This window comes from Meriones unguiculatus, chromosome 1 (assembly GCF_030254825.1).
Source record: "Meriones unguiculatus strain TT.TT164.6M chromosome 1, Bangor_MerUng_6.1, whole genome shotgun sequence".
NCBI classification, from domain to species: domain Eukaryota; kingdom Metazoa; phylum Chordata; class Mammalia; order Rodentia; family Muridae; genus Meriones; species Meriones unguiculatus.
The window spans coordinates 113,238,293-113,310,381 of record NC_083349.1 but is presented as its reverse complement, the minus strand read 5'-3'; the positions used below and the strand labels follow the sequence as shown (position 1 = coordinate 113,310,381).

Here is a 72,089-nt window from a genome sequence, read left to right as displayed (position 1 = left end):
GTTTGGCTATGAGTTTGTGCATCTCCTTTGATACCCTAATGGGTAGAGTCTTTCAGAGGCCCCCTGTGGAAGTCTCCTATCCTGTTCCCTGTCTTCTCCTACTTCTGATGTTTATCCTGTTTGCCCTTCTGGATGAGGACCATCTTCCCTAGGGTCCTCCTTGTTGTTTAGGACTATAGATTTTAGTATGTTTATCTCACATTATATGGCTAATATCCACTTATAAGTGAGTTTATAGCATATGTGTCTTTCTGCTTTGGGCATTTCAGCATTCTTAAATTATCCAAACCAATGTGATTAGTTAGAGCAGCAGAAATGCCCAAAAACAATGGGGGATACCATTGTGTATTTTAAATATACAAGTGTGTGTAACAGTTTACTAGGACAGATATTCTCCCCATTATTTGGGGATGTATTCAGTTATTTTTTGGGAGATCTATAAGATCATTTAGTAGAGGTTGGGGTGGTCATAGAGGTTTGCTTATTTATACACTAGCAGGGTCAACTTTACCTACGTATGTATAATTAGTCACCAGCATGGGAGTATACCATGTATAGAAGATTCAGCCTTTATTTTTAATTAAATTTTTTTAATATTAGTTACAGTTTATTAACTTTGCATCCTAGCTGTAGCCCACTCACTCCCTCATCCCCTTCCAATCCCACCCTCCCTCCCTCAACTCCCCCCTGCCCCTTTCCAAGTCCATTGATAAGGGAGGTCCTCCTCCCCTTTCATCTGACCCTAGCTTATCAGGTTTCTTCAGGACTGACTGCAATGTCCTCCTCTGTGGCCTAGAAAGGCTGCTCCTCCCTCGGGGGTGGGGGAGGTCAAAGAGCCAGCCACTGAGTTCATGTCAGAGACAGTCCCTATTCCCCTTACTGGGGAAACCACTTGGACACTGAGATGCCATGGGCTACATCTGTGCAGGAGTTCTAGGTTATCTCCATGCATGGTCTTTGGTTGGAGTATCAATCTCAGAAAAGATCCCTTCTTTCATATGATTTTCTGCACTCTGCCGAAGGTTTGGTTATGAGTCTCAGCATCTGCTTTGATACACTGCTAGGTAGACTCTTTCAGAGACCTTTTGTGGTAGGTTCCTGTTCTGTTACTTGTTTTCTCCTACTTCCAATGTCCATCCCATTTGTCTTTCTAAGTGAGGATCATCTTACCCTGGGTCCTCTTTCTTGTTTATCTTCTTTAGGTGTACAGATTTTAGTATGTTTATCCTATCTTATAGGTCTAGTACCCACTTATAAGTGAGTATATTCCATGTGTGTCTTTTTGCTTCTGGGATACCTCACGCAGATGATCTTTTCCAGATCCCACCATTTGCATGCAAATTTCATGATTTCTATGTTTTTAATTGCTGAGTAGCATTCCATAGTGTAAATGTACCACAATTTCTGTATCTATTCCTCCACTGACGGACATCTAAGTTGTTTTCAGGTTCTGGCTATTATGAATAAAGCTGCTACAAACATGGTTGAGCAAATGTCCTTATTGTTTACTTGAGCATCTTTTGGATATATGCTAGTAGTGGTATAGCTGGATCTTGAGGAAGCAGTATTTCTAGTTTTCTGAGAAAGCACCAGATTGATTTCCAGAAATAAACCCACACACCTATGACTATTTGATTTTTGACAAAGGAGCCAAAACCATTCAATGGAAAAAAGACAGCATCTTCAACAAATGGTGCTGGTCCAGCTGGATGCCTACATGCAGAAAAATGGAAATAGATCCATATTTATCACCCAGCACAAATCTAAAGTCCAAGTGGATCAAAGACCTCAACATAAAACCAGATACACTAAATTGGTTAGAAGAAAAAATGGGGAAGAGCCTAGAACTCATTGGCACAGGAGACAACTTCCTGAACAGAACACCAACAGCACAAGCTCTAAGAGTAACAATTAATAAATGGGACCTCATGAAACAGAAAAGCTTCTGTAAAACAAAGGACACCATCATCAAAAAAAAACGACTGCCTACAGATTTGGAAAGGATCTTCACCAACCCTGTATCTGACAGAGGGCTGATATCCAGAATATATAAAGAACTAAAGAAGTTAAAAAGCAACAAATGAAGCAATCCAATTAAAAGATGGAGTATGGAGCTAAACAGAGAATTCTCTGTAGAGGAATATAAAATGGCAAAGAAACATTTAAAGAGATGCTCAACATCCTTAGTCATCAGAGAGATGCAAATCAAAACAACCCTGACCTTTCACCTTACACCCATCAGAATGGCTAAGATCAAAAACTCAAGTGACAACACATGCTGGAGAGGATGTGGTGAAAGGGGAACCCTCCTCCACTGATCGTAGGAAGATCTAGCCTTTTTTTTCGATGAGATGTACCCATAAGGAACAGAAAAATCTGTTGTAACTTCAAGAGCTCTGTCTGTCTAAAATAAACAGGTTGTTGTTGTTGTTGTTGTTATTACTACTAAAATCTCCTCATCTACCCATGTGATCCCTGTGCATTGATAGGGCCCACATCTCAGTTCATCCTCTCAGCTGTAAGAATGAAGAGCTATACCTTGGTGTCAATCCCTTGGTTAGTCCCAAGGAAGGAAGCCTCAGACAATCAGGCCAGAACTACTTTCCAAATCTCCCCCTTTGTCCTGAGTCTGAGATCCAGCTTGTCTAAGTAGCTCTTCCAGAACACCTAAAAATCAGTTCAGTCTCCTCGACTCTGCTTCCTGCTGAGGACTGAGTTCCCTCTCTGTAATCTGTCCTGGACTCCCACCTGCTCTTTTGGGAGCCTGCTTCTCTGGGACAGGGACCAACACCACCAGTCCCCCAACCACAAAATCAAACCAATAAAACACATACATTTGATGGAATACATAAACTGATTGAGCTGTGTGATTTCAGGTTGTGGCTTACCACCTTGTAACTAGCTTTCACCAGGTATGTATTTTTTTAAATAAGGTCCTCCACTTCCCAATGCAAATGTGGTTTTGGAAGTATTGTTCTGTTTTTGTAATGTACCTATGATAGTCACACACAGGTAATCGTTCCATGGAAATTACTCACCTCAATTTAGAGGTGGTGGAAAACCCCAAAAGCTCTATGCAGTTACTTTATTTTATTGAATATTCATTTATCTGTGACAAAAAACAAACAAACAGAACAACAACAACAACAACAACAAAACAACTTGTGTGGGAAATCCCCCTACCTCTCAGCCATTGCTACCACTCCCGCCATATCCCACATAGCTCCCACTGGATCTAAGCTCGTCCTTGTCTCAGTAGAATTTATATATTTAATTTTATCTATTTAATTCTCTTGCCAGATTGTTAGATCTTCTGAGAACAGGGACTTTTGTCTTTTTCTAATATCTCTTTTCTGAACACTCCACACAATGCCTGGCATGCACATCAAAAGAAGGAGTGAGAAAAATAAAGGGATAAATTAATTACTACAAATCACTTCTATCGGATCATGACATTAATCTTGCCAACAGAAAAAGTATTGACTTCATGCTATGGAAGAACTAAGAGCTGGTTTGTTTGGCCAGAGTAAAATTGGGACAGAACTGCAAAGCTGTGGGCTAAAATCCAGGTCTCACAGGACTCAGAAAGCCTGAGTCCCATCTTCTAGTTCTATACTTGTTCAGTTACTTTGCTACTGGGTAAATTGCCTGAAATTGTAGTTTTTGCTACAACAATATTTTACCCAGCTGCAGTATTATCTTGAGCCAGTTACAGGTCCTTGATGTCATAAAGTGGTAATTATTGCAACATAAGAAAAAAAAAAAAAAGCATGCCCTGTGTTTTTGGAAGCGTGCTCCTTCCTATTAAATCAGGTGCTGAAGGTTGTGACTCTTGTCATCTGAAAGATAATTTTCCTCAGATTTAATAATCGCAGTTAAGTCTCAGATTTGATTTTAATTTCAGACCTTGATGTCATGAAGTATTAATTATCTCTATTGCCTACTGATAATATTCCTGCAAACATGCACGTGTTTGATTGGCAGGAATTTTTATTAATTTACAAGGATGAACTCAATTAGAAAAGCTCACTTACAGGCACAAGTCTACACACACACCTGTAATTTGGAAGGGAGCAAACTCTAGCCAACTCACAGTTGCAAGGATGGAGGGTCAGGTCACGTGAGCAGAGTGGCTACAGCTGGCTGAATCTAGGAGGGCCTGATTGACACACATTTCATTGTCTGATCTGCCCGATTTCGGTTTAAAATGAGCAAGGAAAAAAACCTTTGGGACTAATTAAGATTCTTAGAGTAAAGTAATGAGAGAGTATTTCCATGTATCCATGGCTTTCCTTTTCCCCTTCATTTCCACGCCTAGGGTTTAACTTGGGGCTGGCACAGTCACACCTCATTTAAGGAACTACATTTGTTTCCACGGTGCTTTAATTACACACTGGGAAAAAAAGAACCCCAAATCTGAAACCTAATGAATGTTAATATTTTATGTTAAGTGAATTGGCTCCTCACAGCTACCTACCATATATCTGAGAAAGGAGTGACCCCTTCAGTGGAATATACCAACAGTTTTTGAATGGGCCAGGCACATTGGGATTTGAGGAAGCCAACTCTACTTATCTCCTGTTCTGTGTGTACTTACTTTGCAATGGCAGAATTTGACTTAACAGATTTTTCTTGATGTAATGAATCTGATAAATAGATGATAGATAGATAGATAGATAGATAGATAGATAGATAGATAGATAGATGCAAAGTGGTTTAATGTGTACTGAGTTCTCCAGCACAAGGACAGGATTGGAATCTTTTGTAGACCCTCCTAGTGAAGTGCATGTTTGTTAAATCACTTTGTAAAAATACTGCATTCTGATTATTATTATTTTTTTTAAATCAGGACAGAACAGGGGAATAATTAGGGGAATAATAGTGGCAGAATAATAAAATGAAGAAATGTCAGCATTGCCTTTTAGTACATACTTCCCAATGGAGTGCAGCTGTCTATTCAAAACACCCATACACAGCCAAGGAATGGATCCCTAACTGGTTCTCAGTTAAAAATAATACTATCATTAGATTAGACTTGCTTGGTCATCTACAGGGCAAACTTGATTGGTGTGTGTGTGTGTGTGTGTGTAAAGTTCAACTACAGTAAAATTCCTATCATGGAGAAGCTTAAATCAGTTTAAAAAACAGGTGGTTTTTGTTTATGATTTGGGACAAAGGCAAACAACATGTTTTTACTTTAAATATTTGCATGCAGAATCACTTTATCTGGTGAGATGGTAAAAGAAACAGAATCCTTTGTACCAAGATAACACTAATAATACATGCCGTGGGAGCCTTTTATTCTAGTGACTTAAAAGGTAAGGTAAGGAAGGGAATGTGGTAGGAAAGACCTTGAGAGACGCTCTCCCATGCCCCCTGCCGTTTATCTGCTTGTTACTCTGACTACACCACCGCAGACCGAGTCTACTGAATACCGGTTGCTGTTTTGATAGTGTTATTTCCGAAATTTCCGTTGAAAGTTAATCCCAGAGCAGCTGTCTGGAGAGAAGGAGATGTGCGAAGTTGGCCAGGTCATGAAGACGCTGTCTTCACAGAATGAAAATCCATCCCTTAGAAAAACTTCAGGGACATCTAGCCAGGTGCTTTTTACATCTCTGCCCATTGTCTCTGCCCTGTGGAGAAACAACACTCACTGCTACTTCCCTGGGATGGCAGCTTTTTCTTAGGTATACAATTCTGTTGACTTAATCCTGTAAGCTTCCAGAAATATGACTGTCATACCTGTGTTATATCTAAATTACCCAGTCTGTGATGGTTTTAAAGTAACAAGAATGAACTTGGACATTTTTCAAGAGCTTCTTTGGATTTTCCCTTAGTGACAATACCATCAAAATAAGGTGTCTTTAGGAGAACACCACCAAGGAATCTCAGAAAAACACCCCCCCCCAAAAAAAAAAAAAGAAATGAGAAGCCTGATGGGGACGATTAATCATGCCAAGACTTCACCCTGAAGCACATGGTTTTGCTAATTACGTACAGGTACAGACAGAACTGAGATGACTGAATTCTTTCTTGTCTCCAGAGAATAGGATAGGAGAAGAAATATTGAGGACCAGTGAGACATTGTCTATATGCCTCATCAAATTTTCCTCTTTCTGTTTTCCTGGCCCATGAAGTTAGTGATGGGCAAGAAACGTCTTGCCTCCCGACGAGTTCCTCCACAAGTGGTTTCTATGGAAACGCAATGTGCAAGAAGTTAACGTATACTATAAAAATAATTCCATGCTGTATAAAGTGTTCAGTAGGATAACACTGAATGATTCCTAATTGCAGGATTGTGCTGTCTCTTTAAGGTATTAATTTTTTGGTGCACATATCCAAGAAAGATTAAGGCACATGTTACCCTTTCTAACCTGTTATTCCTACAGACTGTTTAGTATTGGTTGAACACTGTCTGAGCAATGTCACAGTGGTTTGTTCCCACAATATCTGGAAGTAGTTTTGCCTTAACTTTAAGGGCAAATGTATTATTTAAGATGTTTTCAGTCATTCATCTGTTATACCTATTGATAAAATAGAGTGATGCAATGTCAAGTGTCCAGAATGATGTAAAATGCAGACTTAGTTTCAGCCCTTCGAGAACAGGCAATCACCTTCCATCTCCCCTACCAAGAAACAAGAAGCACATAAAAAGTAGAAAGTAATAAATAATTAGAACTGTTTCATAGACTGGTAGCACTTATAAAACCTGGAGCACCACATCAGAAAGACATGCTAGGACTTTGTGAAGGAGTCAGGGTTTTATGAATGATAGCTGGCCTGACTTGTTTATCAAATGTCTGTGTGGGCGTTCCCACCCTTTTCTCCTGCAGTAAGTCATCTGAGTTATTTCACAGGTCTTACCCATCACCATGATTCTGATATGCTTTCCAGGATCTTAGAAGTCAGTCAAAACTTGGATGATGTGGAGCTGGAAGGATAACCCAGATGTAGAGAACACCTCTTTATTTTATAGAAAATCACAGTTTGGTTCACAGCACCAACATCTGGAGACTCACAGCCACCCATGGTTCTAGCCCCCGGGGAAATTAGTACCCACATTTTGGCCTCTACAGCTATGTTAACACATAAACACAGTCACACTAAGTTAAGCATGCATACACATAACTGAGAACAAGACAGATCTTTAAATGGTGCCTTGGGTAATACAATTTGATGTCAGGCTTTAAATGTATTATGTCCCTCAATTTTAATTTGGCAAACATACCATCTTGGCCAAAGTCCATAAATAATCCTCATATCATTATATGTCTAACAGATATACAATGTAGAGCATGTTTGCAATCCTAAACTTTCAAATAGATATGCTAAACATGAAAAATGGGTCAGATATTTTCTGATTCAAAATATCTGAAAATATTATTTCAAGATGTAATTGTATAAAACAATCAATCACTAAGTTGATTGATTCTTCATTTATTTCTTGCAAAATGTCTTGCCATAACGCATGTTTCTGTCATATCACATAATAATTTGTACCATCCTACAATCTGGTACTGAGTTTTTATTTGGGACTGAAGACCACTTGACTGAACATTACAATTTTAGAACAGTATTTGTTATAAGCGGTCTCTGCAATCCTGGATTTGGACACATATGGACATTGTGTTTTTAATATATATATATGTATATATATTATTGAGTACTATCACTGGCTCAATAATATGAAATTCTGGGATTTAAATAAGCAGTTCTCATATTTCTGGACATTTTGAGTGCGTTTGAAAATTTGAAAACGACTGGACATCCTGGTAAAACTCATTGTAGGTAGGTGGATATATATAATTTTCGTGCCATAGGGCTTTGCCAAGAAATTTTATAAAACAATAACAGAATCTTTTTTACAATTTCAGAAAAGTACTTTTCATTTTTAATGTTGTTTCTGTAATTTCAAAAAGTTTGTGCTTAAAAGGTTGGTCAGCCCTCACACAAAGACCATGCTGGTACATGTGTGAGGACTAAGTGGAATCAGGCTGGGCAGGGCCAACATGTGGAGGGGTGAGCATGTACCTGTGCCTCCTGCATCTTTTCCTGTAGAGAGAAACGATACGGTGTCTGCCCCTGTCCACGGTTTCCTGCTCTCTGTCTGACACCAGTTTCCTCAGAAGGGCAAATTCTCTCTTGGGAAATGCAAATAGTTTTGTTTTCTTTGGGATAATTGCTTATTTTGAATAATATATGCTGTGCATTAATAATGAGTGCAGAAACTGTGCAAACATGCCTTTCTCCAGTTGCTTTCTGTGTGGGTACCAGAAAAGCAACACTGAGTTGGACAAACCCACCATTCCAACTAAACCCTGTTAGTCCCAGAACCAATGCATTATTGCAAGTCTCTCTGCTGGTCTTGAGAACAGCCAGCTTCAACCTGCTGTCTTGATTACTAAGTGGACTCAGCCAATAATTTCACGGTGATATAGACAGTATGAAAATCCTTCTCAGGATTCGTAAATCCTGCTTTAAATTTGACCAGCTTACCAGCTGCCCTTCTAACCCAATCTAATTGGAAGTGGCAAAGTCACCCCAGAAATGGAAGATGGGGTTTCATTAGCAAATTTTATTAGCTAAACTCAGGCAAGGATGCAAATACTACAGTGATTTGGTCCAGACAAACAACAAGAATCTCCTTACTTAATCATATTCTTAGTCAGTAGTAACTCCAGACATAGGATGAATAAGCTCTGACCTCGAATCAAGATCTCTGAAATCTTACTGGACAAACAAGTCTAGATGTCTTTAGCCAAAAAAAAAAAAAATAGGGTAGTTAGCTTTCCTCTCTCCTCCAAATGTATTTATTTTTGGATCCCTTTATTATTCGTGGTATAAGTAGTTGAGGGAACAACTTGGCATAAGCTATTAGAGCAGTTGAGGTAACATCTTAGGATCACATGGAAGTACTCATTGGGGAAGGAAGGAGAAGTGAGGCTAAGCAGAGTTAGTTGGTATGAGCCAACTCAAGACAAAGAAGAAATCTGGTGCTGAGTTCTGGAAGAGCAAACGGCTGACCTAAGACCCTATTTAATCTTTGAATTCCCACAGTTTCAACTACTACAAAGTTCCTAAAAAGTGGAAATTCAATGGAAGCCATCTAGTTTCATAAAACTTGGAAGACAAGTACGGACACATGCAAATATGTCATAAGTCAATATTAATGCAACTGACAAACTTCCCTAGATATTTTCTTGAGTGTGATGAAACCATCGATTCAGTAAAGTTATGTCAGTGTAGCTGGAGAATTCCTAGAAATCCTGGACATAATGCTCAGATAGCATCATGTAATAGCATCTAGGCTCCTCATTCTGTCTGCATCCACTCATCTTGGGAACACAGAGCTGCAGCCTACTCAGTACTGTGTCTGAACTCTTAGAATTAAACAACAAAAACAAACAACAACAAAACAAAAAACCGAAAAACCTTTATTTTAAAAGGCAACAAAGAATTGCTGTTTCGGACAAATGTTAAAAGCACATGAAAAAAATCCAAGTCAAAAAAGCAACCATTCCACTTTGCCCTGGGCAAACTCCCAAGAGGGGGACGTTCTCTTTTTTTATTTATTTATTTATTTATTTATTATTTTATTTTATTTTTTTTTTATCAGTTACATTTTATTAACTCTGTATCCCAGCCGTGTCCCGATCCCTCATTCCCTCCCAGTCCCTCCCTCCCTCCCTCATCTCCACTGTGCCCCTTTCCAAGTCCACTGATGGGGGGGACCTCCTCCCCATTCATCTGATCCTGTTTTATCAGGTATCTTCAGGACTGGCTGCAAAGCCCTCCTCTGTGGCCTAACAGGACTGCTCCTCCCTTCGGGGGTGGGGAGACCAAAGAGCCAGTCATCGAGTTCCTGTTAGAAATAGTCCCTGTTCCCCTCACTTTGGGAAACCAATTGGTTACTGAGCTACCACAGGCTACATCTGAGTGGAGGTTCTAGGTTATGTCCATACATGGTCCTTGGTTGAATGTCAGTCTCAGAAAAGACCCTGTGCCCAGATATATTTGGTCCTTGTGGAGCTCCTATCCTTTCCCCATCAGACTAACTCCCCTTCTTTCTTATGATTCCCTGTACTCTGCCAAAGGTTTGGTCATGAGTCTTTGCTTTGACAACACTGCTAGTTAGAGTCTTTCAGATGCGCTCAGTAGACTCCTGTCATACGTTCAATGCACATCCCATCTGTCTTTCTAAATGAGGATTGATCATCTTACCCCATGTCCGCTCAATTGATTATCTTTTTTAGGTGTATAGATTTCATTATGTTTATCATATCTTATAGGTCTATATAAGTGAGTATATCCCATGTTTGTCTTTCTCCTTCTGGGATATTTCACTCAGAATGATCTTTTCTAGATCCCACCATTTGCCTGCAAATTTCATGATTTCCTCCTTTTTGATTGCTGAGTAGTATTCCATTGTATAAAAATACCACAATTTCTGTACCCATTCCACCGTTGATGGACATCTGGGTTGTTTCCAGGTTCTGGCTATTACAAATAGAGCTGCTATAAACATGGTTGAGCAAGTGTCCTTTTTGTGTACTTGAACAAACTTTGGGTATATACCTAGCAGTGGTATAGCTGGGTCTGTAGGAAGCACTATTCCTATTTGTCTTAGAAAGCGCCAGATAGCTTTCCAGAGTGGTTGTACCAGTTTACATTCCCACCAGCAGTGGAGCAGGGTTCCCCTTCTCCACAACCTCTCCAGCATGTGTTATCGCTTGAGTTTTTCATCTTGGCCATTCTGATGGGTGTAAGGTGATATCTCAGGGTCGTTTTGATTTGCATTTCCCTGATGGCTAATGAGGATGAGCATTTCTTTAAGTGTTTTTCTGCCATTCGATATTCCTCTGTCGAGAATTCTCTGTTTAGCTCTGTTCCCCATTTTTTAATTGGATTACTTGGTTTGCTGCTTTTCAGCTTCTTTAGTTCTTTGTATATACTGGATATTAGTCCTCTGTCAGATAAAGGGTTAGTGAAGATTCTTTCCCAATCTGTAGGCAGTCGTTTTGTTTTGATGACGGTATCCTTTGCTTTACAGAAACTTTTCAGTTTCATGAGGTCCCATTTATTGATTGTTGCTCTTAGAGCCTGTGCTGTTGGTGTTCTGTTCAGGAAGTTGTCTCCTGTGCCAATGAGTTCTAGGCTGTTCCCCACTTTTTTTTCCAATTGATTTAGGGTATCTGGTTTTATGTTGAGGTCCTTGATCCACTTTGACTTTAGTTTTGTGCAGGGTGATAAATATGGATCTATTTTCATTTTTCTGCATGTAGACATCCAGTTGGTCCAGCACCATTTGTTGAAGATGCTATCTTTTTTCCATTGAATGGAATTGGCTTCTTTGTCGAATATCGAGTATTCATAGGTGTGTGGATTTATTTCTGGGTCTTCTATGCGGTTCCATTGATCCTCCTTTCTGTTTCTATGCCAGTACCATGCAGTTTTTATTACTGTTGCCCTGTAGTACAGCTTGAGATCAGGAATGGAGATACCTCCAGATTATCTGTTGTTGTACAGGATCGTTTTGGAGATTCTGGGTTTTTTGTTGAGGGGGACGTTCTCAAGTGAGCACAGCATTCAGTAGAATACTATTGTATTTTATGCCTTTTTTTTTTCTTGACTATTTTGTGTATACCCAAGACAGTTTATAGAAACAGTTTCAGGGAAATGTCTCTAAGAAATTTTTTTTCCCAGCAATTCATATTAGTTAGTTCTGACCCTCATCACCAAATGTCTATGTGGACATACTAAACAGCAGAACTTATTTCCACTTTTCTAGAATCAGGAACTCTGAGAACACGGTGTCAGTATGACCAGTTTCTGGTAAGTGCTTTCTGATTTGCTGAAGGCTACTTTATATATCCTCATGTAACCTTCCCTTGCTTCTTATACATGGAGAGGGTTTAGGCTCTTTTCTTTACATTCTTATGAGGATATTGATCTTACCAGATGACTCCATTCCTCTTTAATTACCTCTTCCTTGACCTGGTCTTTAAATATAATCACATCAGATGTTAAAGCTTTAGCATATGGATTGTTTTTAACAGACCCTGTCTATGTGCTGGAAAGAATCCCGAAGCCTCTCTAACACCATAAGCCTGGTAGTGGATTTTATGGTAGGGTTATCTCATTAAAGGAAGACCACACATATTTATCTCACGGTCCAGTTTCACAAATATAAGCGAAAGAGGAAGAGTGGAGAGTGGCTGCACCAAACTACAGGAAAAAGGTTGAGCCAGACTGACTTTCAGATTCTCTCTCCAGCCTGTCTTGGGCTCAGATTATTGAACAAATGAGCATTGTTAGGTGAAGCAGCATTAAGCAAAACTAGTCATTATGTAGTGGATTAAAGACAATGAATGAAGATTCAAAGAACACCATCAGGCCAGGGAAATGTGACATTGGCTATCACCTAAGAACAATTTTATGAATTAACAAAATTAACAAAATGGTGGGAAGATTTTTAGGTAGAGGTGAAAAGCCTAACGAGCTTGGTGATAGCTGGTTACCCAACTAATGAATTTTAGTTCAACTTTAAGCCTACCACAAGAACTCCTAATCTTAATGTATCAGTTGGGAAACTGATTGCATGCAAGACAGAGGAACTTAGTTCAAATCCCAGAACCCACATAAAAGCCAGACTTGGCAATGTGAGTGTCTATAATCTCAGTGGTTCCACTGGAAGGTGGGAGCCACAAACAGGTGTATTTCTGGAAGGTCATGAGAAAGTCTGTCAGAAAGTCAACAGAAACTGACTTAAACAAGGTAGAGGGTGAGGACCAATACTGAAGGATGTCTTCTGACCTCCACATATATGCCATAACATTTCCATACCCATATTCACAGCATGAATGTACACATAAATATTCATCACACACATACATACACACACAAACACACTCGAGAGTGCACACTTGCTCACACATATGCATACACACATATTCTCTTTGCCTCTCTCCATCTCTCAGCCTCTTTCTATCTCTCACACACACAACCAAAGACAAAAGAGATATAAATTATAAATTACAAAATTCAATTCAAAAGGAGTCAAAGACAAATTGCCATGTACTGAATTGTTACTCAACATTGATTATTTGCTATAGAAATGCTTTCACTCTGCCTGCAAGGGACAGGGTGAGTCTTGCAGGTCTACATGGGGCTGTTATGCTCACAGCTCAAAATATTTGTTTGCATCAGTTGCCAGGAATAGAGAGGTGACATGTCTCATTTACACCAAGGAGGAAGCAGTGAGTAACATCAGGAAGCTGATGTTACTGCTCAGATCTGATGGCAGCAGACAAGAAAGAGGTGCAACTATTGATGGGAAATGACGAATTCTGGAGGGTAAATGAATTTCTTTGGAAGATGTGCCCGCCCTGCAGAAAGGTTAGTTTCCACATCTGAGTTAATGTACTGTAAACCCTTAAACTGTTTCCTAAACAGAAGAGAGTGCATAAATGGCACATTGATTGTTTTCGGTTGCTGCATTGTATCCTTTAGGTTACAGCTTGTTTGTAACTGAAAACAAACAGTAGTGATGTGATGGATTTGCCTATGTGTGAAATGCTTCTTCAACAAGGGAATCGAAAACGTTTATTCTTCACGTCCTAAGTACTCCCAGCGCTGTGCAGTTTGCCCTTCTGATTCCATCCAAATGTGATGGAAGGAAGAAAAAAAAATTCCATAACACCAATGTGCACTTAATTTTCAGAGAGAAATAAAATTACAAACTTCAATAATACTATAAAAACCTGGTGCTGTTATGCAAGAACCTAAAATTACATGCTCTCTGAAGGAAAATCATTATACTACAGGGACTCACAAAAGCTTTCTAAACAGGGCTGCTTGGTCTCACAGCTAAGAGCAGTTCCTTCTGCCTGAAAGAAACTAAAACCAAACAAAGAAAAAAAATATTGTCAAGTTGTAAAGCTAGATGGACTCAAGGTGACCTCAGGTCACTCTGCCATGTTGAATACGTGGAGGTGGAAGAGTGGAGACTAAGGGTATGGGTCATTAAAAAGTAGGTACATTTAAACTATGCCCTATTATTTGATTTGAACATCAATCAGCACTTTCTTTCACATCCTAGTAGTTTAATCTTCTGCTTGAAAAGTCTATTGGATTCTCTTAAAGATGACTATAATTTAGGAGGCAAAAAGAGAAACAAAGGAGAAACAGCATGAATAATTAGCTCATACAATCAGAGTGACTTTCCCTACGGTCAGGGTTCATGTGTCTTCTCAGTGGAGAAGGGTGGGTGCAAAGGGCACTGGGTTTTGTTAAAGGTTCTCTGAATTCAAATTTGGAATTTGCTTATTGGTGAATACAATAGGAAGGTTTCAGGCGATAAGTTCTGGCTCTCTAGAAACAGGATAAGTTAACTAACAGGGCTCTAAGTCACTGTTATATGTTCTTTTTGCATTTCTTTGTCTACAGTGGCTTTTCAGTTTTGGGTTCCCTTGGTCAGCTGATAGAGGTCCCACACAGCTTGCTGAAATCAAGGCGGTCCCATTACTTAAGGTAGCTAAGGACCCCATGGTCATTATGCAGTATTGAAGGAGATCATGTTTCCTACTAGTGATGGCTTCACAGTGCAAGAAGATTGTCTGTTTCAGCAAGGACAAATGGAGAGAAAATGGCTTTGGTACCAGACTTTCCTATATTCTAGGGTCAGCTCTACTTGTAAGTTACATAGTGCCATGTGTGACTGTGAGTTGCATTGTTCATGAGTAACACCTAACCTGATGGCTAGTCTCTCAGCTTGACACACCTTGGAAGATGAAATAATTGAACGGAAGTTGAATGATTTTCTCCATCCTATTGGCCCATAGGCATGTCTATGAGCATTTGTCTGTGAGTGTGTGTGTGTGTATAATTGATGTAGGAGGATTCAGACTACTGAGAGAAGTGTCATCCCCAGCAGGTAGACATGGGTTGCATAAAAAAAGAAGCTGAATGTCAGCCTGGAAGCAAGTTAGTGGTTTCTCATTCAAGCTTCTTTCTGTCTGGACTTACTACCTTGGCTTCCCTTGATGAACTGTGTCCTAGAAGGTTGAGCTTAATAAGTTCTATTTTCTCCAAGTTACTTTTAGTCAGAAGTATTTTATAAGAGCAACAGAAAGTAAATTAGGTCACTTTGAGTCCTAGAGTGAAGTAAGCTGATGCAGGAGGATTTCCTTGTGTCAGAGTCTAGATTGGGTTATATAATGAGTTCTAGACCAGCCTGGGCAAGTTTCAGTTAAATAACCAAAATAAGTACAACCAAAATTTGAATTATTCTTTTTTCTTCTGCTGTCCATTGATCAGTGATAGCAACCTGGTTCTTGGTTTTGCTAGTTTCTGTCTTTGTATTGGGAGCAGATTTGAGTCTCTGTGACAGTGAAAATTACCATAAGGAGTAGACTTAGTTCCAAAAAAATTGGGTAAAAATTAAAAATGTTCCTAAATATTAACATCTATGGTATTCAAGAGAAGGCTAGGAACTACCAGTAGGGTTTTTAGATGTTGTATGCCACATATAAATTATGGGTATTTATATATATAAATTTGCATGTATTGTCATTGATCTGAAGTTCAGAAAACAATTACACTATCTGTTATTTGTAGTATAAATAAAAACATTCAAAAATAAATTTGTATCAAAGAGAATAGGGAATTCCATGAGGGTAGGCAAGAATGACCATACTGGGAGGCAGCTTTCTTATTATTAATGGGTGTCAAAAGCGCTCAGCAGAAGGATTAGCTGAGGTTCTTTTAAAAACCAGGCTTGGCTAAGTGCTATGATATATTAGCACTTAAATAATTGATAATTGGTAACATACTCTAATTGCTAAAGTGTTTAATCAGAAATTAATTCATGGTAAGAGTTTACTTATGTTGATTGGCTATATCCTGTTGCATGATGAATGTGGATTATCTTGAACCAGCTCTTTGAAACTCAGGAAGGGAGGATGCATTCCATTCAGGCTTACCCTCCCCTTAAGAAATACAAACTTGAATAAAATCCCTTAATCCTGGGGGGGGCATCGCTGTCAGCAAGGGCGTCCACATACTCTGAAGTCCTCTCACAGCTGGAAGTTTTGGACACTAGAATGAAATAAGCCTGTCACCTCTGTAGTTTGGGGCTTTATGTCTCTCTCTCTCTCTCTCTCTCTCTCTCTCTCTCTCTCTCTCTCTCTCTTTCATTAAGTTGCACACACCTGGCATGTTGACTCAGATAATTTAATTTTTAGGATGGTCACTATGGCATTTCTGCTGCTGTATGTCTTGTTGAGCTATCTCTTGATTCTGGAGATGGTGACCAAATTGATTGAGTCATTGTAGGGCATTGCATTTCCATGCATAAGGACAGTGGTTTGTACATCTTTCCAGCCCGTGATACTTCTATTCTTTGCAATGTTGCTTAATATCTTTGTAGCAATTTCTACCGGTGTCCTAAACATTTTTATTCTAGAGCTTGCCTTAAGTGCCAGAAACATGATGCCTTTCTTCACAGTGTGGAATATCTCTGTCTTTAATATGGCAAAGATGTACTTCAGTGAAAGAACCTTCCAAGCTTTCCACAGCCATATCCTTTCACTCAGCCACATAGTGGATGATTTTGGCATACTGCTAACCTGTTCTCCCACACTTTAGTATCACATTTATTTTCCAATTTACACTCCACTGTATTAGATTTATTTTATCCCACATCTTGACCTTAGTATTCCTATATGGTATGATTTTCTTCGGGGGATTTTTCTCCTGATTATGTTCTACCATAAGTGCTCTCCTAAATTAAGTGCATGAGTATGCGTTTCAGTTAAGCATGCTATTTCTTAGTGCTATATGTCTGCCCATAATTTAATTATTTCGGGGCAACATCAGACTCTACTTTGTGTAGTCCTATAGGAGATGATGATAGTGTGGCTAGTTTACTTTTGCGTATTGTTGTGTGTGTGTGTAATTGAGTGTGTATTTGAGCATGTGAGAGTGCCTTCCCCTTTTTTTCTTTTTAGAGGCAGGGTATCTCTGTGTAGTCTTGCTGTCCTGGACTTACTTTGTAGAACAGGCTGGCCTTGAGCTCACAGAGAATCAGCCTGCCTCTGCCTCCCTGAGTGCTGGGATTACAGGAGTGTGCCAGTGTGTCCAGTGAGAGCTCTTTTTTTTTTTTTTAATAATAATTTATATATTTCCTTTACATCCCAATTGTAGCCCCCTCCCTCCTCTCTTCTGGGTCCTTTTGTTTTCTTTACCTTCCTGTTCCTAGTCTCCTTCTGCCGCATACTCACCCCAGCACAAGAAGTTGCATCAGGACTGAGCTCATCCTCATTCACTGAGGCCAGGCAAGGCAGCCCCCTTTAGGGGGAAGGGATCAAAAACAGGTAACACAGTCCATGTCACAGACAGCACCTGTTCAACTTAACAGGGGACTCCAATGGAAAGCAAACTGCCCATTGCTTACAGATGTGTAGGGGACCTAGGTCCAGCCCACACATGCTCTTGGATAGTGCTTACCTCTCTGCGTGCCCCTATGGTTTTAGGTTAATTGACTCTTGTGGCATTTTCTTGTAAAGCCCTGAAAGCCCCTATTTTTTTTTTCAACAGAGAATCTCTGATTGAAACTGAAACTCAGCACTTGACTAGATGGACTGCCACTGCACCAAGCTCTTTACATGGGCCCTGAATACATGGACTCAGGTTTTCATCTAAGACAGCAAGCTCTTTACCTACTGAGCCATTTCCCCAGCACCTACTTTTGTGAGTCTCATTTGGCAAAATAATAATAGTTGTTTATAACCTTTGTTTGTGCATAGACATATTACATGAGTTTGATGAGATTCCCAAAATTCAATTCAGGAGCTTTCATAGAATTTTAACGTGTTTATAGCTTAGTTTTAGTACTTTTCTTGTTATTTTTAAAAATAATTTGTACAAAATATGAATTAACTTTTTCATAGATGTTTGGCAGATTTCACTTGTAAAAAGTCTGAAGGTTTCAGGAAGGTCAGAAAGCTTTTTTTTTCTTCTTCTTCTTCTATGTTTATGTTTTGGAAGGGTCTCTTACACTATATGGCCCAGGCTGACCACAAACTCTTCTCTCTCCCACTTTAAAGAGTCTGAGCTTACAGGCACTGTTAGAATTTGAAGCAGCTTAAGGAGACACAAGGCTGGAAAGAGACCAGTCTGAGCTCAGCAGACAGGTTTGTGGGTTTCAAACTCAAGGGGCAGGAAAGGGATACGGGATATGTGCTGAAGAAGGAAGAGGATACTTAGAGTTTGAATTGAGGCTTTAGGGAGCAGGAAGTCAAATGTGGCTTCAGCGGGTATGGGCAAGCCTTCAAGTTCTCCCTCCTTGGGTTGTTTGTTCAGACAAGGCCATTTTGTTTGTAAAAAAAAAAATAAATATATATATATATATATATATATATATATATATATATGTGTGTGTGTGTGTGTGTGTGTGTGTGTGTGTGTGTGTGTGTGTATGTGTGTGCCTGTTTCAAAACAGGGTTTTTCTGTGTAGCCTCCACTGTCCTGGACTAGCTTTGTAGACCAGACTGGCCTTGAACTCTCAGAGACCCGCTTCCCTCTGCCTCCCTGAGTGCTGGGATTACAGGCCTGAGCCACCAGATCTGGCCAGACAAAGTCATTTTATCTGCAGAAACAGTGTTGTCCTGGCTATCAGGATATGGGAGATGGTGGGAGACTGAGCTAGGTGATGGCAGTGAAAGGAAAGAGACTGAAGTTTCAATATAGCGCCTTGGTTAAGGACTGGCAGCACTTATTCAGCATTTATTCCACCAGCATACTTCACTTATAATTTTGTTGTTATAATACGTTTTTCGTTTCTGTTTCCCCTTCATGTTCCCATTCATTCGAGATATTTATTACATCTAGGTTTTTAACTTTTAACTGCCTCATTTAATTTATTGCAATTATTTTTAAGCTGTTTTGTCTTTAGTGGCTTTGTCCTTTGGAACACATTTTTAAATGTTAAATTCTCCACCTTTTCCCTTGAATTATCATACCAGAATTACCCATGAATAATATCTTCTAAGATGAGATCAGGGTGTAATACACTGTTATCTTTAGCTTTGTTGTGTTTCTGAGGGCGCAGTGCTATGTAAATCTGGCCTTTCCTCTTATCCCATCTTCCTTTTGTTTTTCTTATGATGGTCTTGTTTCTGTTACCTAAATTTTAATCTTCCCCTATTTAAGAAAAAAAAAAAAGTTCTTCCTGAGAACAGCAATTTAATTTGCTTCCTGCAAATTTTGATTAAACATATATTCTTAGGTTGGTTTTGCAAATAGAGGTCAGCTTGCTATTATGATCTTTCCTTTCCAGATCCAAAGAACTGTACAACTCTTTGTAATTACTTATTTATTTATTTATATGTTTATTTATATTTACTTATTTATATATATTCATAATATATATTATATATTATATCAGAAGCCCTGTGATCTAAATTAAATAAATTATAGATATATGTAAAACACAAAATAAATTATATATAATTATCATCTTTCATTTTCTTTTCCTAGGTGGGAATGTTTTCTTTTCATCCCTTCACTTAAGTATTTTTTAAATAATTTATTGTAGTCTCCTGTTGTTAGCTTTATAAATATTTTATGTGTGATCAATAAGAATATATGTTCTGTGGTTTCTTGGCTGTAAATGTCTCAATTCACCCCAAAGATTAATTAGACTCATCTACATCATTGCCTGTGATTTACAATTTAATTTATTATGCTTTTGGGGTTTATATATCTTTAAAAGGAGCATGAGACTGCTCTAGCAACAACTGATCATTTGTGTGTGTATCAACTTAATTTGGCGTTATATAATTTTTGAGTATATTATGGTCATTTATGATAGTTCTACTTTCTTGTTCTGTTACACTTTTTATTACCATAACAATTCTCTGTCATCATTTGTGAAAAAAAAATATATATGTGTGTGTGTGTGTGTGCCTGTGCCTGCCTTTCTGTATTTGCACCATGGACATACTGGTGTCAGTCAGGCCTGAAGAGGGTGAAGGACCTCTTGGAACTGGAGTTAAAGGTAACTGTGAGCCACCTAAATATGGGTGCTAGGGAATGAGCCCACTTAGTCTGTAGGAGCAGCAGACGACCTCAACATCTGGGCCTCATCCAAGTCTTATGGATTTTTAAATATAAAATTATATTATTCACATATTAAGAATACTTTTTAATATGTTTTAGTTAATATTTACATAATAACAGCTTTCATCTTTCCTTTTCAGTTCTGATTTTATTTTCATATATTACATATAGATACATTTTCTTCATTTCTAAATTTCTATATTATCTGCACTTTCTATATTTATCTGTATGGCTGAATCATTTTATTTTAATTATGTGTTTAATATTATTATATGCTCATAGGTATATTAACATTTTTTCAGTTTATTTAATTTTTTTCCCTTTTGTGGTACTTTCATTTATTTTTTTCCTTCTTTTCATGTGTTCAGTTTTCTCCTTTTAGATGTTTTTACATTCATTTACTTTGTGTGTGCAAGTGGGAAGGGGGGCAATTTAGCTAGGTTGACCAGTCTGTTAGCCCCAGAGATCTGCCTCAGTCTACCTCTCCAGTTTGGGGATTGCAAGTGCACATGTCAGTTCCTGACTTTTTACGTAGGTGCTGGGGAACTTGAACTCAAGTGCTCAATATTAATATGTATGTTATCTATCTATCTATCTATCTATCTATCTATCTATCTATCTATCTATCTATCTATCATCTTCAAAAGGAAGATTGGTGAGCTAGCTCAGCAGGTAAAGAAACTTGCCATGAAGACTGATGGCCTGAGCTTGACACTCAACCTTACGTATTAGAAGTAGATGGCTGACTCCTGAAAGCTGTTTTCTGACCTCCACCGGTGTGCTCTTATGGTACTTGCACATGTGTGCACATGTAAGCACACACACAAATAATATATATTATTTATATGTATGAAGTCTGTAAGAGTGGCTTACAGGCTGTAGTTCAGCTAATCCAGTAATGGCTGTCTCTTAATGGAAAGTTCAAGAACCAAGAAGCTGTTCAGTCCAGGAAGCTATATATTTCAGCTGGCCTTTAGTCTACACCAGAATCCTCGAGATGTAGATTTTAATACTAGTGAAATAATGTCTCAGCAACCATGCAGATAAATTTATCAGTGAGAGTGAGGGCAAGTGGGTAAACAGAAAGTTTTCCTCTTTTCTGTGCTTTTATGTGGGCAAATACAGGGAGGTATAGCTCAGATTAGTGTGGATTTTCCCAATTTAAATGACCCATTCAAAACAGTCCCTCCCAGTTGTATCCAGCTGCTTGGGCTTTAGGTGATTCTTCTGTAGCCACGTTAATAGTCAAAATTAGCTGTCACACGTGGCAAGCACCTTACCAATTCATCTTTCAGCCCTGTCCTTTTTAGTTTTAATGGCTTTTGGTTGTAAGCGTGCTGTGCACATCGGCTCCACCTTTCCTTCTTTGCTAGTGTCAAGAGGCAACTATAATCTGCCACATAGTATGAAACCATCCTTAATTTTCATATGGCTATATTATTTTTTTTGTAACCATTCCTTTCCCAAGCATGTTTTCCCAAGTGGATTTTCACATGGCTACCCTTCCATAAACATGACTCAAGGTACTTTTATTCTTTATAACCTTTTTTTTCTTTTATGGTTGCATTCTGGAAATGGAACCCATGGCCTTGTGTGTGCTAAGGCAGGTCCATCAGTACCTTGCCCACAATTTTCAATAGTAATTTAGTGGCACAACAAACTCTGAAGCCAATCTTACCATATGCAGCCTACTTTTTTTTTTTTGTAGAAATATGTTGGTATGCTATGTGCTTTAGATTTGTTTAGATGATCTTTTGTGACCTAACCTCTTGCATGCTTTCAGGGCCCTTCAAGACTTGGATCTCACCTCATTTTTAATTACTTGTGCAAACACACATTTTTCTGTATTACTTTTCATCTTAAACTTACAGAAGTTGACACTTTTGCTATCCTCTCTATCCCTCAGTTGTCTCCTACAATCTACTTTTATTTGTTTTCTACGTATTCTTAGAATATATTTCAATGCAATCGTTGGTTTACTCATTCACTTTTCAGTTAGACTCCTATTTAGGCAATTTAAAGTGTTCATCTAATGTACTCTGCATTTTTAATATTTTTAACTTTTAAAAATAAATTCTTACTCCTTCTTCATATTATTAATATGCTTCCTCCTATCTGCTGTAATATTTATTGTGCTTATTTTATATCCCTTGACCATCTGTTTCAATAATTCTGCTACATGTAGCATATGTTGTTTGGTTTGTAGTTTTTCTTCAATAGTTATAGTACTCTGCAGGTACATAAAATTTAGCATGCCAGGTTATACTCTCCTGGATGATAGCTGCATTTTTAAGATAATGCTCATGACCAAATTTGAACTCAGTTTAGAAGTCTGATGGATAATGTCCTAATCTCAAAGAAGGTCTAGACCTCTTATTAACCCACGGATGACAAAAGTAGGTAACCCACAATGAGCCAGGCTGTTGTGTAGTACTGAAGAAGTACAAGAGGGCCCATGATTTGGTTCTAACCAGTAGGCCTTGAAAAAAGCAATGGAATTCCTGATTATATTTTGTTTTATGGAATATCATTCTAGTAGAGTTCCCTGCTTGTCTTGAAGAAGCAAATGGACCATTGTTAACTGTCCATAGTCACAAAACAAGGAACTGTGAATCCCTTTAAAAATGAACATCATCTCTGGATGACAAGAAGAAAACAAAAGTTTCAGTATTGTAGCTTCAAGGAGGTAAAAGCTTCAAATAAGTGACAGAGTTTGGAAGTGAATATTTCCCAGCTAGGTCTCTGATGAGACTGTGCCTTCAGCCAGTACTGGATTATATCTGATTAGACACTAAACAGAGGGCCCAACTAATCCCTGCCTGCATTTCATGTCATACCGGAATGGCATGTTTAGTAATTGATTATACAAAACCAGCAAGGACCCATTTCTTGGATGCCCCTCTGGCTTCCAGTCTACTAGCAAGTATTATGAATCTATCTTTAAATGACTAGAGGAAAACAACATAGAAAGAAGAGAAGTAGGCAGTTAATTGAATCTACTATTGTATGATGAGGAGATGGGGAAACAGATGTTTAAAATTTCCCAACTGTTCTTCTCATTGCTTCCACCAGGAATTAATTCTCTAAGATTTCATGATTTTCTGTGAAACAATGACATTTATTGAGACACTCAAAATTGATTACACACTCAAAATTTTAATATGTGGATTTTTTTAAACAGTGAGCTTAATATTCTTGGGTCTTTTATAATGAGGCCCTGTTATGGTTACTCTTAATTATTATTATTATTATTATTATTATTATTAGTAGTAGTAGTAGTAGTAGTAATACTGTGTAATGTGGGTGAACCCAGGGCCTCAATTTGCCTAGGCAAGTGCTTTCCACTCAAACAGTTATCTATTTCTACATCTTTATTTTGTTCTCATTCTTTCTGGTACTACCAAAGGTGTTTAACGATTTTGTCTTCCATATTTGTTTATTTTCTTGTATTTTACAGTCTTGCTCCCTCTCAAGAAGTTCCTGTGTCTAATTTTCAAATTCACCAATTTAATTGTGACATTATAGATTCAGTGTTGACTTTGTAGGTTTAATTGTGCCCCTGATGTTCCCTGAGCATTAGGTGGAGGAATGTGCTGGAGATGGAGATGTATCCACTTGTGCTGCACACCCCACTAAAATTTGGTAATTGTTCATATTGTAACTTTAAACGTATTTTCCAGTTTTTCATGTGTGATACCTCATAATTTTATTTTGTTTTCTGTATATGTCCTACTCAAAATATCTGTTCACTGTTTTGTATGTTATGCCTAGTAAATTTAATTTGGTAATTTGCCTGATTAATTTATATCAACGTCATCAACTTTTCTTGGTGTATTTTTAAGGTACGTAGTACTTTATTAGAAAAATGTTGATCACTGTATCACATTCATGCGGATTCACCAAGTATAGATGCATTGTTTACCGTGCTAATATTTATTTAGAAAGATTGTATTCAAGTGATTTTTAATTTTTCCTCTTTAAACTCTTTCTCTTTAGTTAAGTTCACTAGGGATGAGGGCTTCCTTTCTTTCCTACCGATTGGAGTATGTTTAGGCATATTCAATTGCTGCCTCACCCTCTATCACTCTTTCTCCTCAGGCAACCCTTATACTTTAGCAAGATTTTTTTTTTTTTTTGGCTCCATTTACCTACAGCACATTTTTTTTTTGAGTGTTTAAAAAGTTTTGTTTTTTTTTTAATTTTTCATCAATTACACTTTATTCATTCTGCATCCCCCCATAAGCCCCTCCCTCCTCCCCTCCCAATCTCACCCTCCCTCCTCCCTCTGCATGCATGCCACTCCCCAAGTCCACTGATAGGGGAGGTTCTCCTCTCCTTTCTGATCTTAGTCTATCAGTTCACATCAAAAGTGGCTGCATTGTCCTCTACTATGGCCTGGTAAGGCTGCTCCCCTCAGGGGGAGGTGATCAAAGAGCAGGCCAATCAGATTATGTCAGAGGCAGTCCCTCTTCCCATTACTATGTAACCCAATTGAACTGCCCTGGGCTACATCTGTGCAGGGGTTCTGGGTTATCTCCATGAATAGTCCTTAGTTGGAGTATGAGTCTCTGGGAAGTTCCCTGTGTTCAAATTTTCTTGTTCTGTTGCTCTCCTTGTGGAGACCCATAAAGGCAAAGAGGATGGACATCAGAAGAAGAAGAAAACAGGAAACAACCTAGGAACCTACCACAGAGGGCCTTTGAAAGCCTCTGCCCTTCAGACTATCAAAGCAGATGCTGAGCCTGATGAGCAACTGTTGGGCAGAGTGAATGGAATTTTAGGTAAGAACTGGGAAATAGTAAGACCTACAGCACAATTTAAAAGAGAAAACAAATAAGTTTAACAACTGTTATTTCAAGTCTCTTATCTGCTCTTCACTCACCAGGCTTCTGTTTAGCCTTGTTGGTATATTATGAATAGAAAAAAAATATACTTAGCCTATTTATAAAATCTAGCCTGTAATCCAATCTTTGTCACATAGTAGCTGAAAGATCATGGGCAATTTTCCTCTGTCCCTTGATATTCCCTCAGCCTTAGGTGGAGGAATATTCTGGAGATGTATCTAATTGTGCTGCACACCCCATTAAAATTTGTTATCTCTGTTTTGACTAGTTATGGTTTTCTGGGATGGTCTCTATCCCTTCACACTTTAGAAGGATTTCATGCCCCATGATTCTTCACAAAATAAGAGCAAAGCTTACTGAATCTATTATATACATACCTACATACATACGCACAGCTTATCTTTATAAAATAAAAACATACAGATTTTCAAAAAAATATGTCTACATAGCATCTATTTTCTCAACATACAAAAATAAAGTATGAATAACTATTTCATTCATAAATTTCCATATCTGGAAGCAATAAAATATGTCCTTCAATAAGTGAATAGACAAATACGTTATTGTAAGTTTTTACTTTGGAATACTAGAAAGTGATAAAAAGCAATGAGCCATCAAATGTAGCTTTAAAATAATCTTTCTTTCCCTTATTGTGCAATATTCCCTGAGCCTTAGGTAAGGGAATATTTTATGGACACATCCTTTGGGACTGGGATCTACAACTCTGCATTTTGATTGACTGTGATTTTCTTTAATGCTTTCCATTTATCACAAAGAGAAGTTTGCTTAATGAGAGGTAAGGACTACTTTATTTGTGGGTATAAGAACAAATATTAAGAAACCTGAAAGTGATGGCCAGAAACCCGAGCCTTACCAAAAATATGTCACTGGGCTAATGTTAGGAGACATTTAGAACTTCGTGGTTTGATCCCAATCTTGGTTTCAGTCTGTCTCTTGCCTTCTCTGTAAAGATTAAGGACAATGCTACGATTTTAACTCTGCCTGGGTATTGTACAGTAGTGATGAAGTTGCCATGTCTTAGCAACAAGTCATAAGGCTAGTCTTTCTTCTAGATCAGCATATGAAGGTGTACATCCTCCTTAATATCTCTAATATTTCTAGTGGTCTCAGAGATCTGATGATTTAAGTACTAAGTCAGGTAAAGGGTATGGACTAGCATCTTATAGTATCGTGTGAGTTAATCAAGTAGGTGTTATATGTATTGCCAACCTGAGAGTGTATTTACTGGAGAGCTGTGATGTATGGGAATGCTTGTAAGCATGTATGTACGTCTATGCATGTATTCAGAGAGCATGCATGAGAATGTAGCTGCGATACATCTGTGACTAGTCCTGTTGTAGAGGATGAAAAATAAAGAGTAAGGCCCACAAAGCATATATGTACATGAAAAATGTTTCTCAAAATGTGCATGAGTTAAAAATGAAAGTTCCCAAAACCAGAGCTCTTATTCCTTTCTTGGAAAGTAATTTGTCATTTGTGGTCATAGGTGAATGTTCACATCATAAAGAAGGGGCAACAAGCCTTGGAAGACCACTGTGCCTGGATCAGGCTTCCTGAAAGAGTATAGCATCCAGGGGATTTGAAGTTTACATGAAGAGGACTGCAGACATCATATGTGAAGTGTAGAAGTAAAGGAAGAAAAGAGGAAGGCAAAATTGTGGGTAGAATATCATGCATTATCAAATATAGACTTTGTATAAAGCACCATTAAGTTTATAATTGTCACACTTCCTGGAATAACTTCCTGGAGATTGTTAGACATCTTACTTCTCTTTGATTTTTGAATAAATGTCTAAATCTGTTTCGTGGGGACAAAACATAGCTATTTCTTTTTCACATCTTAGAAAATCCAAACTAAATCCATTTATAGAAAGGTGTATGCACCAGTGGGAAAAGATTTTATTTTTGACCCATGCGTATTCTCTTATGTAAGATGAATGGCTTATTTTTGAGAAAACATGGACAAGGAGCAATATTCAAGAACCAGAATTTTTCTAGTATAATGCCCAGTCTATCCATGGTCACTATAAATTTGGCATTGCATATCAAATACTACCTAACAGCGTGACACATCCGGGAGCTCAGTGGTTCTAAACCTTTGGATTGAGATCCCCTTTGGGTTTGAAAGACTCTTTCACAGGGGTTATCTAAGACAAACCCTGTACATCAGATATTTATATTACAACTCACAACAGTAGCAAAGCTTCAGTTATGAAGTAACAACAAAAATAATTTTATGGTTGGGGGGGTCACCACAACATGAAGAACTGCATTAAAGGGTTGCAACGTTAGGAAGGCTGAGAACTACTATCTTAGCCCCTGAAGAGTGAGGAACAGGGAAAGGCTTGCTGCTGTATGGATACCTGGTAATTCACACAAGAGAGTCAACTGGGATGTGTTGGTTCAATAACAAGGATCAGAGTGGTTCTGACTAAACTCACATGAGTTAATCTTGGAAAATAAACCTGAATGTATCCACGACTTAGGTTAACCAAGAAGGATGCTGTTCAATTCAAGCAAGGGCTTATTTGAATTTCATATGTCTCTATGCCATCAGATAGTACAGGAGATGACTACAAAATGTCAGAGGGCCTCATGATACAATCTGAGGTCCAAACACAGGATAGATACAGTAAGTCAGAGAGGAGATTAAAGCCTGCTGAGTTAGTGGCCTCAACCTTAGCAGTATGTAACATTTTATCTCCTTGTAAGTTCAGAATAAGAGCTGTGCACAGACTTACTTGGGGACTAAGAGCCAGACTGTCATGAATATGTGTACTTTACTTAATTTAGTCACTACAAGACAAACACTGAGAAAATCAAAGTTGATTTCATTTGAATTTTGAAAAATTAAACTCAATACTTAATTTTAAGCATTTCAAGGGATGTCTTATCTTCTGGTGAATGCCAGGACACAAATCGTCTGTGCCTAATTAGATGATGTTACCCTGATATGTTCATTTAGAGGTGGACAAAGTTATATGGACGCTAAGGGGTTGGTTTGGGGTGTTTAGTTCAGTATGGATAAAGAGCTTTCAGTGTGAAGGACATGGTACCGAATGGATTTCTAGTTGAGTCCCTGGTGTACAATTTTAATACCCTGATTTTCTAGGGCAGTGGTTCTCAACCTTCCTAATGCTGTGACCCCTCATGTTGTGGTGACCCCCAAACATAAAGTTACGTTGTTGCTACTACATAACTGTACTTTTGCTACTGTTCATGAGGGGTAGCATAAATATCTGATACACAGATGGTCCTGAGTGGCCCTTAGGAAGGGATCATTTGACCCCCAACTGGGTCACAACTGGAGAACCACTCTTCCAGGAGCCTGTGACACCTGAAGGAATCCATCTGAGGGCAGACGAGCAGTGCCACTGCTAAGCGATTTGCTGATCTCAGAGCTTGTCAGTTCAGTTGTTCAGTGGGTCTGATGTGAAACTTAAGTAAAGTCGTTCAATCTGCAAAGCCAATAGCGTGTGGGTAGAATGCCTACGAGACTCAGACTGCAGAGATGATCATAATATTTCAGGAAAGTGGGCCTAGAGTGGGTTTATAAACTTGGTGCACATTTTGCAGAGAATGGGATAGCAGTAAGCAAAGATGGAGAGGCAGATGAATCTTGTCTTTAGGCTTCATGGGAACATTCTCCCATTGCAATTTACATTGGTAAGTTACCCAGACTGCTTTCTCCCTTCATAAGTCCCAAATAAGGTTGGTTCAGAGCCTAGAAGCGATGCCTTTTTTTCCCTTGTCCTGGAAACCTGGGAAGAGAAGGTATTTTGCAACTCAGCTTAGTTGTTTTCTTAATGTTTGAAAAGAAATATGCCTTCTTGTGGATTTATTTTAAAGTTGAAGAGAAACACACTCTCCCAATGTAAAGAACGCCTTTTCCATATTCATGCTAGATTTGCATTTGAGCAATACAATGATTTCTTTCCTTGATAGTTTGACAAGCTCAAAAATCAGTGTGAGACACTCCCAATGGGATCCCTCTGCAAATGGGATTTGGAATAACTCAGAATGGAGCAAAATAAAGCCTTCTGTGAAGAAAGAGGAGATTTATGCTCCCTGTTTACCTTTATTGGATGTTCCAGGGAATAATCATCTTTGACATTTGTAAAACACCATTCATGTAACACCCCTACAGGTCATTCTCACTCAAGAGTGGCACTCAGAATGTCACTTCTGTACTCTGTGACATGTCATTATCCCAAGGTGGGAGGCCATGCCTTCAAATGGGACATCCTTAAAGCAAAAACTGAATTAGAAAAAAAAAAGGCCCTCAGGGGAAGAGACAAGTTTGGGAATCCTTGAGCACATAACCGATCCTGCCAGCCGGTGTGGCTATTTAGGTGAATGTGCCTTGAAGTGTGGCTTCACTCCAGGGCAATTATTAAGTATGCCTTGGGTAATTGAAGGATTCTGGGGAGAGTCCCTTAAAACTCAGTTTCTGTAAACTTCAGTGCTGATGACAGGAGTCCAACAGACTGTCATTTACAATAAAGCAAGCCTTCCTCAAAACATAAGCCTTCCTCAAACATGAACACACACTCGGAAACTGCTACCAGTAGGTCTATTTTGGGAACAGCTTCTAAAAGGATGAATACAAATGACAGCAACTATTATCCTACCTTATTCACAGGATAGCACTGTCCTGAGAAGTTACTGGGATGGAAATTAAGAGAATATTGCTTAATATTGCTATTAATAAATTACATGCTACAGCAGCAATGGTGGAGGCTCCTCAGGCTGATGTACCAGAATATATAAGTATGTAGAGCATCTAGGTTCCGTGGAACCCAGCCTTACTGTTAAGGGATTCACAGGAAAAGATGTCTAATTACGATTTATTTTTTCCCATACCATTTCAAATATACCAACTATGTGTTTGTCAGCTCAGAATAATTCACACACAAATAAAACATTGAAATAGTTTATTTTTCCTTTAAGTTGTCTTGTCTGAATGAACAGACTTGGATAATCTACTTCTGGGGTCTCATTTCTCACCAAACAGCTCTGAAGATCATAAAACTCTTCTGTGTTACCTGTCATTTTAGTGTAAAGGCAAAGAAACACTCTTCAAATTTTGCTCCAATAGGCATTTTTTTTCCTAAAGGGGGAAAGTCACGGGTTTTTAAAACAGTATTCTTTATGGAAACATTTTCTTCTACTTTTCAAATATGAGATGTGCTTGTTTTTCTTTTTCTCTATTCTTAAAATTTCCAGTTCTGATTCATTCAGTTATATCAAGGTTTGAGTTGCTGCTTAATAAACAAACCCACACATGATATACATTTGTTATATTACTTTGGGCAGAAACAATAGTAATTAGAATATTAAAATAATATTTACAGAATTAAAATTGACTGGGGATAATTATTTTTTCTGACTGAATTCAGAAAGTAGCAATACTTTTTAATTTAATTCAAACCCATGCTTTTCAGTTGTTTGAAAGTGATTTCAAAATTAATATTTCTATTTAGAAAGTGTGACTAAGTAAAGATAGATCAAATAGTTCATCTATTCATCATCTTTTCATGCTGGGGATTTGGAAAAAAACTATAACCAGTTCTCCAAAAGTGATCAAATGCTCATGCTGAACTGTGTATATTTCAAATAAGCAGATATTCTACAGAATAAAGGCAGGTATCCAGGCAAGCAGGGTGCTTGATTTATTTCCCACGTCCCATGAAACAAAGGGGTAACACCTATGTGGGAATACACAGGGCCAATAGACAGAATATCTGTTCCCATGTGAAAGCCAATCAATTAAAATGATTCTTCTCTGAACTGAAGTTGAAGTGGTTTCTGAAAGCATAGAAATAAGCACAATTTTAATAATGCCAGACTGAGGAGCTAAGCTTGAGTAAAGAGCTCACATGCAGTTATGTAAATGTGAATGTGAAGTGAAAGATGTAATGACGTCATTATGTCAAGTGCTATGAAGTTTAGTGAATCTCTTTAGCTTCTAGCTGTGAACTATTTGAGAATGACAAAAGTGCAAGAAAGAAGGTGAAGAACATTTTAAATTTAATGCATCGGGGACTTAAATTATGTAGAATAGCAGTGTACATGAACGTATAGTTAAATTCCAGTAAAATGCTTTCCCTATCTGGACAAGATTGAATAGCAGTAAGTGGATTCACCCTCCTCCAACATTTCAAAAGGACAGATAAAATGCATGAAACTATTTGCTTTTATACATTCTGTATCAGACTTTGTCCAGCGATACCTAAGAGAAATTAAAATGATTCTATTCACAATTATTGAAAGGAATACTATAGTAACAAACATTAATATGCATTGGGGGAAATGGCAATTTAGCCATACATAGCATAAAATTGTTGGATTTAAAACATAGCAATAGAAGGATAATATAAATAAAATTTATTTATTTATTTTTTTTTGTGAATGGAAGAATAGCTGTGTCACTAGTCTAAAAGCAATGGGAGTCATCAAAGAAGAAGAGAAAGAAAACACAACAGAATCTCTTTGAAGAAACACAACCAAGGACCATGCATGGAGATAACCTAGAACCCCTGCTCAGATGTAGCCCATGGTAGCTCAGTATCTGAGTGGGTTCCCTAGTAAGGGGAACAGGGACTGTCTCTGACATGAGCTTAGTGGCTGGCTCTTTGACCACAACCACTCCCTGCAGAGGGGGGGGCAGTCTTGCCAGGCCACAGAGGAGGACATTGCAGCCAGTCCTGATGAGACCTGATAAGCTAGGGTCAGGTGGAAGGGGAGGAGGACCTCCCCTATCAGTGGACTTGGAGAGGGGCAGGGAGGAGATGAGGGAGGGAGGGTGAGATTGGGAGGGAATAATGGAAGGGGCTACATCTGGGATACAAAGTGAATAAACTGTAATTAATATAAAAAATAAAAATGTAATTAAAAAATTTCAAATTTGGCTAAAACTGTAAACTCAACAATCAAAGTTGAGAGAAATCCAATGCAAGAAACATAAAAAAGTCAACTTTCTCAAAAGCAGTGGCAGAAGGGAAAAACACTAACAGCAGCCGAAGAGGGAAGTATACTAGGTATAGAAAAACTCATGCAAAGAGGAATGTTACTTAGCCCTGAAGATGTTCTGTCCCCTGCAGTCATGTGGAGCAAGGGTACCATGTTACCCTGAGATATCCAAGCATAGGAAAACAAACATGGGGCATTCTCTGTCATGTGTGAAAGCTGAGGAAAATCAACATGAAAGCAGCATGAGGAGGTTGGAAGGGAGAGAAGAAGCTCCAAGAGTTAGGAAGGGAAAGAAACCAACATAAGAAAACTCATAAAAACAGCCAAAGAACCAAAAACGAAACCGTGAAAATAAGAAGTGCATGGGCTGAGATGGAAGACTTATGCTGTTATTAAAATCTTTTTTAAAAGTTAACTATTTAAGACTTTAGCAATTGGGAATATATAACATAAGTAAAGATAAAATATATTGTAAAAATGGCAAGAAAATTGAGGAGAGAATTAGTTTTGAAAGTTTCTTATATTTTTGGGGCAGTAGAACACATTTTTTTTTGAAGATTGTCAATGTTAAGGAAAAGGTGTCATGTACAAGTTTCAGGGGTGCCAATAAACAACATAGAAGCAAGGAGACATAGAATCAGTAAATTAATACGTGAAATAAAACACGATCTTTACTCAATTAAAATACACAAAATATTAGCATGAACTAAAAACACATCCCAAAGTCTGTAGATAAACTCAATTCCATTAAAAGCACATTATTTTTTAGTTGTCTAATTTTAAATCTCAGAGATGTTGAGCCTGATTAAAAATGAACCCACTAAATACTGCCTGTTAAGAAATGTACTCTAGTTATGACATAGAAAAGAGATAATGGAAAGAAATAGAATGATACCTGACATATTAACAATAACCAGATAAACAGGGATAATTATTTTACTATCCCTTGAAGTTATTATAGAGCAGAAATCTGTTCCTAGGAAAAGGAACGTGGTTTTGTAATGCTAAAGGTGAGTGATGCAATTTTTAGTAGGCAAAGATTTTCCACACAGTAACTTCTATATGAAGATGGCTTCACTGGTACATTCTACTGAATACTTAAGAGAGTATTATCCTCAACACAAAACAAAAAAATAAGGAGAGAGAAACCATTCTCAATTCATGTTTTAAAACCAACATTAATTAGATTATAAAATAAAAGTTTACAAAAACAACCTAAAGGTCTATTTCACAGGATATACAGACAGAAAAGTTTTGCAGAAGTCACATCTGATAGAGAGAATTATTTCCTGTTATCAAACACAAAACCAGAAGATGCTATGAAGGCTGTTGAGTGAGAAAAGCCATTAAGAGCCCCACCCAACTGTGAATGATGAAAACCATAATAATGATGAGCTGCCTTGGCAAGACATGCTTATTAGGGCTCAGCATTATGGCACATGCTTTTAATCCCAACATTTGGGAGGTAGAGGAAGGTGACTTTGAGTTTGAGGCCAGTTGTGTCTACGAGTTCATTTCAGTCCACGTAGGACTACATAGTAATAACTTTGATGAAAGAAAATAAACATATATCTATTGGTGCATGAGTATGAAGCGGGCAACCAACAGCTTTCTAATTAGAGATGAGGCCTGCTCCATTTGAGGAGACTCAAGCTTGGAACTGGAAAGTTGGCCAACAATTCATGGCTGCTACATTCATAGAGCCTATTACTAGTATTTCGTTTAAGATGTAAAGCATCGAACTGCCCAATACTTACTCTAATCCCTACAGAGTAATGTGACTCTTGCCCCTCATCATGAAGATTCTTCATGCCCACAGGCTGGCTAAGGCGGAGACTCACAAGCTGTCACTATGCAGAGAATGAGTGATTGCTGTAAAATACTATCTTTTGGGTATGACGAGGTCCTTACACTCATCAATTCCACAGCAGCTATGGTTCCTGGCAGACAACCTGAAAAAGATCAGCTGGTTAGATTCCATTGTGGTAAGAGAAGGGACTCACACAGTCCAACCTATAACCAAGGAGCTATTAGCAGTTGATAGCCCCTGTGGGACGGAGAGTCCATTTTCCAGTGATGTGGCTACAAATAGGTTGCCCATGATGTAGAGAATAGGACCCTATACCCCATGCACTCAGGGTATAATTAGACTTTGTGGATTGTAGAGGTGAAGTTGGAAGGGAGCTTTTTGAGTGAGGGGAATCCTGGAGGTCTTAGGGAGACTTGAACAAGCCTATCAACACAAGGAAACACACATAACAAAGAGTATATGAGGAGTTGTTCTACTTGTCATCACTGCAGAATTTCAAAAGAAAATGTCTGTGGGATATGTTATATGCCAGTTAGAATGCCTAGATATGGAACACTGACATCATGAGAGACTGATGAGAGCATGGAGCAACAGGAACTCTCTCACTGCTGCTGATAATAGCAAACAGTATAGACACATGGCCATGTGGTAGCTTCTAACAAATTAAGCTCATGCTACATCATCCAGTAAATGGACTCGGTGATACTTTTACCAGCATAGCAAGACTTAAAAACCTGTATCTCCACAAGCACCTGCCGATCTGAGTCAACAGTGCTTTCAAGGTAATTGTTGAAACTTGAAAACAACCAAAATATCTTCTAGAAGTAATGAACGGATAAGCTGTGGTCCACTCAGACAGAGGGGAGAGGGCTGTATATATGTATATATGTGTATGTGTGTATGTATAAGTGTATTTGTATATAAAAAATAATGCATATATATGTATACATGTATATGTGATGTATATATGATATATGGATATATGTGTATGTTGTGCACATGTATATTTGTGTATATATACACGTATGCATATATGTGCATATACGTGTATATGTTACAACATTTATGTTATATATTATATTGCTATAAGGTAATATTATGTCAAAGGTATTCAAAGGTATGAGAGAACTTCAAGTGCTATTAGTAAGTTACAGAAGCGATTGTTAAATTAACTTTTACTCATTATATATTACCTAAGTTTATTTTGCCTATAGTATGTGTTACATTTTATAAATCTTATGTTGTTTTGGGAAAATGAGATATGACATCATTAGAACACATAGAGGAACCTTAAGTGCTATTGCCAAGTGACAAAGCCACTGTTTACCTGATTTTTATTTAGTATATCACACCAATATTTTCCTTGACTGCAGCTGCGTGTTTGGATTTCTGAGAAGTCTAGCCTTTCCTCTTTATTCACCAGTAAGTTACTGTCTTTTTATAGATGGTGTTAGGATTATGGTTTACCCCACTCTCTTCTAATTCCAGGAACCCCCTTCATCATTATTTCATGGACTTTCCTTTCCTGGAAGAATTTTCCTGTGTGACAGTGGGAATCATCTGAGACAGTGCCACAGACTCTCGTGCTCTCACTCAGGCTGCAGAACACTGTAAGTGTGGTGCACTTTTCATATAGCCTCTGTTTGCTGCAGTGTCTGGACCATAAAGGCCTTGTTTACTCTGTCTTTTAAGCGGGAAGATGAGCTGATCTTCTGACTCTACCAAATTGGAAATCTTTATCACTGGTGTTTTGAGCAGCAAAGCTATGAGCTGGAAACAAAGAGAAAATTGCTATATTCAATGAAGATGAAATGTTTAAGAGGATTTTTAGGTGTTATTACTCCACAGTTTGTCGTTTCTAACATTCTCTCTCTTTGGTAAAATGGCCAATTAACACATCGATTTTTAAAATTATCACAGGACAAATATTTTCTGGGATTATTAGGAATGGAATTACAATATGTCAGATAGGAGTCTTTCATAGAGCACATTTTATTTCATTATTCAGTGAACTTCTAAACTCCAGAGAACATTATTTGAAATGTTCTCCATCCACGAGTAAGATCACTGTGAAAGGTTTTCTTTCCATATTTGTGTCCATTTGGTCTCCTGAGCTGAGGTCATTCTTCCTCAAGAGCTGTGTCCCTTTTGTTGAAAATAGTCTTTTGAGAATCACTTGCACAGATTATGAGTTCCATCATTCTTCTGATGTCAGACTCCCAGGCTCACACTCTCTGTTCAGCTCTTGGGAAATATACATTATTATTTTACTATTAACATTTCTAAAAGTATTGGACATTTAGAACATTCTAGCCCAACATATGTGGGTTTTATTAAAATTGCTGGACATTGGGTTTATAGTGTTCTTCATATTGCTACAGAATACAATACTATGCTTCCCATGCTTTATAGCATGTGAACTAACAGACACATATAGGGGCAGTGTTTTCAGATGCTCGGCACTTTGAAAGGTGTGGGCTTTTCCCCCCGAAGCCAGAGTTCTTGGTTGCCATTTCATCTAGATCCTTTGCTTAGACTTTACGTACCAAGATCTTGTTCTTTCAATGCCACATTCTGGATTCACCATTACGCTGTTCTGACATTTCATTCATGGCTCTTCTCGTTTACCTTTTCTTCTCATCTGGATCATCACATTTTTACAGCCAGAACAAAGTTGCTATTCCTGTGCCCCACGGGCACTCAGAGATGGCACAGTCCTCCTTCTCTTTCATCTTTAATTCTAATTTTCTAGTGCATTAGAAGGTGTAGATTTGAGTGGGTGGGTAACTGGGGAGGAGTTGGGGAAGGAAAAACCATAATCAGAATATATTGTATGACGAAAATAACTATTTCAATTAAAAATAAATAAAAATAAAGTAAAAGATTGAGATATCTTAAAAATAGAGAAAAAAGAAAAAATATAAAAGAATTAACATAATGTTGAATGCTTACATTTGTGGATCTAAATTATTGTAGCCCATAAGCATTAACACCAAAAGATTTTTTTCTAAAAAAAAGAAAATAGAGCAGGATTTTCTAAACACATGCCTGCACACGCTCTCCCTACATTAATTACATACTTAATGTAGTGCACAGCCAAGTATGTGAAGAGCAACGCTTAGTAACTCTTCTATCTGCAGGAGAAAATGCCAAATCTGACATCAGACACGTAGTCATTATTAAATCCATCCTCCTAGAATGCTCCTCTCTTTATTTGGAAAGAGACACACTTTCACTTTTTTTTAAAAAAATTAAGTTACCTCTTCCTTTTGACTGTTTGCTTCATCTAAGAGCACCACTACAAAGAGAAGTTGAAAGATTTTTTTAAATTTCACTATTAAATAATTATATAGAAACTGACAGAGTGACTCATTAGTTGAATCCATTAATCTCATCAAAGAGAAGGATCCAGAAGGAATTGAGAGGAAATGGTTCACTACTTTCTCAGTTAAAAGGACTCCCTCCACCTACATTTTAACAAGGGAGGTTTTATATTTAGATTGACTAAGGAAGTAGAGGTCACACTTTATATTATTTGGGGGATGACTGGAGAAACCAGTGGCATACATAATTTTTTTTTCTTCAATTTCAGGGATAGAAAAGCAATTAAAAAAACCTTAAAATATAAAATAATGAATACACATACTGTGAGAAGCAACAATTACTGTATGTGATGCTAGCACTTTTCAGAGAATTGTACAAATCTTTAGAAAGAAATAGCATCTTGAATCCAAACTTTGTACAACATCCACATGCATACACACACAACAACACACACACAAATACCACACACAGTGACACACACACACCTACAAGCACACACAGATTCACACACATACATATATACACATATTCACACACAGAGACATACAGACATACATTCGCAGACACACACACACACACACACACAAGCACACATGGACAAACAATGATATACATATGCATATGCACATACACAGACACATGGACACACACATGTAAACTCACAGGCACACACATGCATACATATGCACAGACACAGGGACAGTTATACACACAGACATACATGCAAACAAACAAACAAGGCACACAGAGACACAGCACAGAAAACTCCTCTTATTCTTTATTAAATGGTTATTGAATTCTTAGCTGTGGTCTCATAACAAAATTCAGCAAACTGCCTTTGAAAACTGGATTTGCCTATTTAACTGAGAAACAAAGATTTCTGGCAAGATTAGTGTATGCATGAGGTTGGATTCAATTGGATTGAAAGTTTTAGTAGTTTCATTTAGAAATGCCTGAATAATTCACCTAATATCACCATAATTCCCATTTCTTATCTGCAAATGGGCAATAAAAACAGCTGATTTGGAGCTCCACAAGGAGAGCAACAGAACCAAAAAATCTGGGCCCAGGGGTCTTTTCTGAGACTGATAGTCCAACCAAGTACCATCATGGAGATAACATAAAACTCCTGCACAGATGTAGCCCCATGGCAGCTCAGTGTCCAAGTGGGTTCCTTAGTAATGGGAACAGGAACTATCTCTGATATGAACTCAGTGGCTGGCTCGTTGATCACCTCTCCCTGAGGGTGGGGGGTGCAGCCTTACCAAGCCAAAGAGGAAGACAATGCAGGTACTCCTAATGAGACCTGATAGGCCAGAGACAGATGGAGGGGGAGTGGCACAGGAAGAGAAGAGGGAGGAAGGGTGGGTTTGGGAGGGGCTGAAGGAGGGGGCTACAGCTGGGATACAAAGAGAATAAACTGATTTATATAAAAAAGTACATTTAAAAACAGCTGATTTGATAATCTGAGGGTGATATTAACATCTGCCAGCTAGTTGCCTTTGCCCCACCCTTCGGTAGATGCCCAAAGGTGCCCCAGTCTTTGGTCCTTTGTTTCTTTTTCTGGTACCGATGGAAAAAAATAACAAAAGAATGAAACTGAAAATCTGGGGCTTTAAATGAAGAATATTGAATTGCTGAGAAGCAAGATCTTTCAAGATGTAATAAACCAGCTTTCATCCCACGAGAGTTGTAGAACTCACCGAAGGGTAAAGAGTTATTACAGAAAAGCAATAACCACTGTACTGGGGAACTTAAATGACTCACAACAAGGGGATGCATAAACCACTCAAGACCTCAGGAAAGGAATGGAGGGGCCTGGGTTTTCTGTAGAATAGATGGTTGGCTACTTTCTCCACTCTGCACTATGCCCCCGCATTCTGAGGAAGCCAGGAATGCAGCCCTGCCCTTCCTGTCTCTTTTCTATGTTTTTCATGCCACCCTGAAAGACTGTCTTACACAGCATTTCAGATAAGGTGGGGGTGGGCAGTGGATGGGTATTCCTTGAACCATTCTGTTAGCCTGTTGAAGGCTGACTCATTCAGACAGCATGTCTAGCAGCATTTCAGTTCAGGCAGATGGACGAAGTCTAAATTTAAAGGGTAGTGGTTGCTAGTATCATGCAAGCAGGACTTACCAACAGCCTAAACTAAAACATGCACACATGTATTCTTTGCCTGGTAGGGTTCTAGTACCCTTGAGACATTCTATTGTCAGAAAGTTTTCTTTAATGTGTACATAGTTTCTCTTTATTAAATTAAGTTTTTTTATATTAATTACAGTGTATTCACTTTGTATCCCAGGTGTAGCCCCTTTCCAAGTCCCTCCCAATCCCACATTACCTCCCTCATCTCCTCCCATTCTCCTCTCCAAGCCCAATGATAGGGGAGGTCCTTCTCCCCTTCCATCTACCCTTTATCAGGTATATCAGTTTATCAGGTCTCATCAGAACTGGCTATATTGTCCTCCTCCGTGGCTTGGCAAGGCTGCTCTCTGCTCAGGAGGTGGGTGGTCAAAGAGCTGGCCACTGAGTTTATGTTAGAGAGAGTCTCTCTTCCCCTTTCTAGGGAACCTGCTTTGATGCTGAGCTGCCATGGGCTACATCTGAGCAGGAGTTCTAGGTTATATCCATGAATGGTCCTTGGTTGGAGTATCAGTCTCAGAAAAGACCCCTGGGCCCAGATTTTTTGGTTCTGTTGCTCTCCTTGTGGAGCTCCTGTCCTCTTCAAGTCTTACCATCTTCCCTTTCTTTCTTAAGATTCCCTGCACTATGCCCAAAGTTTGATTAAGAGACTCAGCATCTGTTTTGGTACGCTGCTGGGGAGAGTCTTTCAGAGGCCCTTTATGGTAGGCTCCTGTCCTGTTTCCTGTTTTCTCCTTCTTCCAATGTCTGTCCCATATGTCTTTCTGAGTGGGTATTGATCATCTTACCCAGGGTTCTCCTTCTTGCTTAGCTTCTTTAGGTGTACAGATTTTAGTATGTTTATCCTATATTATAGGTCTACTATCCACTTATAAGTGAGTATATACCGTGTGTGTCTTTCTGCTTCTGGGATACCTCACTCAGGATGATCCATTTGCCAGCAAATTTCATGATTTTCTTGTTTTTAACTGCTGAGTAGTATTCCATTGTGTAAATGTACCACAATTTCTGTATCTATTCCTCCATAGATATTATCACTATTACCCTCTAAAACAAACATGGCTGCTGAATCTGCTCAGAACAACATTTTCAATTCTGTGAGGGATAGCTGAAACATTACAACCTTGACAACTATTCAAAACACGCACACACAGAAATCATCGCTGCACTATAACTTAGTTTTGACTGTGTCCAGTAGTTAGCAGAGTTTCAGACATCATAGGGACTTGGTGAGTTTTGAAATCAATTTGAACAGTCTCCCGGCATCATTTAGATTATGATTGTATTTACATTTTCTTCTTCAAGTAATTATTTCATTACAAAGGTCAAAGACAAAAAAAAATCATGTTTATCGTTTATACTTTAGACTCAAATGTACTCTAGAAGTAGAATAAAGACTTTTTATTCAGCCCTGAGAAAATATGTCCCCTCAATAGAAGTACTATGGAAATGTCTGTTGCTGGTTCTGCATCATTATGGTACAAACACACATGTTATCATAGTTTTCATAAAAACTGTACCGTAAGAGTTTTGGATCTTTATAACTCTCCCATGACAAAGTCATTCTTCACTCTATTTTTTTCTTTAAATTTTGAATAATGGAACAAACCTTTTCCTTTGGAAAGTCAGGTCCTATGTGGTTTCCCATCTCAAAGGGCTATTTATCTTTCAGGATGCAATGTACATGTGAAGTGATTAGCTGTTATCAGCTCAATCAATGATTGATTAATTTAATTGAATGATTCATAAGCACTGGCAGTGAATGAGGAAAGTTGTCTTGTTGGGATTAATTGTGCTTTAATACATGCATTGGGTGTGAGCAGAAGAGGTACAGAGGGAGAACATTAAACACAGCCAAGAAAAGAGATTGAAGGCAAGACAGGCAAGCAGAGATGATTAGGAATGTTGTTATTATAACAAGAACCTCTAGCCTCATCTGCAGAGGCAAGCATCAGAATTATTTATAAACTTAGGATTCAGTTACTTCAGCTTTTAAGCCCTTCATCCTGCCTGTCTCCTCAGACATCACTCAGTTTCTGCCTCTCATCTGGAGAGATTGTGATGTGTACATATAACTCCATGTTTGGATAGTAATAATTTTCACTTGCCTTGAGTATCTTCTATGAGTGAAACAGTGGGAGTACCAAGTAAGAGAGAAATCCAAATTCATGGAAATCCACTCCACTGGCAGTAGTAAGACCCTCAGAATTTCATATAATATGTGATAAATTTGGCTTGTACTCAGAAAGAAAGGATGCCACTTAGACATGGTTAGGGGAGAGTGCCAGAAAGCCTGTTCACACAGCGGTTGAGTTTGTTTCTCTGTTTATTTGAGACAGTGTTTCATGTAGCTCAGCCTGGCCAGAAACTTTAAATAAAACTGGCAATGATGTTGAACCACTGATCCTTCTGCCTCTACCTCCATATGGGAATTATAGGCACTCTCCACCAAACCCAGTTTTTGTAGTGCTTAAGATCACATTCAGGGTGTTCCTACATATTAGGTTATCACTTTACCAACTGAGCTATCCTGTCACCCCATCTTGTATTTTTCTGATGAGTGCTTTAAGAGTATGCACAAGCACAGATGTTAACCACACAAGCTAGGTGGGACTAGTATAGGAGAAATATTCACACATAAGATGAAGAGGATAATTATCAGTTGGAAAGAGATCCTTCTTTCTTTTTTAATTATTTATTAATTACACTTTATTCACTTTGTATCCACCCTGTGGTTCCCTCCCTCCTCCCCTCCTAAACCCTCCTTTCTTCCACCCTCTGCATCCTTACTAGGGTACAGACTTGGAGAATGAGATGCATGGGCTACATCTGTGCAGAGGTTCTAGGTTATCTCCATGCATGGCCCTTGGTTGGAGTATCACTCTCAGAAAAGACCCCTGGGTCTACATTTCTTGTTTTTGTTTTTCTCCTTGTGGAGCTCCTGTCCCCTCCAGGTCTCTCTATCTTCCCTTCTTTCATAAGATTCCCCGTACTCTGCCCAAAGTTTTGTTATGAGCCTCAGCATCTGCTTTGATACACTGTTGAGTAAAGTCTTTCAGAAGTCCTCTATGATAGGCTCCTGTCCTGTCTCCTGTTTTCTCCCTCTTATGATTTCCATCCCATTTGCCTTTCTAAGTGAGAATTGATACTCTTACCCAGGGTCCTCCATCTTGCTTAGCTTCTTCTACATTTTTAAAAAATTCTTTAATAATTACATTTTATTCACTTTGTATCCCCCCTGTGGTTCCTTCCCTCCTCCTGTCCTAATCTCTCCCTTCCTCCACCCTCTGCATGCATTCCTCTTCCCAAGTCCACTGATAAGGGAGGTCTTCTTTTCCTTCCTTCTGATCTTAGTCAATTAGGTCTCATCATGAGTGGCTGCATTGTCTTCTTCTGTGGCCTGGTAATGCTGCTTCCCCCTCAGGGGGAGGTAATTAAAGAGCAGGCCAATCAGTTCATGTCAGAGACAGTCCCTGTTCCTATTACAATGGAACCCACTTGGATACTGAACTGCCATGGGCTACATCTGTGCAGGGGTCTTAGGTTATCTCCATGCATAGTCCTTGGTTGGAATATCAGTCTCAGGAAAAACCCCTGTGCTCAGATGTTTTGGTTCTGTTGCTCTCCTTGTGGAGTTCTGCTCCTCTCCAGATCTATGAAAGAAGTGGATCCTTCTCTTTTTAACCTTTAAGAATTGTAGATGTATTTCTGTACACAAAAACAGACATACAGACACATGTGTGTACTAGCACATGCACAAATTCTGTATTATTGCCTATCATACTTTGTATATTTTATTACACTGTGTGCATGTTTTTATTCTTGAAATTCAGAAGTTATATAACTAATGGCTCATTTCTAAGGGATCTTGCTTCTGATTTGGCTATTCCTACGGTTATTTCTATGTTGCGGGTATTTAATTCATTAAAGTACAAAGGAGATATGATTTTCTTAAAGCTACTAATTTTCTCTGAAGTCTGGAAAATTCTCAGTCATTGCCTTCTCAAAAGCTTCTTTAGATTCTTTATATATATTCGTTCTGCAATCAAGTTGAATGTGTAGGAGACGTTCTCATTCGACATGTGAGCTCTGCACTCTTTATCTTATTTTCCATCTCTTTGTGCAACATTTTATATAATTTCATAAATTACTTCTTCAATCATGTTTTATATACTCTTAATTCTTCCATTATGTATTTTTCAACATCTTTAATACCACTTTTTTATTTTAGAAGACATATTTTGTTCTTCATTGAACACAGACAGCATTTTATATTTTCTTGGATTTAAAATTTTGCTGTGGAATATATCAAGCATGCAGATTTTATCCTCAGTGTCGTAATTCCTACAGTTAGAGCAACCATACCTGACATTCTGTTTTCTTATCACTGCCTATTCTCATTCATTGTGTCTTGTTTGCTTGCATATACTTTCTGATGTTCACTATGATGTAGTCAACTGAAACTTAAATTTAATTGTCTGAGGCCATTGGTTGAGGAAGGGTCGAGGCATAGATAGCTTGCCTTTGCTTTTCTGATCACCTAGAACAGTATCAAAGTGAGGCTTTTCTTATCTGGTATGTGGTTCTCTATAAAATAAAAGTATGAAAACAGAGTTCAGAGATAAGTGATTCAAAGTGAAGAAAGAAGTCATACCATGCTAAAAACTGACACATTGCCCTTTAAGCAATCAATAGCATTTTATAAATTTTAAAGAGAAATAAATGACAGGTTCAACACTAGGGTCCTAGGCAGACTGTCTGTGTGTCAGTGTTTACAGTAAGTTTAAGGTAAGGCAAAAGCATTCAACAAAGTAAATTAGGTAGTAATGTATTATAATATACTATAATATGATATAAATATATGCTCCCTGAATATATATATATATAGCATATAATATGTATTTACTGAATGTATCTAATATATAATACATATTACACAACATATAACATTCAAAAATATGTAGTTATATGTGATATGATACATAATTATATAATATATTTAATTGAATATGTAAGGTACAATGATTTATAATATATAACATAATGCATAATGTGTAATATTTACATATATTATAGAAACTATATACTATATAATACACAGCCCCTGGACATATGTCATATATACATTCCTTGAATTAAATGTACATACATTTATACACACACAGACATATGTATTATGTGAATATTTATTATATACATTCATGGACTATAACATATACATCATATTTTATATGATGTTTATATTTTGTATATATGTATTTATAATTGTGTGTATATATTTACTGAGTATTTTATATAATCAGGGAAGAAATGATGAAGGATTAGAGGTAAAATCATAGTAGGGCAAGAAGGATGAGAATAACGGGAAATGAAGTTTGTGGTTTTAGATTGAAGTAAAATATATAGAAAAAGTTAAACAACTGAACTAATGCCTAGCTTCTTGGAGTGGGTCAATGACTGTCATGATAGGCATTTACATAGGGAGGCAAAAAACACATATGAGGTTCCAGCCTCCACAACTCTGTTTTGGCTTAGTTCTAACTTTGGATGCGGATTTGGGGTGTGGGAATACTGTGATCAACAGATATTATTTTTCTAAAATGTTTTCTGTGACAATATATATGAGAGTTTCACCATAAAAAATATAATATGTAGGGAACTAATCAAGGATATGACTTGGAAGCCATCTTTACAAAGATTATAGGTAAAATCAAGAGTTTCATGAGGTTGAGTATAATGAGCCTTTCTCAAGGTAACTTAAATGACAGGATCCCATGGGTGCCTGAGTGTCCATGGTTTGTGGAGTAAGAATCAAAGAAGAAAATTTTAGGGAAATATGTGTCGATAGGAAAATTAGAATAGAATTATGAAATTTAAGGAAGCACATATATTTTAAAATAAAATCACAAATGGGAACAGCATAAAATACGTTTGGTACAATTATAATGAGAGACCAAGGGTTTTATAATTAGGGCATAGAAAATATCTTCTATTGATTTTAACTTCATTAGTATTCTATTGCAAAAGATCAAGTAGAATGATCTGGTCCAAATATTTATTAATATCTGTAACCCAGATCAGAGGAATACAGCAGTCAGTCAAAATGTGATTGAAATGGAAAGAGACAAATAAACAAAATCATTATCAACTTAAGTTATTAAAATAATCTGGGAAGGTTTACATTTTTCAATAATTTTAGAGATGTGAATATATTTCAGCCTCTATTGGAAGGACATTCAGGTAGACTGGAAGTAGATGCAGATAAAATTTTGAGGAAACTATAATGGTCACAAGGTGAAAGGATGGATAGGAGGACACAAATGAAGTGGGTAAGAAATAAGATGATACAGTATCTTGTTGAGATGAAGGTAGCATTTGTGAGATATTGAAGTTTACCATCCACCAACATCTAAATGACAGCAAAATCTCTATATTATAATCAATATTAAGGAAAGAGCTAGTGCAAAATTTAGGTGCATGCAACATATCAAGTAATGTTATAGTATTCAATTCTCCCATCAAATATAGTGAGGGGCAACTCATTCTGTCTCTCCTTCCACTTTCACTCTTTTTTTACCAGATAATGGAGGCACAGAATACTTACAGAAATATCCCATTGCCAAAGTCAGCAGGAGAAGGCTCCGAATGTGAACGCCATATTTCAGCCACAGCAGCTTGGCCATGATACTTGCCACTGTAGGACCGAACTTACTTGTCTAATCATCTCTAGATATCTGTTATCTTTTATTGAAAGCATTCTTTATTTCCTGCCTCAACAATATCTCAGGGCAGGCTGTATTTCTTGTTTCTGTACAGCTTGCCTGCCTTCTGAGTTTTAGGACGGACGCTGCAAATCACAACTACCCAAGGGAACATAAGGCCATCACAGCTCTGGGCTTTTTCTACTGCTCAGCAATAGGCTCTTTGGGGTTCAAAGAAATTCAATTTCTGACGATTCTAGAGAGAAGATGCTGGTATGAAGTAAAAGAAAAATAAAATTCTGAGGTGGATTCTGCTAAGTGAAAGCAATGGGGTGGGAAAGAATGATACAGGTGAAATAAAAAAACTCTAGGCAATAAATACCAATAAATTGTGAAGTGATTTTTTTTTTTAGAATGAAACACAAATTATGCTTTTCCTCCCACATACAGATGCTATAACTGTTCTAATTGATGGGAAGCTGATACAGCAATTTTTTTTTTCCCACAAAGATGTTTGAATAAAGAAATCATCTGCTACCTCATCATTGCAATGAAGATGTTACCATTCTTTCTCTGGCATGTATGATATGTATACAAGATGCAAAATAAACATTTCACATTGCATTTGCAACAAAATAGTGTAAAAAACGCTTTCATGTAGCAACTTAATATAGCTTTGAATATTAATCTCCCTCAAGTAAAAATCATTAATTGGACATTTTGGGTAATTACTTTTCAATTTTTACTATTGTAGCTAACACTGCTGTGAACATGCTGGTTTCTAAGTATTTTACTTCTGTTGAATGACATGTTTTAAATTTTTATTAATTACAGTTTATTCACTTTGTGTCCCACCTGTAGCTCCCTCCCTACCTCTCCCTCTTTTTCACCCATGCCCCTCCCCCAGCCCAGGTCTTCCTCCCCTTCCTTTTGATCCTAGTCTATCAGGTCTCATCAAGAGTGACTTCATTGTCTTCCTCTGCTGCCTGCTAAGGCACCTCCCCCCTCAGTGGGAGGTAATCAAAGAGCAGGCCAATCGGTTCATGTCAGAGACAGCCCCTGCTCCCCTTACTAGGGTGCCCATTTGGAGACTGAGCTGTCATGGGCTACTTCTGCGCAGGGGTTCTAGGTTATCTCCATGAATGGTCCTTGGCTGGACTATCAGTCTCAGAAAAGACCTCTGGGCACAGATTTCTTGGTTCTCTTTCTCTTTTTGTAGAACTCCTGTCCTCTCAAGGTCTTACTATTTCCCACTTCTTTCATAAGATTCCCTGCACTCTGCCCACAGTTTGGCTATAAGTCTCACATTCTGCTTTTATACCCTGCTAGGTAGAGTCTCTCAGAAGCCCCCTGTGGTAGGCTCCTGTCCCTGTTTTCTCCCTCTTCTGATGTCCATCCTTTTTGCCTTTCTGAATGGGGATTGAGGATCTTCCCCAGAATCCTCATTCTTGATTAGTTTGTTTAGGGGTACAGATTTTAGTATGTTTATCCTATATTATATATCTAATATCCACTTAAGAGTGAGTAGATACCCTGTGTGTCTTTCTGCTTCTGGGATACCTCACTCAGCATGATCTTTTCTAGTTCCCACCATTTTCCTGGACATTTCATGATTTTTTTTTTGTTTTTTTTTACTGCTGAGTAATATTCCATTGTATAGATGTACCACCATTTCTGTATCCATTCCTCAATGGAGGGGCATCTAGGTTGTTTCCAGCTTCTGGCTATTACAAATAAAGCTGCTACAAACATGGTTGAGCAAATGTCCTTGTTGTATACTTGAGCATCTTTTGGATTTATGCTTAGGAGTGGTATAGATGGATCTTGAGGCAGCACTATTCCTAATTGTCTGGGAAAGTGCCAGATTGATATCCAAAGTGGTTTTACAAGTTTACATTCCTACCAGCAGTGGAGGAGGGTTCCCCTTTTTCCACATCCTCTCCAGCCTTTTTTGTCACTTGAGTTTTTGATCTTGGCCATTCTGATGGGTGTAACATAAATGCTCATAAGAAGGGTTATTAGGTTAGAAGGAGTTAATCATTTTACATTTATTTTTGCAATGAACTAAAGAATCTGAGTTCTTAATTTTCCTTTCAATTTACTTAAAATTTTTCCTGTATATGGAATACTTGTCTCTTCAGGAATTTTTTTTTAGTGAAACAATGCTTCCTCTTGATTTTATAAAACATATTCTACCATTATTCTTATATGTCCTGTAAAATCTTATTTTTAAAATGTGAACACAATCCAACTACTTCATGATGTGGAGATTAGATCAGTCAATCTTCTTTGATCTCTTTCTCCCAGTTTGTAAGAGGGTGACTCTAAGCAGTCCAGTGGAGAACTGAAGACCAGTCCTCAGATAAGGTGTCAATTCAAAATGGAAATAATTAGAGTTTCCCAATTAGAAGCCAGTTAGACTGTGACCTGAATAGGAAGGACCATGCCTCTGTCTTGTTACATCACACAGAAAGGTAGTTTGGTAGTTTGGTGGTGTGACAGTCCTGATAGATTCACTTTATGGGATAGGAATAAACCCCAGAATATATAGAAAACTCCCCAAATGCACAACCCTTTGCCAGGAGGTGGAAATAAATCTTTAAGGAGCTCAGAATTAAGTAGTGAGTATGGCTTTTTTTTTTTTTTTTCCTGTGTTGACTGAAGCTTGGGACTGTAAGTCTAATGATGTTGTTACTTTTTTCCCAAATATCTGAAGCACTGGGAATATAATATTTTGGTAAAGGGGTTGACAGTCTTGTCTTAGAAATGATTCTCTCTTCTAGGATTTTTTGTTTGTTTTCTTGCTCGTTTGCTTGCTTTTGAATATTGGCACTCTATACAAAGTTACACAGCCAAAGTGATTAATAATCATTGAACACAAGGCCAGAGCCTCTAGATCATTACACCACTACATTCATGAATTCAATTTCTGCGATGTCAGAAGAGACAAACAACTGTGAAATCCCCCATGTAGGGTCTTTTGCATGAGACTCTGGAGAAATCAGACTCACAAGGAGAGATCTGCCTGGGGTGATTAGGTGGCATTTAACTTTATTTAAATGTGCGAACACTTTTAATAAGGCTCTAGAGGTATTATGAAGTTTGCAGAATTTTTCTATTAGAAAAATGTTTTATTTTGCTTGATAATACATAGAAAAGCCCTTATTGTGATTAGCATGTGAATAGTGGGATCATCTTAACACTCTTGTTATTAATATGACAGATTTGATTTTCCCAAAGGTGACAATTGAACCCCAGTCTCAGATCAGTTAATCCTTGTATTTATGTAAATTGAACCTTCCTACCTTGTAATTTGGTTCTGGAGTGCACTGGATTTCCTGCTGCCCTGCAGGGCTTACACGCCAATTTAAATCCCTAAGTTACTGGCCTACATTCTCTGATATGAAGATGTAGATTTCTTGCCTGAGTTTTGAACAATGTCTGCGTGCTTCCTTCTGGTAATGGTCAGTCATGTCACTTGTGGGATCCTGAGGCTCAGTGCCACTGCATCTGCTTCTGAACCTTGTGCCTCCGTTCGCTCCACCCTGCTTTACTGATAGCTCATGATTACACACTGGAGCCTGTATTACAGAAGGAAGAAGGGTAAATGGAAATAGGAGGTGGGCGTGGGGGATGAGATGAGTTACTTTATTTTTACTTCTTTTTACCGTTTCTGGTTTGGACTTCAAATTCCCTCTCACTGAACATATCACAATTTCCTTCCCCCTCCCCCATCAAAATATTTCCCTTGCTCGCATCAGTGCCTCTCTACCTACCTCTTCACTAGTCTTTGCAGTGCTACTTCTGCCTCCATCTTGGATCTATGTTCCAGAACATCTCTGTAGGTTAAGTAGTTATGGTTTTGCCATGAAGCATTATCCAAAAGACTCATCTATGGTAAAGTGCTAACTGGTCTTTTACTATTTTGTGAGTTCTTCCTTCCACCCATCTCCACCCCTTTCTACCCTTTCAAATCCTAGCACTAGATAGGAGAGAGAAAAGGATAGAGGGGAAAGGGAGCAATGTTATCCTTAGACTTCTTCCTGCTGATTAGGGGCCTCACGTTCTTTGAGGCAAGTTTGATTTTTGCCATTAGGATATCTAATTTCTTCTTCTTGTCTCTTTTTTATACATGACTATTTAACAAACAGCAACCAACATCCAACCATCAACCCACCAACTGGGGCTGTAGCATTTATATGAGTTTTGAAAATCCCCAGAATTCCAAATGTCACTCAGACACAGAAACTATCTGCAGCTGGCAAAACCACACCTCTGCTAGAGCACGAGGCAAATCATAATCAGCTGCTGCAATGCAGCCCCATATCCCCACACCTTGGATTAAAATTAAAACCTATTCTTATAATATTTCTGTGTTTTGAAAGAAACCACAATTTCAAAATTCTTACTATAGTAAAGAATCCCAGATAGCAGATATAGTCACTAAGAAATAGTTGAATCTTAAGAGTTATGATCCTATCAATGAACTAATCTCTTGATGGATTCATAATATGATGGTTTTATTAGTGGATGAGTCCAGACTGGAGGAAGCAGGTCATTGTGGATATGCTTTTGAAAGGCACACTATCCCAGTTCCTCCCCTTCCTTCTTCTCCTAATGTTTTTGATCTTCTTCCTTCATGTGTGCCATGAGGTTACATTCCCTTTCACCTCTGTGATATTCTACTTATCCTCAGACCAAAATCATTGGAGCTAACTGGCCATAGACCATAACATCTGAACCCATGAATGGAAATAAATCTTTCCCCCTTTAAGTTGCCTTTCCAAGGTATCTGTCACGGTAATAAATAATGAACCCATAAGTATGTGATTCCTGAATCAACACACTTTGACTTACTTCTCTAAGGCTGCCTGTTAAAACAGCATTCCTCAAAGAGAGGAATTTCTGCCTTTGCTTAGAAGATACAAAAAATATGCATTCATCACTGAATTCAGCAAGAGTACATAAAGCCCTGGTGGCTTGAAGGCATCAGATAGAGAGTCAAATAGAAATTCAGATTTTTTTTTTAAATCCACAGATTCTTTTCTTTTTAGTGTTTCCTGTATGTTGGCCATTTCACTGGAGTCCCTTTCATTTACTCATTATTTTATCTGTAGAAAAAAAAAATTTAAAAGGCCCACATTTGGTCCCCTGACAGCTCTCAGTTTTGTGGCTGCCTATCCTCTGTATCTATTGATATGCTCACTACTTTCCAAATTATTCCAACATGTTCTCATCTAAAATCATACCTAAAAAACTCTTTTCTCAGCCTGGATAAGTATTAAATATTTTTATATATTTATTTTCATCCAAACTCTTTCAAACCAGAGATATAAATTTTCCTAAATTACTCAGTATATTTTGGACATCTATAAAAATATGAAAATACAGGCCCTCCAACATATAGCCATAGTACATATTGCAGTAAATTGGATATGAGCTACATTGTTCAGAATCAATTCAAGTATATAATGGTGGTCAGAGGTGTGCATAATGAATACAAAGCGAGAAATGAATTAGGAATGAGGCAAATCTAAACTCTAGTCTTTTTTCAGACACTAAGGGTATGAGTAACCTTAGGAACCCTAAGTCATTTAATGCATTTCAGTTTTATTTTTTTCTGAAAAAAGGAACGACATACATATGAGTTGTCTTTATTAGGAAATTTCCATCAGAAAACCAAATTTGTTATAATTTTAGAAGAGTGGCATTTTACTCTATTGATTAGTAACTTAAATATTAACACATAATATCTTTGAGAAATCCATAAAATATTACTGTGTATTGTGATCATATTTATCCCCTTCCTCCTCTGAATCTTGAGGAACTATCCTTTCCAAGCATGTAAACATACCCCTTCTCAACTCCATACCCTTTCTCAAAACACATTTTGTCCTTTTAAGGCTACCAATGTGTGCATGAGTATAAAGCCATCCACTAGAGCATGGTGAACTTAGTAAGGGAAGAAAAATGAATCATTCCATCCAGTAGCCATCACAAGCCGATAACTTCTTAGATAATGGTGGGGTCTTTTTTGTTATTCCTCCAACTAGACCATGATATTGAGTAGTTTGATCTTGCATGACATTTCACATTCTTACCAAACTTTTTGGAAAACAAAACAAAACAAAACAAAACAGTGCGTCTTCTACACTTAATAATTGTACTAAAATTGTCAGTTAATATTCACTAAGAAGAAAAGAACAGGAAGTCATAAGTAAATATGTTAAATTACACTTGAGAACCAGTCTCAATATTTTAAAACCAGGCCATGTATTTATCCTTTAAATACCTGGCAGTTTTCTTCTTATTTTGACAGCAGGCATCTTTTTTTTTCCCTCCTTAATTTTATTTCAATAAATAGTTTCCTGCTATGCCTGTATATCAAATGAATGAACAACTAAAAATGAAATCTAAAGAAAAAAAGTGTGTTGGGGCAAGGTTTGTGTAGATTGACAGGTTTAAATTTTTTCCATAGAAATGGTGGCATGCCTATCAGGAACTCAGGGAGTATGACATGGAAACAGTGTGGGGTGCTATTGAGAGCCTCTGTTCCTTTGTATATTTCATGGACTATTTAGCCATTCTGGAGTTTGTTTCTCTCCTGGAGGATGGAAAAGCAGGTACATTACAGTGGATGAAAAAGTAGAAAGTTTTTTGTTTTTGTTTTTTGTTTTGTTTTGTTTTTTTGTTTGTTTGTTTGTTTGTTTTTTTGCTGGAATATTATGTTTAAGTGATCCTTGCAAAGAGCCAGCACAGGTTCTGGCGGGCATTTGGCAAAGCAGGTAGATCTTGCTTCCAGTCATTATAGGAAGAGGGAATTATTTCTTCCTGGTGTCACCGCTCTGACCAGAGAGGCCAGATCACAACCTACTGTTGACAATGATGACTAACAGGCTGAGGCGCAAGTCACATCACACTGTCAGCCTGCACCGCATTGCTGACAAAGACATTGACCTTTGGTGGACTTGATTCACTAAAATAATGAGAGGTCAGGAGAAAACTCATTTGCATAATGTAAGGAATGTATATGTTACTGCCAGAGAAGAATGCCATTTATAATAAAAATGCTAAGCATTCTGTCCTTCTTAACTAGACGTGTAACCCCCGGGTCAGACACAATGCAAGTACAAACCCTCAGCATGTTAATCGGATGCAGACCTTGTAGAGTTTTCTGTTTGGGGCGTTACTGAAGCCTTTCGTGGTATAAAGCAGGGAAAGAGTAGACACAAGGAAAATACCATGAAAAGAGTTTAGAACTGGAATGCAAATTCCTTTGTTATTCTTGTTTATTGTGACCTGTGGCACAGGTCATGTATTTTTCCTGATGCTTAGCATCTCAAGTATGAAATGAGGACAGTGATGCTGTAGACCTAAATGAAACAATGCCTCAAATACTTAGGTTTCCATCAGGCCTGGGTATGAAATAAAACAGGTGCTGAGATTCATAGCCAAATTTTGGGCAGAGTGCAGGGAGTCTTATGAAAGAAGAGGGAGACAGAAAGACATGGAGGGGACAGGAACTCCAGAAGGAGAGCAACAGAACCAAAAAATCTGGGCCCAGGGGTCTTTTCTGAGACTGATACAAGGACCATTCATGGAGATAACCTAGAACTCCTGCACAGATGTAGCCCATGACAGCTCAGTGTCTAAGAGGGTTCCCCAATAATAGGAACAGGAACTGTCTCTGATACGGAATCATGGCTATTGGATCAGCTCCACCTGAGGGAGGAGCATCCTTACCAGTGCACAGAGGAAGACAAAGAAGGGTCAGATGCAAGGGGAGGAGGACCTCCCCTATCATTGGACTGGGGGAGGGGCATAGGAGAAGAAGAGGGAGGGAGGGCAGGATTGGGAAGGGATGGGGGAGGGGGCTACAGCTGGGATACAAAGTGAATAAATTAATATAAAAAATAAAAATAAAAAAGACTGCTCACGGCGTTATCTTAGCCTAGGTCTTCCAAGAAGCACTCACAATGAAGACTTGTTAGCGAATTGTCTGTATGAGAGAAAACGTGGAGTCACCAGGGCTAGAAGAGCAGACATGTCTGTTGTGAGTATGACTCTGAACAGAGGAAAAGGGGAGAAAGTTTGGATGAACACATGTCATACATAGACTGTTGTGCATCCTAAGGGCTGACAACACTGTCCTAGTGTCTTTATATGAAAGTGGTTGTTACAATAGACCTGGCTGTCCTGAGAAGGGTTTGTCTTACTATCACTACCAATCTTGATTTTTGGCTGAGAAGTATTTCGCTGGTGCAAACAAAGGGAGACATACAGAACTATGGCAGTGGCTGTGTCAGTGAAACTCTCTCCGTTTAGAAGTTTAAGAAAAGCATCTCCATAGATACTGCTTATATATTATGCACTAGATGTCTCGGAAGTGGCAGCCTGAATGATGGGCAGAAACCAGCTAGGGAGAGAGAAGGCAGAGGTGAAAGCAGAGAAGCTGTGAAGCCAGGTGAAGAGGGAAACCAGGCTTCAACATCTTCAAGGCCAGTGTGGCTGAACATAGCCAGTAAGCAGAAAATATCATGGGTCAGGTCACAGGGCTGGGCAGAGGCCACCCAACTCATGAGCTTATTGGACACCTGAGGATTATTGGTGATTTTGTTGGACTACAATGCAAAATCATTAAAGTATTTTTAAGGCAGATAATAAATAGCCTGATAAACATTAGTTTTTTAAGATGCTAGTATGTAAATGAATTATGTGGTAGCAAGTGTAGGAGAAAAGAGACTAGTTAGAAAGTCTAGTTCAGGTGTTAGGAGCTGGATCAGAATTGGAGCAGAATGATAAAAGCATCTTTGTTACCAAGGTTTTTATTTATTTTTCCTTAATTACTTCTTCTGGAAAAGTTCATGTGTGCGTTTTGATCATATTCACAGCCTCTCATACCCTTCCTGTTAATTCTTTTCCTTTCTCCTTGAATATCTTCCAAATGAGCTTTCTAGCTAGGGAGAAGTTGCAGAAATGGACACTTCCTTTGGCAGCAATCATTACAGCCAATAGTTCATCAGAAAGGGGCAGGACTTGTTGGGGATTCTATCTATGATGGGATGTTGAGGGCTTTTTTATGTTGAGGCATCCATGGCTGTTGTAGGCCCAACAACTGACTTTTGAAGAGTCAGAGTAACATAAGGTAGGGAAATAATATTGTTTTCAAATACACATTCTACTTTGTGACTCATTTCATGTGATCTATGATGTTCAAAAGTGATTCTTTAGAAGCAGCAGTTACCAATCATGATTCCTGAATTGTGACGGTTTACAGTAAACATGAACAAGAAGTGTGAGGTGCACTTGCTGTGAGAGAGCTGGGGAGTGGAGAGCAATGGTCTGACTTTGAAGATGAGTCATCTGAATCTCCATATGTGGGCCTGTCTTATTATATGCCAGGGAACCCCAGGTGTAAAGACTGACCAGGATTTTATTTATTTCACGACCATTTAGTATCTGGAACAGGTGTTAGTGGCTTTGAAAATGAAGGGTACATCATCTGTGTTGCCATACTCCATCGATTCTGAGACAGCTAGGACCTGAGGGAATTTGGCCTGGAGAAAACACTGATGACATGCGGACTGTCAATAAATATTTGATGTGCTGTCATGTGGAACAGGAAGCAGGCTTGCTCTGTTTGAATCCAGCAGGCAGAACAGGGACAAATATATAGGAATTATATGGAAACAGATGTGGACTCAACATCACAAAGATCTTTCTAACAGTTGGAACTGTTTGAAATTAAATAGGACAATTGCACAAAAAACTAGATCATTGCTGCTTGAATTACTGAAAAAGAGACTAATTTTTTTTCTAAAATACTTTATAAGAGATCTTCCATTGTGCACACATTGATAGTAAACAATTTCCAATATATATTCCAGATCAAAGATTTGTAACACAATATTTGGATGTTTGGAGTTATATTTGAGGGCAGGAAAGCACTTCTCAATTATTTTCTTTCATTCCATACACATTACTTACAAATATGTGTCACAACTTTCAAATACATTGAAAAATACGCCCCACAAATTCAATAATCAGGATCTATTCATTTGAATTTAAATTAATTCCTTCAGGAGCCCGTCTCTTAGTTTCTTTCCTAATTTCCTTTTTTGTATGTTTTTCTGCCTACTTTATTACCAATTATACTTTTACTCCTCTTCCTATCAGATATTTAAAAAACAACACACTCTCTGAAACTTTGTGACAAGATATTACTCATATTAATAATATTATTAAAAATTTCTTCTGTCTACAACTAACAAAAGTAACTCCCCCTCTTGAACCTTTCTTGGTTTGCATTATAAACCAATAAATGTTTATAGCTCATGATTACAAAACTTCAGGGGAGATGAGCTCTTATTCTTTTAATATATATTTTTGATTGCAAATCATTTTGGTTTTTTGTTTTGGTTTGTTTTTTTATTGTTCAGTTTAAGGCTTGTTCCTCATTTCTTGATAAATAAAAATGTTTATGGAGCCTGGCCTAGTGGTGCATGTCTATTACCCAGCCCTCAGGGAAGCAGAGGCAGGTGGATCTCTGTGAATTTGCAGACAGCCTAGTCTACAAGGACAGTTCAGGACTGTCAAGACTACACACGGAAACCCTGTCTTGAGACCTACTCCCACCAAAAAAAAATTTAAAAAAAAGCTTTTGGGAATATTGTCTATCAGTTCTCTGTCCCACTGATGGAACCTCAGCCTTTCAAAATTTGTTTATTTTAATTTTTATTATCATCATCATTATTTTTTTAAGCTTTTTTTTTTTTTTTCAATGCAGTTTATTCAGGAACCTTGAACAATCCTCGGACCCTGGGGAAAGCCAGCCCTCAGCTTAAATAGCCTCTGGGTAGCCAACCCAGGCGTGCCACAGGGGCAATGCAGATAGGTCCACATACATGGAAGCAAGCCAGATCCTCAGCCTTAGCCAAATGTGGAATTGTTCGTGACAGAGAGCACTCACCATCGGGAAGGTGGAAGGCGGAAACCAGCTCCATCTTTAAGGCATAGCATTCCGCAGCTCTCTACAGTTCCCCCTTTTTGTTTTAGACGCATCAGGCAAGAGTAGAGGTCTGATCTCTGATATTAGAAATAAATAGGGACTTTGTACTGATGTTCATTTAGGTGTCATCCACCCAAAGAGCATCAGACCCGTCCGATACCTTTTTCTCAGAGGCGGGACCTGGGGCATCAACCCGCATGCAATCAGACATGCTCTTCTCTGGGTCGAAAGCTGCTGACCCTGAGTGCAGTGCTTAGCCTGGCATCCTGAGCGTATCATTTTAGCTTTTTATGGTATCCAACCATGCTTGGGGAGAATGTCCTGCTTCAATGGCTGTAAAGGCCTGAATGATCATGGCTGCATCACACTGTTGTGAGACTCTAATCTTGCATATATACCACAGGCAAACCAAGGAGACCAACACCAGAAGGCCTGCTAACGCTCCCATGCCCGCCCATTCCTTCAGATGATTCATGGCTGCAGCCATCCATGTTGATAATCATCATCATTATTTTACAATTAATTCACTTTGAGTCTTCCAAGTCTGTTTTTATTTGTATGTCACTCATCACACTTCAGCATTAATACCACTTCTTTTCTATATAATCTTGATAGTGAGATTTCTAGGTGATATAGACATTGAACTGCTACGTTCTTGAGAACCTCTTTTGTTGTCCATTATGGATGTTATAATTGATGTTCCCACCAGAATGTACATGGGTATCCTTTTCTCCACATCCAAAGGTGTCTGTTGCCTTTTTGACACTAGTTGGTCTTTGCCCAGACACTAATCAAAGAACTTGAGGGTTCTTCTTGTTTGCTTTCTTCTTTTATATTTGTTTGTTTTTCTATAGAAATACTGGAGGTAAGGGTAGTAACTCCTCATGAAAAAAAAAAACCATTTCTCAGCAGTCTAACATTGGAGACTTAGGAAATCTCATCCCCCATTTCTTTGTAACCTAGGCTTTTTAGGTCACAATAGAAAGAAACATTGCTGAAGTCAATGTGAAGACATTATCTCTCACTTTCTCCTGAGAGTTGTGCAATTTCAGATCGTATGGTTACACTTTTGTTCTGCTGCATATTCATTTTTTAAGCCATTAAATATGTCAATCTTCTACATGTTGACATTCGCTTTTCCAAAACACTCACTAAAGGGACTGTCTTTATCTGTTGTGTATCCCTGACATTTTTATAAGGACCCACTGGTGGCAAATGTGTATATTTTTCATGTTTTTTTAATTTATTTTTTAATTTATTACAATTTACTCACTTTGTATCCAGCTGTAGCCCCCTCCCTTGTTCCCTCCCTATGCTGTCCTCCTTCCCTCTCTCACTTTCCTCCTCCCATTGCCCTCCTCCAGTCCACTGATAGGGGAGGTTCTCCTTTCCTTGCATCTGACCCTAGCCTATCAGGTCTCATCAGAACTGGCTACACATTGTCTTCTTCCATGGCCTTTGTAAGGCTGCTTCCCCCTCAGGGGGAGGGGATCAAAAAGCCAGCCACTGAGTTCATGTCAGAGATAGCCCTGTTCCCCTTACTAATGAGCCCCTTGGAGATTGAGCTGCCATAGGCTACATCTGTGCAGGGGTTCTAGGTTACCTCCGTGCATGGTCCTTGGTTGGAGTATCAGTCTCAGAAAAAAGACCCCTGGGCCCATTTTTTTTCTCTTGCTCTCCCTGTGGAAATCCGGTCCCTTCTAGGTCTTTCATCTCCTTCTTTCGTAAGATTCCCTGCACTCTGCCCAAAGTTGGCTATGAGTCTCAGCATCTACTTTGATACCTTGCTGGGTAGAGTCTTTCAGGGGCCCTATGTGGTGGCTCCTGACCTGTTAACTGTTTTCACCTTCCTCTGATGTCTATCCTGTTTGCATTTCTGAATGAAGATTGATCATCTTACCGAGGGTCCTGCTTCTTGCTTAGCTTCTTTAGGTGTACAGATTTTAGTATGTTTATTCTATATTGTATGTCTAATATCCACTTAGAAGTGAGTATATACCATTTGTGTCTTTCTGAGGATGATCTTTTCCAGTTCCCACTTTTTGCCCGCAAATGTCATGATTTCCTTGTTTTAAATTACTGAGTAGTATTCCATTGCATAAATGTATCACAATTTTTGTATCCATTCTTCATTTGAGGGAAATCTGGGTTGTTTCTAGGTTCTGGCTATTATGAATAAAGCTGCTATGAACATGGTTGAACAAATGTCCTTGTGTGTAATTGAGCATATTTTGGATATATGCCTAGGAGTGGTGTAACTGGATCTTGAGGTAGCACTATTCCCTGTTTTCTGAAAAAGTGCCAGATTGATTTCCAAATTGGTTGTACAAGTTTACATTCCCACCAGCAATAAAGGAGGGTTCCCCTTTCTCCACATCCTCTCCAGCATGCATCATTCCTTGAGTTTTTTTTTTAATCTTAGCCATTCTGATGGGTGTAAGGTGAAATCTCAGGGTCGTTTGATTTGCATTTCCCTTATGACTAAGGACATTGAGCATTTCTTTGTGTTTCTCTGCCATTCAATATTCCTCTATTGAGGATTATCTTTTTAGCTCTGTACACCATTTTTTTCTTTTTTTATAATTAAATTTTTTTATTTTTATTAATTATAGTTTATCTGTACACCATTTTTAAAATGGATGACTTGATTTGTTGGTTTTTAACTTTTTGAGTTCTGTATATATTCCAGATATTATCCCTCTGTCAGGTAGAGGGTTGGTTAAGATTCTTTCCCAGAAGAACTGCGTGGTACTGGCACAGAAACAGAATTGTGGATCAATGAAATTGAATAGAAGACTCAGAAATAAACCCACACACCTATGAATACTTGATTTTTTGACAAAGAAGGCAAAACCATTCAATGGAAAAAGACAGCATCTTCAACAAATGGTGTTGGTCTAACTGGATATCTACCTGTATAAAATGCAAATTGACCCATATTTATCACCCTGCACAAAACTAAAGTCCAAGTGTATCAAAGACCACAACATAAAACCAGACACACTAAATCTGTTAGAAGAAAAAGCAGAAGATCCTTGATCTTGCACAGGAGACAGCTTCCTGAACAGAACACCAGTAACGCAGGTTCTAATATCAACAATCAGTAAATGGGACCTTATGAAACTGAAAAGCTTCTGCAAAGCCAAATAGAACAAAATAACAGGACAAAACGACAACCTACAGATTGTCAGAACAAAATGACAACCTACAGATTGTTCCTGGTTCTTTATTCCACTTAATGTATCACAGAATACATCAGTTGAGGCAGCTTGTACTTTGCTGGGGCATATTTGGATTGAGATAGTACCATACCTCCAGGTTAGTTTTATTTTATATGTATATATTATATGTATATATTTTATATGTATATATTGTATGTATATAATATATACATATTTTATAATATATATTATATGTGTATATTATATACATATTTTATTATATATAATATATACTATAAAATATATCTTTAAAATATAATATGTAAAAGTATAACTATATATATATATAAATTTTTTGTGGTTTTAGTATGTATTACAATTCCACATAAATTTTAGGATTGTCTTTTTCCATTCTGTAGAACATGTCTTTGGACAGTTAATAGGCTTATGTTTAATCTGTATTCGTTTTGTTTGTGTGAGAATTTAAACAGTGTTTGTTCCTCAGTTCTATGAACATAGAATATCTTTTCATTTCTTTTTGTCTGGAATAATTTATTTTACCAGTGTTTTGCAGTTTTCACATTATACGTGTCTGACCTCCTTAGTTAAATTTATGTCTCCATTTCATTGTACATTTTGAAATAATTTTAATGGCATAGTTTCCTGGTTTCTTTTGAGGATGTTTAGTGTTAGTAGAAAGAAACCGCTAAGTTTTAGAATGTAAAAATTTATTGAATTTATTAGTTTAGAGAGTCTTTAGTATTTACAATATGTTAGGAGATGTCATCTACAAAATATCATGACTGCTTCTTTTCCAATTTGGATGTTTTCACTATTATTTCTTACTTAATTGCCCTGGCTACAACTGCTACATAAGATAAAACTGGTAATATAAGGAATATTTTGTCTTCTTCTGATATCAGATAAAACTATTGGATGTAACCAGTGAGTAGGATGACAGTGGGAAGCACAGGGAGTCTACAGAAGTAGAGAAGATGTTTCTTAGATGAACTTTTAGGAGATTTTTTTCTTGAAACAAGGTAAAATTTCGCTAGATATATTTTATACTAGTACAGGGATGATGATATGGTTATTGTCCATTATTGTGTAATGCTGTATTTCACATTTACTGAATTATATATATTAAACCATCATTGTATTTCAGGGGTAAATCATGCTTGATCATGGTGAATGATATTTTAAATGTACTGTGCATTTGGTTTGTGCATATTTTATTGGAAATTATTGCTCTATATTTATTAGGAATGTTGGGTTGTAATTTTCTTTGCATTTGAGTATTCTTTGGCTTTTATATTATATTAAGGCTTGCTTTGCTAAATGAGCTTGGAAGCGTTCCATTTTTCTGACTTTTTGAGAGAGTTTGAGAAATCTTGGCACTAATTCTTGACTAGGTAGAATTCAGCAAAGGAAGTCATCTGATCTTAGGCTTTTTTATTGGGTGGATTTGATATAATCTGCTTACTTCCTATTGTGGTCTTCAAGTTTTCTATCGTCTCCTGATTTGACCTAGGTAAGTAGTAGATTTGTAGAAATGACTGTTAGTCATTCGGTTTAGATTCTGTTGGTGTGTACCATCTCATCATAGTTCTCATATAAATCCTTTGTATGCATCAGATGCCCACACTCATTTGACCTGAGCTCCATGCCTACTCAAAGTCTCTAGATTAGATGCCTGAGAGAAGTATTTATTTGTTGTTATTTATTTGTTGTAAAGTGTCTCTAAAATATTTTTTGATGCATGGAAATCCCAACACAAAGCCATAAGAATCACAATTAACCATAGAATCATGCTGCCATCAAAGAAGCAAAACAAAGCAGTAGCCAGTAACCCCAAGAAAACAGAGAACTAGCACCTGCTCAAAGAGATACCCATAGACATCTGATGGAATTAGGAAAACAATCACAAGCCAAATTAGAATAAACGCAGAAATCAAAACAGCAACAAAAATGTGTTATGTTTTTAAAGGTTCATATTGAAAAAAAGCGGGGGGGGGGCGGGAGAGAGAGAGAGAGAGAACAACCAAGTTATTTAGAAATTGTAAGAGGGACAAAAAGTGCAGAGAACTTTGCGTAAGTGGAAGCAGACCCAAGAAGATGTGCTGGGTACTGTGAAACAAATGAGTGCAAGTGGTAAATAGTTTCTGAAAAAGGAGAGAGAGAGAAAATTGCTTAAAGTAATTACTGAAAGTAATTATGACAGAAAACTCCCCAAATCTACAAAGAGAAATGAATATCCACATCCATGAATGCTGAAAGGCCCCAAATGGATTTAGTACAAATAGATCTTACTAAGGCCTTATAATTAAACTAAAAAGTCAAAGACGAAGATAGAATTTCAAAAGCGGTGAAAGAAATACAGCTTCTCCTGGCATGGGATCCCCCGGAAGGCTTCAATATTTTTCTTGACAACAACCAGGCAAGTCAGAAGAGTGGCATGTTATGCTCTGTCTAGTCTATACTGTCAAAAACCCCAAACTATCAGTAAAGACTTTTATATCTGGCTAGGCTGTGTTCATAAATAGAGAGAAAGAAGTTCATAGAGAAACAACCCGAGTTTAGGAATATATCACTATAGAGTTGGATAAAAATATGCTAAGGGGGGTTCTTCTATTTGAAATAGATGTTAACTAACAACACAAAAATAAGAAATTATAAAATCACTGTAAAAAGGAGGAATATATCAAAGTCAGAATTTTATAACACTGTAACAATGGGATACGGATCGTATTTAACTGCAGAATAAAGTCAAAATTCAGAAGCAACAAAAACTTGCTAATAAATGTGTTGATGTTTGTTATATGTGGGGGGTAGCAACTTTGTATGTGTGTTAATGAAGGTTTTATTAGCTTTAATAGATCATCCTGTCTAAAAATCCTTTATGTACTATTTGTGGTGATCACAGAGAAAATACTGATAGCAGATATTATATGATAAAGAGAAAGATTAACACATGCTACCAAAATAACAGGTATCACATCAAAACATAAGGGAGGAAAAATAGAAAAGAAACTGAAGGACAAACAATAAGAAAACAATGAACAAGATGGTTGTGGGAAATTCTTCCTTTCCTTATAGATTATTCACAACATTATTAATACTTACTTTTCAATATTCATATATTAGCTCTAATATGAAATTTAAAGGTTAGAAAATTTGTTCTGTTAAAAGCCAGAGAGCAGATATTTAATTCTTCTTGGCGGTATGACCTTTATCCTCATTACTGAACCTGCCACTATAGAACACACACACCCACACACAAAGCCACAGGCAATACATAAATAAATAAATGTAATTTTATTTGAAGAAAATTGTATTTATAAAGCAAAGTAATATTTTGCCTGAGGGCTATGAATTTCAGTCCTGAATCTGTTCTTTCTTCTTAACAAAAAGATTATAGAAACCTCTGTAATCTTGATCAGTCAAATCTCATACTCCTACAGTGTCCTGTGTTTTTGAGCCATGCCAGAGATTATTTATATATAAAGGACAGCAAAAGACTTTTGAGATTTCTGGCTTTATTTAAGTGTTTTCTTTGTTGTCCTTAAGTAGAGAGGGTCTGATTGTCCCTTTGATCAAAATTTATGTCCTCTTTGGCTCAATTGGAGTTTTCAGGGCCTCAGTTTATATCTGACTTATTTATCTTTGTGTGGGAATTATTCTTCCTAAATTATTTATTGTTAATTTGCTACATTGGCCTTGAAGAGGAAAGAGAGAATGAGAGAGAAAGAAATTAATTTCTTGCCTATAAGGATTGTCATTTTACATAGGTCACCTCCCAATGCAAAAGAAATTACAAACAAGAATTCAAAAACAGAAGAGCCTCAAACTCATTTGCATAGCAGAGACAACTTCCCAAACAGAACAGCAAAAGCTTGGACTCTAAGATCAACAATTAATAAATGGGACCTTTTGAAACTAAAAAACTTCTGTAAGGAAAGGACACTGTCAATAGAATGAAACAACTGTCTATAGTTGGGAAAAGATCTTCACCTATCCTTCATCTGATAAGGGCTAATATCCAAAATATATAATGAATTCAAGAAATCAAACACCAATAAGCAAAATAACCCAATTGAAAAATGGGGCAAAGGACTAAACAGAGAATTCCCAAGGGAGGAATCTCAAATGGCCAAGAATCACTTAAAGAAATGTTCAATATCCTTAGTCATCAGGAACATGCATATCAAAAACAATCTGAGATTCCATCTCACATGTGCCAGAATGGGTAAGATCAAAATCTCAAGTGACAGCACATTCTGACAAGGATGTGGATGTGGAGAAAGGAGAAAACTCCTTCATTGCTGGTAAAAGTGAAAATTTGTACAACCACTTTAGAAATCAATCTGGTGCTTTTTCAGATAATTGGGAATGGCTAGCTCTGCCTCAAGACCCAGCTTTACCAGAATATACCCAAAAGATGCTTCACCATACAACAGTTATGTTCATAGCAGCTTTATTCACAATAGCCAGAATCTGGAAACAACCTAGATGTCCCTCACTTGAAGAATGAATAAAGAAACTGTGGCCCATTTATACAATGGAATACTATTCAGCTATTAAAAGCAAAGAAATCATGAAATTTACAGGCAAATGGATGGAACTAGAAAAGATTATTCTGCGTGAGGTAACCCAGACTCAGAAAGTCACACAGGCTGTGTACTCAGTTACAAGGGGATTTTAGCCACATAGTACAGGATAAACTTACTACAAGGCATAGACCCAAAGAAGACAAGTAACAAGGAGGATCCAAGGGAGGATTCATAATCTCACTCAGAAGGGGAAATAGAATAATTAGAGGTAGTGGTCAAAGTGAGGGAACAAGGTAGGAGAGGGGTTGCAGAAATATATGAGGGTGGACATCAGACTTGGGGAGAGTAGGGGCAAGAAGAAGACAGAAGGCCTGTAGAGAAAAGAGAAACTGAGGGTGGGGCATCTCTGTGACAAGCTGTAGACCTGAGTCAGGATAGGCTCCTGGGAGGAGAAGAGGGGACTCAAGCAGAGAGTCCTAGTAGCAGAGGCCATAGAGACCAAAGAGGACACCACTAACTAGACAAGTCTCAGAGTAGAGGGAGGAGAGCACCAACCCACCCACAAAATGTTTGACCCAAAATTTACTCTGCCTACAAGGTGTGCAGAGATAAAGACCAAGCAGATCGAGCAGGGATTGAGGGAATGTCCAACTAATGCCTGTCCCAAACAAAGACCCAACCTATGGGGGAGTGCCAATCCCTGACACTGAAAGATACTAAGTTAAGCCTTCAGATGGGAGCCTATTATAGTTGTTCTCTGGGAGGCTCCACTCAGTTATGCCTCAAAACAGATGCTGAGACCCACAGCCAAACATTGGGTGATGCACAGGGAGTCTTGTGGAAAAGTGGGTGGAAAAAGAAAAAGACCATGACAGAAGTTCCACAAGAAGACCAACAAAGCTAACCAGCCAGGGCCTAGAGGAGCTTGCGAAGCCTGAAGCATCAACCAAGGACCAGGCATGGACTGGACCTGGGCCCTTGTGAAGATGTAGCAGATGAGAAGCTACATCTTCTAGTTTCACGTGGATCCTCAAGTACGGAAAGCAGGGACTGCATCTGACACGTGCTTTCCTGCCAGCGTTTTGATCACTCTCCCCTGGAGGGACTGCCTTGTTAGGCCACAGGGGAAGAGAACATGCTCAGTCCTGATGAAACTTGGTGAGCTGGGGTGGACAGGAAGGAGGGCATCACTCTTCTGAGGAACAGGGTAGAGGGGAGGGAGAAGGGAGGGAGGGAGAGACTGGGAGGCAAGGTAGGATGAGGCTACATCCAGGATGTAAAGTTAATGAATAAATAAATTTAAAAAATTAAAAGAATCTGAAAACATTATGAAGAACAAGTTTGCAACAGGCCCTGTCTTTGGAGGATGGATGCCCCTCTGCCACCCTTGTAGCTTTTCTAAGTAAAGTAAGATGCGGATAGATGGCATAGCTGCAATTTTTTTTTTTTTAACTGTCAATCCTCTTTCCCTTACCTTCTGGCAGCAGCACGTTTCTGTAAACATTGTTTGGTGGAATCAAGACCTGCATTCGAAGTCTCTTGAGTCTTCAGTGCGGATTTCTTTCTCTGTACCGTCACTCAAAGCTTTGTGAGTTAGTTCTCCTCGTAGAGAGCATAGTCTTGACACTCTATGGAGCCCCAAACTGTCCTCAGATTATTTCAAGGTACTTCTCCCGAACTGTTCTTCACCTGAATGTTGCTTTCATATATCCGGGCATCATCAAAAGCAGCTCTGGATGTTCATCTGAATTCATTCAGAAAATACATGTCTGTCAGATGTCAGCATTTTTATTCTCTGTATTATTTTCCATGACTGAAAAAAATTAATCTTAAAAGTAGGAATATTTTAAACTTCGATAATATTGGAAACTTTAACCACAAACTTTAAGTTCATATGCTACAGCAATATGACTTTCATGATTATTATTTCTTCCTAATATTCAAGAAGAGAAGACAATAGATTGATGATGGATTTGTTTAAATGTTGATTTATTGATTAACTACGTTAGTAATCAGGCAGTCTTTTACTTAACAGAGACTAGCTTACAGGACATCTGGATTTGACATTCAAAACAATCCAATCCTTCACGAAATTTAAGTTCTGAAGGAATGGGAAAGTGTTTACATTATTCATATTTATTTATCTTTAAGTTGTTCATTCTATTTTGTAACCTAGTTACTACTAAATGGTCATCTTTGCCTAGTAATGTCAAAGTAAGAGTGGCCATAATCAATTATTATTTCACTACTTTTTGTAGGGATTGTATTTTGGAAGCTCTTTTTATGTCAAAATGTAAAATATGTAGCAGGTCTATTTACCCCCATCACTGCTTGAATCTTTATGTGAATGGATAGGCATAATTTAAAAAGAATTATTATTTCTATCATCATTCAAGTGGTGGCTAATTAATTATCTCACCATATTGTCTAAAGTGAATTTTATTTGCTGATTTTCAATGTTTTTTTTAATTAATGATGTATGTTAAGAGTGGATATTCACTAAAGTATTGAGGACCTTGTTCTTTTTATTTTTCCCAATTTTTTGGCATCTTTTAAACTACACTTTAATTATCATAGATTTATATTTTAGTATCTGGAGAATTTAATTTTCTTTTTGAGTCACACTATTAAAATAAAGGTTTAGTAGTATTGCATTTTGGTTTGGAATGCTATATCCAGAAAGAAATAATGAGGGGATTTAGGAAAGGTAATACTCCATGTATAATTGTCTGAATATTTTCCAGGTGCCAATTAAAATTATGGCATTATTGAACTGATAGGTGTGAAAATGCCTGGTCGGACTGTGTGATGGGGATTAGACTGGACAACATTGTTTAATTTCCAGGCTGAGTATGAAAAATCTTGGACATTCATCAGAAAACATAATGCTTGCTACCCAACAAATGCCCTACCCTTTCTTGTCTTAACATAGAAAGTTTGGTTTTCATTTAGGAGATGCTCTCCGATGCACGAATGTTCTCTGAATCATCACTATTGGTAGATATGGCAAGTTAAATTTCTTTCACTTTCTAAGTCCATCCTCGTATAGTCCTTCAGATAATTATTCATGGTGAAGGAAAAGAGATATGGAGAGACTTAAAATTATTTTAAAAAACTAAGTAAATAAAATGCATAAATTGATCTTTTAAAATTATAAATATTTAGTCCACATATGTATGTGTGTGTGTGTGTTCGTACACATACAATGAATGGGTAGAAGCCAAGGGATAAATTACAGAAGTAATTCTCTCCTTCTACCACTTGGGTTTTAAGATCAAATTCAGGCCATTAGACTGTTGGCAAGCGCCGTTAGCCAGGTGAGGCATCTCAGTGGTCCTCAGTTTATTTTTGACGAAACAATGCAATGAAATTAATATGGACGCAATGCAAACCCTTCTCTAAAGAGTCATGCATTTAAAATTACTTTGTCAAGCTGTGAGACAAGTTTCTAAATTCCTAGTCTCAGTTCCATACCTCCATGCCCCGTTTCCCATTATCCAGAGCATAATCACATTTTCTCCACCTAAGTACAACAGAATAGAGACATGCTTAATCTTGGTCCCAGGAAATGACAACGGATTGCAGTGCATATAGTTCAACTCTGCTGCAAAGGTACAAAGAATTTCAATTGAATCTATTGGTTCTTTGTACCCCAAAATAGAGGATCATTACAATAATAAGTTATATTAGGTTTCCTCTACTTTCTTCTGAAAACCCCCTCATATTTTAAAATTCCTGATTATAAAATAGAAGTTCTAAGTTCTAGATTTGAACTATTGTCCCCTGTTCCTTCAAGGCTAGAAATCAATAAAGCAGAGGTTAGCGATCATTATTACAAGATTCTCGGAAGGCTTCCTGTGGCTTTTACACCCTGACCTTCACTCATCCAGGGTTATTGATGCATCCTTCAGGCCTCAATCCTTTCTTTCTGATCCATTTCCAAACATTGCTTTCTTGGTGATTTCCTGGTCTACAATACAATCACCGCCCTCTTCCTGTAATTCCTTCATTTCCACTCATTTCCATTCTGAATTGGGTGATACCGCTCTTACTTCTCAAGTCAAATATTTCTCTGATAATGCCTTCATTTGAAGCACAATAATTTATTTTGAATTTTCTTTATATATTAATGTAATATATCCAGAGAGTGAAGCTTGTTTTTGCAGTCTATGCCCTGTTGAAGGACAAAGCCACTGCTTTAGCTAACCATGTTTATTCAGAACTGCATGTAAGAATGTTTTAAACATGTTGATTGCATTCTGAAATCATTCAGGTTATTCAGAAGTTTATCATGGAGATGTCCAGAAAGAAACAATAACAACAACAGCAAAAAAAAAAAATTAACCTTGGGAGGGCCAATCAATAGGTGCTAGGAGAAGTGTGCTTTAAATACTTCATGGCATTTGTCTTCTCATGTTATATATTCTCATATATATATATGAGAATATATATATACCCTAAACCCTAAATATATTGGTTGAACCTTATTACATAAAGTTATTGATCACTGATGGACGTTATACCAGAATGATATGGAAAGCTGAACTGTAGGGAACTTGTAATTTTTATAGCAATAGTTTAATCTAATCTGCTATGAACAATAAAGCCCCCAATAATTTTTTTTACTAGTTTTGCTATTGATATTCAGAAACACAAGTGCATACTGACTCCTATAACTTTTTGGTCTCTGTATGATTGGTTCATGTAGGATTGCTTCTGGCTACCCTCCCTACTGCCTTAAACTCAAGGTATTACCCACATGCAAGTCAGGTATCTTCAGCACTCTGCTGTGTTGAAAATGGTATTGCTGCTGTTTTGTCAGTCTTTGTGGGTTTATTTTTATTTTTTTTAAATATTGATTTGCTGCCACTATGTTGGCATTTCTGGACGAAGGTAAGGTAAATGTATTTGTTCACCCCACCATGTTTCACTTCAGGTTTGACCTCAACATTTAAAGGGCAGCGACGCTCAGGATATTTGTCTCAAAGCATGAGGAGACCGTGACTTCTCAAAGAGTTTACTGCTGCATTGGAAACACATTATGGGATTCGTAATTGTTGTGTTTGCCTGTTGCTTGATTCTCATCAAAATAACTATCCTTCTAGAAGCAGTTTGCTAATTCCTAGAAAATATTTTATTGAAGGAAGACATTGTTGTGACGTAAAGTCATTCATTATCATGGAAAGTAGAATTGGTGGGAGGATATTAGGGATCACAGGACTTCCCCATTGTGGTAGTTAACACACTGCACATCTTTACCATTAAAACCCCGAACTTAGTTAAGACAATTAAAGCATAGATTTAAGTTTGTGAAAAAAATTCAATAAAACATACAAAGGTGAGTAGAGAGGGATTTAAATTAAGAAGGCTAAGAAGAAAGAAAATCTTGGTAACACATAGACACAGTCAGGGGTACACCTATGGGGTAGCAAACATTTTCACCAATAAATGATGATCATGATAGTCATAATGACAGAAGTATGAATATCACGGTTGCTTTTAATTTTACTTCCTAGTTAAGAGCATTTGGGCACTGCCGTCCAATGTTCTGAAATGCCAACTTTTCCCCACCCTAAGTTCTAATATCTCCTCACACTTCTTTGCTAAAACCCAGTGAAATTCATAGATCTTTACAACTTTAAGATATAAGAAAATTCAATGAAAAAGCATGGCTTATGTAGCTTTGAATTCAGACCTTGACAACCAGACAGGATTTATCTCATGCATATGTATTAATTTTAAGTGCTTTTCTGTAACAGTCATTTGACATTTAATATACCATAATTGTATTATTAAATTTAAATGCATATTTGCAATTCTAAAAGCACTACTGAACTTTATGGGTGAAAAATATATTCTCCTTCACCTTCGTACCCTACCACCTGCCAGTTGTTTAAGTTTTATTCTGCCAGTTTGATTCTGCTGCCTCTCCTATCTGCAACCTCCCATTCCCAGGCTTTCCTTTTCTTAACATTTACTTATCTCTTCTCTCTGTAATCCATGCTCACTTACCCTCCGTTGCATCTCTCATCTTCCAATGTGTAAATGTTCATTGCTTCTCGTCTTTGTAATGAGTCCCTCAAACAGCCAAATCCCTCTCTTTCCGGTGGTGGTGTTTCAGGATGTCGAAATGCCATTTACTATTCATCTGTGAACTGTCAGCATATTCTGAGAGAACATCCTCCCAAACCTTTAAGTAGCCTGCCACTGAAAAAGGCTTCCTCGTGCAAAAGTGCGTTTCCTGTCACAATTCTTTCAGGATCAGAACTGAAGGGATGCTAAATGTGGGGAAATGGAGAAAAAATGTGATCTAAATATCCCTCGAATCTCATCCTTATTCAGAATGTAAAATTTTGCTTCTTTTATCTCTGATCTGGAAGTCAATCAAAATGTAATATTGGATCTCCAGCTCTCTACTATTAACTATCTATGCCTCTTACAAGTCAAGTGTTGATGATTCCTCAGTTTCTCTAATTTTTTCACTATTCTTAGAAAAAAAGACCAAGAGATCAGGAGAACTTGCCCCTCTTTCATTGTTTATAGATAAAGTTTCAAGTAGCCTAGGTTGACTTCAAACTTTCTAAGGAATCAGGCTGACTTTAAATATCACATCTTCCTGTCATAGCCTTCTGAGTTCTTTAATCACAGGCATGTGCCACTGTCTCTAGGAAGAGAAATAGTTGTGCGTTGGTTTAATGGCCAGCTGACCTGCTTGACACAAGCATCTTCTTCCCCCAATGCTGTTATCTGACTCTGCTTATTGCATGTGCTCCTTTCACTGAGAGCATCTTGTGTAAAGTTTCTTGAACACAGCCTGCTATTTCATAGCTCTGCTGTTCTTACACACGTTTATCTACTCTTTGGACAGTGGCTGGTCAAGGCCTCTGTACTATTCAACTTTCTACATCTAGATAGAACCTGGCACCGAACCTGCCACAAAGTGATGCAAAAATGTGTGTTGGGTTGAGAAACTGCTGATGTTAATCTCACCACCTCTTATTATAAACCTCTTTAGCCTTGTTAAGCTTTGCCAGTGAGATGATAGCTCCAACGAGTTTGTTCTCCCATCATTCTCCTGTCCTCTCTTTGCTCCATTCACTTCACTAGCCTTGCCTGTTAGCCCTTTCCTTCCTCAGCTCAACTCCTCAGCATGCTTTGCCTTTCTATTTCTCAGTCTTTGCTCTTTTTTACTCCCATTCATAATTACCTACTCTCCAGTGCTATTTCTCTTTTTGGAAGAAACATTATTTCTCGTTTTATATAAAAAAAAATCAGGATTTCTGTTTGCTACAAATCATGTCCTCAGCCATTCTTTCACACAGACATCTCTCTCATTCTCACAGAGAGCACATCTAATTCAGTGACAGTTTTATCAGCTGGTTGCATAACCATCCTGCCACACAGTTTAGACATCATCTGGAGAAGGTCTAGTGATAT

At 37.8% G+C, this 72,089-nt stretch overlaps 1 long non-coding RNA gene across 1 annotated transcript; it reads right to left on the bottom strand.

Annotated features, from left to right (window-relative positions):
- Nucleotides 1-33,230: 33,230 nt before the first annotated feature.
- LOC132649354 (uncharacterized) lies at nucleotides 33,231-70,800 on the bottom strand. The gene is made up of 3 exons (XR_009587797.1): nucleotides 70,665-70,800; nucleotides 66,127-66,396; nucleotides 33,231-33,907 (listed from the first exon to the last, which is right to left on the bottom strand). It is a non-coding gene; the product is annotated as an uncharacterized LOC132649354 (long non-coding RNA).
- Between the last annotated feature and the right edge of the window lie 1,289 nt (nucleotides 70,801-72,089).